Genomic DNA, 72,089 nt, shown 5'->3' on the forward strand with positions numbered 1-72,089 from the left:
GACCTGATTCAGACCCAGCTGTTAGCAGGTGTCCGTTCGCTGCTGCCGATGTTTGCTAATCTGCGCAAACTATTCATAGCGATCTGAACTCGCACGCTCGCTCTGCAAAGACAGCCCAGTGCAATGAGTGACAGGAGAGGCCATTTGTTGGTGGCAACAGGGGCAGACCAGTAAAAATGGGGGAGTGGAGGTGCGAACGCAGGCGTGCCTGAGTGTTTCAATGCCGTTGCAGAGGCGTGCATAATTAACAGGCAGTGTCACAGTACACGTCACCAGCCTTTTTTTTTACGCTGAAATCCTCGCAGTGCTTGGGGAAGGCAACCATAAGTGATGCGATCGCTTCCGATGGTCCTTGATGTACCAATGTTTTAATGCACTTCCTGGAAATGACGTGTGCTAGTGGGCGTCTCACCATACGCAATTGGGCGTCTGCATACACAAAGTGATCGTTCTCAAAGAGATAGTTGGCGTTCTTATGCCTTGCTGTGCGAGCGGATGCCTTGACGTCACTTAGCTGAATTTGCATACGCAGGGAGCGAGCGGCCGCATCTAGCGACCGGGTCTGAATCAGGCCCTTTTCTGTTCAGGTACTTTAGTTTCCCAATAGGATTAATACAGGAGACATTTTGTGACATCAAATACTTAAAAATGTATAAATAGACTGACAGCCCATTATTGCTATAAATAGGAGGATTTTTACCTCTATTCCAAATTATTTTATTTGACTTAATCAGTTTTTATAGTGGGACATTTTGCATAATTTGCACACATATTGACTAATGCAATATTTGTTCAGATCCTTTTATTATGCATTACACGTCAGTGTTTATTATAAGTGCTATTTGCTTTTCTGTCTAAACATGTAATTATTGAGTAGCACTACTCTCATGCTTTGTATAATATATTACAGTTTTGGTCATAGCAACAAGATCAGAGGTTTAACTCATCACCTGAAAAGGAGCTTTTTATATGCAGGTTACTATAGTGATGGCGACGTAAGGGTGAGGTCATTCAGCCGCACTCATGGCGAGATTTCAGTGCACTATACAGTACTGAAGGGTATGTAAAAGGGGAATACTTTTATGGTTGTATCCTTAATGAAAGTAAAACCTGCTGCCATTATAGAAGAGCCACCCACCAGCCATCACTTGTCTCTTTTAGGGAAGGCACCAGGGACCCGTTGTGTCCAAAGCCTGCCATGAGTGCCATATAAATATATTCAATAGTCTTTAAACGTAAAGATAAAAGACCGGCAATCTGATTGTCTACTGATGAGGTTCATGAGCTTCTAATGTGGTTGAGATACACAAGTCAGCCATTAGATAAGAACTTGATTCCTGCTACTTTTTGGCATGCACTAGAGATGCTGGGGCTGATTTTGAGTCGCACACAAAAACAAGTGCAGCAGCAACTATTGGCGGTCGCCCGTCTGCAACTTTGTGTATGCCATACAAACTCCTTCTCGTGTGTATATCCGTGTGGCCAAGTGTGCAAGGGCGTGGGATGCCCACACTTAGTGGCTGTGCATGCTGTAATACTGATTGGTGAATCCTTATACATTCCCACCACTGTAGAAAATTGCATCAGCCCTATTGCAGGTGCAGTATCTCCTTCTGACCATGGCCTCCTATGCTTGCAACTGTGAACACTGCTCCAAGCATTGACACTCCCATAACATGTCCACTGAATGGACTATATTTACTAGCCACCACCCAGTAACCCAGGACCACCAATTACTTTACTGCCACCTTTCTGATACAGTCTGTCCTGATCATGACAGCACCTTTGTGTATACAACTCTGTGTAACAAATGTATAGTAGGGGGTTTTCAAAACTTTTCGCACATGAGCTGTTACAAATAAATCGCTCAACTACAGGAACATCGGCAATGGGTGCGACTCAGAATCAGGCTGGTTATCTCTACCTGAAATATACAAATGGATCAGGACATATTGAACTGGAAGAAAGGTGTTAGACAATTTACAGGTTGATCAGCTACGAAATAATACAATAAACCCAAAATGTCAAATGTATAACTATGTTTCTGTAGTGTGACAAAGACATATTTTGCTATATTAACACCAAATGAGTATTAGTGAAATTCCAGTGGTACCAACAATAATGTAATGCCGTAGGTCTCTACTCTAGCAGTGAGCAAAGCTGCAAGTCAGCCACAAGATGCTTCTGGATTTGGGGAAGAAATGGTTATTTCTTCTAGTAAGGCTAAGTGGCAATTCTTTAACATCTTCTCTAAAACAAAGGTGCTCCGAGTGCCTATTAATGATATGCATAGTTATCCTATCTAGACATGGCTTTCATAGATTATACAAGTAGCAGTGTGATCTGGTTGAGATGCATTTGGTTCACTGGTTTGTGTACATTCTTTCAATGTAGAGTCTTCTTTCACACTTGACTGAATGCTGTCCTGTGACTCTGTATCTAAACACTGTTTTTTGGCCATTGGGTGCACAGACACTGTTATGGCAATTTGCCGAGGGGGTTCATGGAGAGATGAGGCGTCTGAATCAGCTGTTGGAGAATCGCTCCGCTGCAGAGCATTGGGGATGGTGAAGACTTCATCCACGTCACAGACTTCCTGGCCAACAGCTCCCTGTCTAACAAACATGTGTCCTGCTTCTTCTAGACCAACCACCTCCATGATCTCTTCCATTATTGTCCTACAGTTCATTATAAGTGGTGGCAAAGGCACACTTCTGGCCAGCTCCTCAATATATCGGGCAAACTCCATTGTTTTAAACTGAGTAACTTTGGCAAGCTCAAGCGTCTTGGCAGAAGTGATAATGGGGATTCTCTTTGCAATCTCAAACGCCTTTTGCAATTTCTCTGCCCCTTCTGTCCGGAAGAAATCATTAATAGCTTTCTCAGTTTTCTTTAGATGGCTGCTCATCATACATAGTCTTGTTATATTCAGCACCATCACAATGGTAAAAGCAACCAGACAGACAATCATGTAGTAGATGCCCATATCACCAGAGGTGAAAATGACGCGCAGTGTAACTGTATTATTCGCGGTGCCGTGGGAGTTATTAGCAACACAAGTGTATTTCCCTCGATCCTCAAATGATACACTGGTGATATTTAAAAGTCCACTATCCAGAATCCACCATTTTCCATCTGAAAAAAATAAAGTTTACACACACATATTAGGAATTATTATATTCAAGTTATTACATTATTAAGTGTACCAAACTTTGTTACACATCAAGTAGATGATTGCTAAAAGTAGACCTAAGCAGATATGGTTATTAGAACTCAGTGCTAGGAGTAATTAAATTTTTGTTATTTGACTTCACGTATAAGTGACACACTAGCGTCACTGAGGTCATCACATCACATATGCATTTTAGTGGAATATGTATCAATTTTATTATTATTTTACTGTTGTTTATGCCTTTGAGCCACAGCAGCTGACAAGAGAATATGCACTTTCATATAATACATGAGGTAATATAGTATATGTCACATGCTCATGTTGGAGTGTGGATACGAAGGACTTCTAATGTTAATAGCAAGTTTGAAACTTTCTAGCGCTGAGACTATGGTAATGGAGTGTGCTCCAGTGATATCTCCTTGATGTCTTTTACTGAGGCCTCAGGTCCTTTACCAAGATGGCCACCGACAGTGCTACTGCACTTCACCATCTTGCCACTGTATTTGAGCGCCACAGTCCTGCAGGGACGTGTAGTACTAAGCTCCGGGGAGACCTTGTGTTGTCCTGCATAGCACTGCATATACATGACCGGACGGTCCGCTTCACCTCAGCTACCTGCTCTTGTTCCTGTGAGTACGGCTGTACATCTGCACACTACAATAAACCTGAAATCCTGGTTAAGTCTCACTATGTGTCCCACTCCATATGCTGATACCGCTGGTGTATACTATCATCCAACTTCTGTATACCACAAAATAGTGCACACATTTCAACAAATACATCCTAAAAAAAAAAAAAAATGGGGTTGTGGCCAGTTTTTTCTTTACAACTGAAGTCACAATAAAATAAACAAACACCTATTTGACAGGGTTTTAGTTTTTCAATACAATAAAACAACCTTTTTACAAGAAAACAAAAAACAACAAAAAAAAAAAACAGGTCTAATTATTAAATAAAATTAAAAAAAAGCTAATAATTTAATGTTGGGGCTGGTTGCAGTGAGGGTGGGAGAGACTAGGACCACCAGCCAACTATCCTGATTCTGTGTCGGCAATCCCAGTTTTTGACAACTTTATCATCACACAACTCTGCAATTTGTGTGCACTCAACAATAGTGCGCCCAGTGTTGTATTGTTGCAAAGGTTGGAGAGTGGTCGATCACGATCTAAAATGATACTCAAGCACCACACTATCGGTATGGTAATCGCCCACTACAAATCCTATTTGCCTCTGAGGATGCAATCCAATTAGGTGCAAGTTTCCAAAAGCAAATTTGTTTCAAGAAACTCGCAAACATCGCACAAATGCGCACTCCTGAGAAATGAGAAATCCAATTATTAAATGCCTATTTGCGGTAATAGCGTGCAATTTTTCTATAAAATGCGACCTAGGAGAAAGGCATGAAAAAGTAGGGAGACCATCCTGAAAACCAAATAAGTAGCAACTTTGTTAGCAGTATCATATAGAAGGCTGCTAGTTTGTTAGTCACAAACAAATTAAATGAAAATGTTAAAGAAATGCAAGAAAAAAGATGTAGAAAAACAGTGATTTGAGGCATTTATAGTTAAAATTAAAAAAATTAATTATATATATATATATATATATATATATATATAGCAATTGCCTAATTAGTCATTAGCGGGCTGCTCCAACATTTTTACTTTAAAATAAAGACTTTCTCTGCCGTTTCACACCCTCAGAGGGGTGCACACAAAAACAAAAGCGAATTTCATGTAGAAAGTCAGTGTTATTTTGGAATTGGATTGCAAGTGTAATTTGAGTGCGAGTTCCCTGTGTTAATTGAATCACTTCTCGAAGCTGCTATCTGTCCTCAGTACCTACATACATGTAACTCTCCTAGATTTTTACATATGTTAGATATTTTATAGTTAAACATGGAAAATAAAAACTAAGGGTCGATTCAGTTAGCAGCGATGGCTCCATTGAGCCTCCCATGGCTAGCTGCACACATTTCAGCCTATTACAATAGCTCATCTCTAATTTTCCTGCTTACCTCTATGGGGTGCAAGAAAAAACTAATGATGTTGCTCGTCGTAATGTGCTATTCTGGACGTAATCTGAATCACCCCCTTAAGTCCAGTTATGTCTCATAGCACTAGGCATATCTTACACTTGATAAAAACCAACACCAAACACAGATGAAAGACATCTTCAGTAGGCAAGAAGGACCATTTAAAGGCAACTTTTGTGCTCTCCATATTCCTCTGGTTCAACTGCTAGAATAAGTGACATGAGAGATTGAGAGAGGGAAAGAGTTTCCAGCAGATAGTCAGGAGTAGCAGGGGAAGGGGAAGGGGAAGGGGAGGGGGGCGCTACATCACATTAGTACCTGCAGCTGGAGAGGACACAGAATATGGATCAATATCAATATGTAATGTCTATAGGGATAACTCAACCTTTATGAGACATGTCCAGCAATAACCAGTAGTTCTCAATGAAGGTCAGAATAATAAACTGAGCTACCTCCCAGAAGAGGATGGATTTTTAAATAGTGAAAATAGTGGTACAATTATAGCTGCTAAATTCAATCTTTGACCAACAAAAGTACAAAAATGGGAAGGTGCAATGCCTTTTGGTCTTACACATTAACCTATGGAAACTGCCCAGTAAAGTGGGCATTTCCTACATCTGTAGGATTTAGTCCTACAGGAAATGAATAGTAATAAAAGTAAAAATGTCACTCTAGCGGCTAGATTCATTTAGCATGGTCCTATAGTGGTAATAGGCTATTACCACTATAGGACCATGCTAAATGAATCTACTTTTATCATCAAATACATATAATTCCAACCTCATATTAACTTGAGGGAGTATGAGGAGTGGTCAGAGACTGGTCTCCATTATATGTCACTGTAGTGTTTGAACATTTTTATTACATTGATATGTTCACACATTTAAAGTGTGCTAACTCGCCACAGAATCACCCGGGCAGCACAAAAGCTACCCTCCTGAGAGCATAGGGCCACTCCTGGCACTTTCCCTTTTGAGAACAGAGAGCGTGTCTGTGCCCCAATAAGTGTGTGCTTTCTGCCCCTTGGATTTCTTTAAACCTCACACCTTGCCAAACACAATCTTGTTTTTGCATGTTGGTGCAATATGTGCCGAATTTAACTAGGGACATACTGGCTTTCCCATCAGAAGATGCTCCATATTACATCGCCTAAAGATGCTGCCACCTTTAAACGCACATGGGCACAATGTTGCATGAAACTATACATGCACTTTAGGTTTATAATAGAGCCTTTAAAAAATATATTTATGTTTCTGAACGCCAAATAATACATATAAGTAATAGTAAAAAGATAGCCCTATAGATGATCAATTATTAAACAATATTGATCATGAGCTATTAAAATCACACATTAAGCACCCAAACAGCTAATACCTATGTCCTTGACATGATCTATTTGCTCGTCACTTCTGCTTATATAGGTTATTGAAGAAAACTGCTGCCACAGGCTGAGATCAGATCTGAGAAGAACACAACGGCTGCAATTTCCTGTGTCAGAACGCAGGAAGCTACAGAGCTCTGGAATAACAGAGTATTAGTGTTTGTACTAGGCGATTCGTGCATTACTTTAGAGCTTCCATGTCCAATTCTAACAGATTACATCAAACTTTGGTAACTCAGCATCACAGTTGCAAGTGTATAATGCCAAGAATCTGGCAACCTGGCAGGGGTTACATTAGGTGCACTAAGTTAGCATGTGTGCTACTGGCCAACAGGAAACTGGCAGTCCTGTCATTCAAAGCCATAAGTAGACTTGGTGCCCTGTACCAGAGAGAGCATTGGTGCCCCCCCCCCCTTCATTTTTTAAATAGAGCCATAAGAAAAAGGGCCATGGCCTCATGGGGAAGGGCCAGGGAAGAGATAGGGGAGGCCAGGAGATGCTGGGGATAAAATAAGAGGAAGCTACAAGTAAGAATGAGAATAAACAGGAAAATTGACAGGCCCAAACAGCGCCCCCTGCCCTGCGGTGCCCTGTGCCATGGCACTGGTTGAATTTTCCTAGTTACGGCCCTGCTGTCATTCAGCTTACCCACTGACCCACCAACTATTTATTTGTGTGTGGCTAAACATTTACAAGATCTATACAGCAATGAGAGAAATAATAATACAAAAAAACACCCCCAAAAAATAATAAAAAAAAGCAAGACACAAAACCCCAACATATGCTGCCCTTTATACAAAGTACCTATACTTGAAAATAGATAGACTTCAAACAAAACCTACCTACACAGTGCTAGAAGTAGACACTAGCACCCCTTATTACGATAAATACGAGGTTACCAAACTCAGTAGGCACCCTAACAGTTCAGGTTTTAAGGATAACCATGTTTGGGTACAGGTGATTTTATTTGTACTTCCGACAATTCGATTTAACCATCTGTGCTCAACCATGGACATCCTTAAAACCTGGACCGTTAGGGTGCCTTCAGGACAGAGTTTGGGAACCTCTGCGCAAAATGCTGGTGCATACAAAATCATAAGGCGATTCCCTACAACCAACACTTTTCAGGGTTGAGTTAAAAAAAGCTTGAGCAGGGCAAACAGGAAGGTGATTTGAGCCTTGAAACTTGAAATTTAAAATCATCCTTGGTGTGGCTACTTTCGGAGGTGCAGGAGTGCGAGGGAGAGAGAGACCAGCGGGGAGGAAGTGCGGTTGAGAGCCGCAAACTTAAAGGGGAAAACAGTGCACCTGCTAACTGCGAGTAATATCATAGAGCGGGACCCTTGTGAGAGGCAGCCGCGGGTGAGAGCTGCGACGATAGTGTGACCTAGCACACAAGGGACAACTACCACCCCCCGACCTTACAACAGCTGGGAGTAATAATAGAAGTTGAACCTGAGAGGCAGCTGCGGATGAGAGCCGCGAGGACAGTGTGAACTAGTATGTAGGTTACACTCAGCAACAACACCGCTACAGATTTCTGCCGTTGTGTCTGCAAACATTTTTGAGCCCCCGCAGGTCCAGTACGCTTTAACCAAATATCTGATTACCTCCTTATGTGCCATAGCAGAAGGATTTTTTTGTGTCTTTTGTTGTTTGGACTTTTAAAGAAGATTTTGTTTTAATAAAGACATTTTAATTTTTGACTAGCTATACCTGGATTCATTGGAATATAACAGTTTTAGGGGTCTATTTACTAAGCAGTGTTAGGAGACAGAGTGAAAAGTGATAAGTCTGTGATAAGGTGCCAGCCAATCAGCTCCCAACTGCCATCTCACAGGCTGTGTTTGAAAAATGACAGTTGGGAGCTGATTGGCTGGCACCTTATCACAGACTTATCACTTTTCACTCTGTCTCCTAACACTGCTTAGTAAATAGACCCCTTAGACTGTTATTGGGACTGACTGAGATATGTGTGCCTCCCTTGTGAGAAATTGTTCTGTCGGAGAATGGCATTTTTTCTATGTGAACAGTATCTTTTTCCATCTGGATAGTGAGAGACTCTTTTTCTTTTAAAAAGGAGATTAACATATGTACTGGTCATTTAAATAAAAAATGTATTTGCAAGAATATGATGTGGTGAAAAGTGAAAAATTATTCAAGGAAATTGGACATTTATAAGGTTAGCGCTGCTGAACTGACACACTGAGATTTTTTAGACTATATATACTTATGGAAATTTTGTCTGGTGCTTCTGTGGCATCTTAGTGAATAGGTATTTTGATTCTGGATTTGCCTTTTGTATTTTGATGGCAGAACTATAAAACAGTCCATTTCTGTTGCAAAACAAAGTAAAATGCATATTGGAAATTGGAATACATATTAATATATACATATTTAAGATCATAAGTCTACAAATGGTTCACACATATATTTTAATGGTATAAAGCAGGGCTTATTTGATTGGGGATGGGTATGATATTCCGGCAGGGGAGGTAAGTACCCTAACCTTCCCCTCTCCCAACACTAACCTTCCCTTAGTGGTGCCTAACCCTAACCTCCCCCCCGATGGTACCTAACCCTAACTCCCCCTTCCCGTACCCTAAACTTAACCCTCCCAGGGGGGTGCCTAACCCTAACCTCCCCCAAGTGGTGCCTATCCCCCCCTCCCAGTAGCCTAACGTTAAATCATGCATTTTTTAACAGACATTTTTAATTTGTTTTTTAAAGTATTAGTAAATGTGTGTTGGCCCCAGAACACAACATCGATGTTGATCGATTTTGATCAATTTTAAATTGATCAAAATTGATGAAAATCAACCTTTAGTATATATACCCCTTAGAGATCATGAAGAAAGCCTGGGAGATGTACCTAGCAGAAGCACATAACAGCACACTGACATGAAAGACAGACGTGTGAACATTTACAGACAGCTTCCATAATCAGAAATACTCTTTTCCTTGATTCCATCCATGGTCTGATGCCAAAACCTAAGGTCCAAGTTTATGGCAAATTTTTAAAAGGCGGCGTTCACTTGTAGACATCCCACTAACTGCCCTAGGAAACCACTATTACCAGACTGCTGCTGACAATGCAGATATACCCATTAAACAAAATCCCCCCATCACAATATACATATTCTACTTTATTTACCTGTTACAGTATATGGTAGTGCACTAATGCTGAAAAAGGATTTTTATAGACATTAAATAAAATCAGGCTGTAAATAACCAAAGATCTATAGCCTACTTGTGTTAGGCACAAATATACTATCAGAGTGGTGCTATAGCTTACCATCCTCCTCCTCTTTCAATAGATGACCATTGGAGTTATACCACTGGAAATGAGGGTCAGGATGTCCCACAATATTGCAATGAATCACCACACTGTTTCCTTCTCTCACACTGATGTGATCTACCATAGACGTGATCACAGGTAACGACTCCAGCAGTGGTGCAGACACATTGGCGGTGTGGTTATTGTGGTTACTAATCTCCTCTGAATTTATTGCTGTAGCCCGTGAAAACAGGAGGACAACAAACAACGACTGACACCAAGAAAAGTTGCTGTCACTCATAGCTTCCTTTAATGATTGCTTAAGAATTAAGCGCTGCCGGGGGTTTGGATTCCGCATCAGGAAATCTTACCTGCAAAAGAAAAATAAAATGGCAATTTACATAAACTGCAAACAAAAACAGTCCCTACACAAGCCCCGCAGACTCCCATGAGACCTGGATGAGAAGATATAAAATTACAATGCGCCACGTCACAGTGAAAGTTTTGCATTCTGTCTAACTGACTTATATGATAGATCAACAGTCCAGGCTTGTAATATTACAAATTAAAAAAAAGTCAGACTGTTCAAAGGTAGTAAAAATGATAGTCTGGGACAGTGGTTCCCAAACTGGTTGCCGTGGCACCCTAAGGTACCTCAGGGCACTTGCAGGGGTGACTCTGGTTGGTGGTCGAATACCAAATAAAATGATTTTTAGTCAGTGTGATTGGCAAAATCAGTGCTGGTGGCTGTCAATCAAAATATATGTGGACAAAAAGAAGCGCAGCCCTGTCAACCACATCATAACTGAACTTAAGGGTGACATAAGCACAATTTACTTCATTTCATTTTTGCTGAATGACTCAATAAGAAACTTTTGGCCCAGGGGTGCCTTGGAAAAATTGCTGATACTCTAGGGCGCCGTGATTTGAAAAAGTTTGGGAACCACTGGTCTAGGATATATAAAGTCCAGGTTCACTACTGTATCTTTATACATAAGGCCAGGAACCAGATGACTTTTGATTTGTGTTTAAAACTGCAAGTTAAATCCTATGTCAAACAAGCTTGTTAAATAGGAATTTATACTTGTGATTGGAAAGGTCACTCCTTTGGCCTCAATGAGTTTACCTTGCATTAAATGCGTTGAATTGAACAAATGGCATTCTGAAATAACCAGTAACAGTAACACACAATTTTAAAGTAATGGTAAGTAGTAATCCCACATAGAACATTTTTAAAGGAGTACCTTGTAGGCATGCATTTACTTCACTATCATCATTATGTCCTATTCAAAATCTCCCAGACTGGCAAACAAAAATGGCCACCAGACACAGTCCATCAGCTACACAGAAACAGGGTCACAGATCTTGGAAAGGAGAAGGATGTCACAGTGCAGACAGAGCCCAGATAAAGTCTCTCTGCATCATGTAAATTCAGATACCATGGCAATCCAAGATAATATTTTATCAATAGAAGCTTGAAAGAAAAAAGAAAAATAAAATATTTTTTTCTATGGTATAGCTCAGTGGTTCCCAAACTGTGCGCCGTGGCTCCCTGTGGTGCCTTGTAAAAACTTGCAGGGGTGCCACAGGTTGGTGGTCCAGCACAAAATCAAATTTTTTATTGTCAATATAATGTAAATATGTGGACAATCAGAAGCTGCTCCTATGCAGTGAAACGCGTTGGTGGCTCTCTCCCCTGGCTATTGGCACTTGCTATTTGGACATCAGCACCTGAATTTCCATTGGAACATTGATTTGGGTCTGGGACTTTGTGCAATACTTTCCAGTGCTGGTTATTATGAGGCTACATCAATTGCATTGGAATTTCGCTGACTGTGATACCATCGCTAATTAAAGGATCCTCACCAACCTGATGCAAGCTGGTAAAAATCAATTCACTATACAACTGGACTTTTTTTCAACCCCCTTTCCCCCCTTTTTTTTTTAATGACTCTTTATTCGGTGCTCATCCTATCACATACTGTAGCATTCAGTGCCTACAGGCTTTTCAAGATTATGCCTTTAGATTGATTTGTACGTACCCTCAACACTGACGTCATATGTGATTTTTTTCACGGTTTAATCTATTTACAATTTGTTTTTTATTGTATTTTATTGTTTTATTTCCTGCATTGGTTCATTAAATTGTGATTACCTCAATCTTTAGCGCTGCCAATTGCTTGTTTACATTGTTCTATAGGAGGCTGACTACATCCCTTTCAGCAGCTGCTTGGAAAATTGACACATGACAGCGCCCTCTATACTACATATTTTTTTATAGCTATTCTCTTCAGAAGTGCAAACCTGTCTACCACCACATAACTGAACCTAAGGATGACAAGTCAGCACAATTTACTGCACTTCACTACATTTTTTTTCTGAATTTCTCAATAACAAACTTTTGGCTCAGGGGTGCCGTGAAGACAATGCTTATGCTCTAGGGCGCCACGATTCAAAAAAGTTTGGGAACCACTGGTATAGCTGCTAATAAAAGACTGCCTAAACCCTTGTTTACTATGTTATTAAAAAATTGCATGGGTCATTGTTAAATGAGAATAGGATGGAAGAAAAATCCCCATAACACAAAACAAAATAGGGCATTCCTGGGAATCCCTTTCGCAACCAGCCAGTCATAAATTACCGCTTTGGAAAAATGCTGACAACAAGGTGTTCGTGCCTATGTTCAGGCTACTTTAGTCCAAGGGCTTAGGAAGAGCCCAAATGCTTTTCAGCACAGGGGTGGCAGCTTCTGGAAGAGAGAGTGCCATGCGGTTTTACGCAGCCACTACCAATAGCAGCCAACAGCCCTGCACTGACCAGCCTGGGACTGGTTTTCAATACAGCAGGTGGATATTGTTATGATGTGAAACACTGAGGATTTAAGGGTGGACTGCTACCCATTTATTTATTCATTTATTACTGGAGCCTTTCATATTAATTTCAATAGTTGCATATACATTGCAACTATTTAACTGGGTTTGAAATAATTTCAGGTCTCTAAAACCAGGGAAGACATTTCATTGCGGCTTTTTACATCATTTTATTGAATCGACATTTAATTGATTTCCCCTTTACCATAATGAACCTCCCGAGTGCTAAGGATGAAGGGGACTTGTCCTCAGCATATACATCAAAATAGGTAATTATGAGCCCCACTCGTCCTCAGTGCATGTTCTAATGGATAATAACTATATTTACTTGTCCAGCCATGGTGAACAGGTAGATCGATGATGTTATAGCCCTGACGTGCAATGCAGGGCTGTAACAAAGAAAATATACTAGAGTGTCAGAGGATGGGGGTGGGTCCTCTAAAAGTTTCTGATCTCCTCTATCATTTGTTTTTACCTTTCCGGGAGTGGCCTGGAAAGGACTTTCAAGTAGGCAGTGATGGGGGTGGGGCCTGAGTATTCACGTCATTAGGCCCAGCCCCCTCGTCGGGAAATCCCACGAATCATGTGCATTTAAATAAGGGGGTAGGGCCAAATGATGCGGTTATCATAAAATTACATCACCGTCCCCTACACCCGGACCTCAGATTACCGGTAAAATTCTCCCCATTCCTGTCCACTTCACTAGGAAGTGGGCGGCATTCGGGAGAAGTGCCTTCTCTTTCGGGAGTGCGGGGGCTACCTGATAAATCCAGAGCCTCCCACAGGTCCCGGGAAAGTAGGCAAGTATGTCTTTAGTAATTATGGTTACCGAATAAAACACCTTACACTACAGAAACAGTGGTAGAGACGGGAAGGGCACTAAAATTGCCTGTTCTTACATCTTGGCACCAACACGCTAGGGGCACCCTCATTTGAAAGGGAAAAGAAAACAAACTCCATCCCTAGAAGGAGGTTATAACGCCCAGATATCCTGCATCCTGGATCAAATAAAAACAATGATCCCAAAATTAACATAGTAGTCTTTCTAGTTTTCAATACGGTACGCATTGTTGGCCAACCATATTCTTGCCACACATTTTATGCATTTCATTAAAAACTGTGCAAACTAAAAAAAATAATAATAATAAGATTATATTATGGAAAGGTATTTGTAGAAACCTTTTTACAATTTTGGAATGGTGGAATGATACCAAACCAAGAACAACAAAATATTTGCTGGTGGTTGTTAGGAAAAGATAAATAAACACATAAATGTAATTAATTTTTTGCAATTTCAGTTTAAAAAAAAAGGGGGAATTCAATTAGCTGCGGTAATTTACCACGTGCTAATTGATCCCCCGAGGCTTTTCAATTAGCCCTGAAGGCAGCCCACAGGTTTCACTTAACGGGGTTTTAGTGTTTTCTGAGAATCCAAAACAAGGCATGCTTGCTTTATCGTGTTCAGTAATTGTTACATTGATCAGTTTCACAAAACACATTCATTCATAACCAGAGATAGGTGATTGTTTGTTTTCTCTATGTAACCGAAGGCGTATATAACTGTACAATTAATTTAAGAATAATGCAATCTATGTTTCAGGAAGGTTGCTGCAATTAGGGGCCAGCAATACAGATCATAAAATGTACCAGAGCAATTGGTCATAAGGCTTTGATTCCCCCCTCCATAATATACCATTAAGCTGGGTACACACACTGGAGCAATGCCGGGCCAATTTGTCTTTCATAACGACAAATCACTTACATTGGTCAGTGTGTACGGCCAATATGCGTGTTCCCGTGGTCGCATGCAACGTCGTCAGGTTTGATGTGCTGCACATTAAACCTGACGATATCGCATGCGACCTAATGTATGTTAATGAAGGATGGAACCAGTGATCATTTCATCATTCATTAATCGCTGTAGTGTGTACCGGCAATCAAGCGATGTCCAGGGTCACCCTGGATATCGGCACAATTGCCAGACATCTCAGTGTGTACCCAGCATTAATCTTTTGGTTTAATGGTGCACTGTATTGCATGATTTTATTTATTTCCCTCTTGAAAGTTACTAGTGAACCACTAAATATATAGTTAAATAAGGAAACAAATATTCTCACAAAAGAAAGAATTGTTCAGAGAAATATAAACTTTCCAGATGCTTTTGAAGTACTGTAACTGCAGGTCATAACTAAAAAAATAAATAATTAATAGTGACATTTCTATGTGCGGTCTTATGTAACCAGCCATATCTGCAGTGTTCTTTATAAAAAATTAAATGAAAAAAAAGCAGGTCATTTGGCACTGTGCTTACAAACCATTGAATACTGTACATAATAGAAAAAAAGTAGACTATGACAACATAAGCAAAGCAGCTTTTCGGTGACCTTACAGAAAGTATTGCCATTTAAGAAAGGAACATTTTACATTTAATCTGGGGCCAAGCAGAACTGTGGAATGGTATGAATGCCAACATATACAAAATAACCAAACTAGCAAGATGTTCCATAAATACCACTCTGACCAATGAAATCAATCTTGTAAGTGTACGTGAGGGCAGACCTGCTTCCATAGCAACATAAAGTTACTGACAAAGGGTCTGTGATTTGCTGGCTAAAGGTGCCCATACACGGTGCGATAAAGCAGCCAATCCGACGGACTGATACGATTTGGCTCCTATACCGTACCATGTATGGGCATGATATTGGACAGAGCAAGCATCCGTGGGGTCGTACATCGCACCCCCAGATCTTACTGCAGGTTCAGTCAATCAGGGGATGCGATGTGCGATCCCATGCAGCGCTATGCGGGTAGGGTAGGGGGGGAGCCAGCATATCGGGTGGTCGGCCACCCAATCACACCATGTGTGGGGACCGCCCAATATGTCAGACGTCGGATCCCCCATCGCGTCACACAGTGCATATCGCACAGTGTATGGCTAGCTTTAGTGTTTGCTCTGCACTCTACCCTCTGTATAGTATCAATTTATAGCAACCAATCCAGATGATCTTTCCCAGAGTTCTCTACTAGCGCTAACTAGAGAATATCTTCATCAGATAAAGGTGCTGCTGCACAAAGTAGGAGCTGAGATTGCTTGGTTGTTGTTTCTTTAATCCAGGATGTTTCAAACTGGAAAGAAAAACATTGCTAAACAATGCTGCAGTGTAACATTCTCATAATATAGTAGCAAATACAAGAGGAAATGTACACATTTCTTTTTTATCTGTGGGTGGGATGTACTAAGCATTGCATTTTGGGTGTGATACATTCGCCACGTTAATAACGCCCATATGTACTATACTTAGAAATGTGCAAAGGATAAGAGCTGTCCTTTGCAATACAAGGACTTCCAGGTTTATGAGCTGGTAGTCCTACTGCGCATTCGTCGGATGGCGCACATGACGTAGAGGACACTGGGAGGGATCCGATTTGATCCCTCTCCGAGTAGAAAGCGAAAAGAAGTCCACAGGCGTCTATTAGGCAATGCCATCTACAGATGGCGTTGCCTGCCAGGTCTAAGCTTCGGAATGTATGGCATTTCGGAGCTTGGTACATATAGGGAATGCGGCCAAAACTCTGAAAACATTAGTTTTCTGCGTTTTGGGTTCATTTTAGCTTTAGTACATCCCGCCCTATGAGTTTTTTTGTTTTTTTTAAATTGCGTAGTTTTTAAGTTTAACAAACATATAAATATAGATACCATTACAACCCACAAACAAAAAGGCATGATAACCCTACAAACAATGAAGTGCAATACAATATTTCCTTAAGTACGATCATACACTAGATATTCAGCTCTATTCCCTATATATCTCTAATTATATATCATAATAGGTATATAGATATTCATAGCCACATGTACACATCTACAGACACATCATTGTTGGCAATAATGCACTATTAAAATAAATAACACATAAAATTTATTTTAACAAAACTAATATTGATGAAATGCACCACACAAAGCCATAAATCAGCACTTTTAACATATAGACATACAGTATTTTTAAAGAAAGAGCATTCAACTATATATACCCCATTATGACCTAAGGCGCTCATTCAGACCGGCTCGCTAGATGCTTTCGCTCACGCCCAGCGTATGCAAATCTAACGCACGCCCAGCAAGGCAGGCAATGTTACGGCAATGCATTAGCACGCCTACTGTGTCTTGGCGAGTGATCACTTTGTGTATGCAGACGCCCACCAGCAATTCATAAGACGCACACTTGCACACATCATCTCCTGGAAGTGCATGAAAACATTGGTACATCGAGCACCATCAGACATGCTCGCAGCGCTTGAGGTTGACTATACATTGCCGCAAGCACTGCGATCACTTCAGTGTGAAATACAACCAGGTGACGTGTACAATGACGCTGCCTGATAATATGCACGCCTCTGAAATGGCATTGAAACATCTAGGCACGCCTGCGTTTGTACCTCCACTCCCCCGTTTCTAGTGGCCTGCGCCTGTTACCACCCACAAACGGCCTCTCCTGTCACTCATTCAACTGGGCTGTTTATGCTGGGCGAGTGAGCGCTTCCGATCTTTGCAATGGTTTGCGCACGTGCATTGCGATACATACACATGCACAGATTACAATATCGGCCAGCAACGAGCGATCGCATCCTAGCGAGCGGGTTTGAATCAGCTCCTAAGTTCTATCTATGAGCCTCGAGATACCTCATAAAATCTGGATTAGATCCATCTATGCCAAATCTTTTCAAATTTAGGCTCAGACTTACGTGACATATACAGTACATATATTTTTCATGTGACACAGTAGAATTAACAAGAGCTTTCCAGGATATAAAATCATGTCCTATAGATGCTAGCCAAGATCTAGCTATAATAACCTTAGCTAAAGTGCAAAGGTTGACAACCAACTGAACTGTGTATTTATCTAAGGACACATACACTAGGAGTTAATATAGAAATAGGGACACCCATACCAGCTATGACTTGAATAACTCTACCCAAAAATACACCCACCACAGAACATTCCCATATCAGATGCCAGAAGGTACCTCTAGATGCTACACATTTTGGACAAGTATCTGTTGCCCTCCCAGCAAACTTCATAAGCTTAATGGGCGTGAGATTAGTCCAATGTAAAATAAATAACTGTATCTGCTGGAACCTGATTGAAGTAGAAGAACACCTAGGAGATTCTATATTGCATTGTCTTTACATAATTGTTCAGTACCCTTATCTTACTTAACTTGTCATATTTAAAGGAATCGGTATGAAATACCGCCAGCCGCATGGCCGGCGGTTCGATTCCCGGCAGCGGCAGCCCGACATCAGCAGAGTTCCGAGCAGCGGAAGCCCGACAGCGCTGGAAATCCCGATCGTGGATAGGTAAGTATTGTCTAACCTATCCTAACCCCCCTAACCCTCCTTAGGGGTGCCTAACCCTAATCCCCCCTCTAAGTGCCTAACCCTAACCACCCCCTTCCCCACTGCCTAAACCTAAGTCCCCCGGGGGGGTGCCTAACCCTCCCTCCCCCTAGCCTAACACTTCCGGGGGGGTGCCTAACCCTAAGTCCCCCCCAGGAGCCCTAAACCTAACCCTCTCCCCCCCCGCGGCTGTCCGCTCGCGGCGCCCGGCATCACTACGATCGGGATGCCGGGCAACTCTTCTAGCATTGGGCGTCTTTTTTTGCTGAAAATGTGTCTAAGTAGCAATGCGATGGGACCAGGAGACTGCTGATTAATTTGATATGTGACACTTGTATATCTATGTGCAACTGAGTCTGTAAAGGGAAATTGGCATGGAAAAAAAGCAGCCGCTGTATCGTAGCACTTTGTACGCCGATTCAGAGACTCAGTCTCGCCGAGAGGGGCTGTTTGGTGCGACAGCAGCAAACACGGAAGTGGACACATCGGTAGTTATCTGCTGCCGGCTACTGCAAAAGGAGGGCAAAGTGCCAGCAATAGCACTGTGCTAGATGTGGTGGTAACAAACGTGAATCCAAGTCACTACAGTTCAATATTCCCACTAACAGCTCATGTTTTAAGTGTCTCTGTGCTCAAGTACAGGCAATTCTATTAAGCCAAATACACACTAGACGATAAAAGTGAACGATATGAACGATAACGATATCGTTCAACAATTTATCGTTCATATCGTCTAGTGTGTATGGTCAAACGACGTGTGCTTCCATGGGTCGTTAACGTTATCCCCATGGCCCTGCTCAGCTGCACCCCCCCCACCCCGTCGTTCGGCATCAGCAAGTATGTATACATTTGCTGATACCAGGACCCCCGCCATGCCCATCGCTGACGATGTTGCTGCATACACACAACATCTAGTGTGTATGCGGCTTTAGTGTCTCTGTCGTCATGCTTCAACTACCTTTATTTTATATTTTTAAACTGGGCTGTTTTGGGGAGGAGGGTATGCAAAACTGTAGTTGGAACCACTGCCCTATGACAATGTTGTCTGCCTGTCATACTTAAATAGTGCGCATGGATCACTGGTTCTTTATAATGGTATTTCAGAGCAGTTCCCATTTACAAAGCCAAAGTTACTAAAACAATCTACCTACACACATTGATCAATGTTCAGTCAAGACTGGAACAACGTGACCCTCTGAACCATGCCCCATTCTCAGCATTCAACTGCTTACATTGCAAAGGCACAAACAGTAAGTTGCCAACATGTTTGTCCAATGTACAATACAGGTTGAGTCTCCCATATCCAAAATGCTTGGGACCAGGGGTATTTTGGATATCGGAATATTCCGTATTTTGGAATAATTGCATACCATATTAAAATGTCTTAGGTATAGGGCCCAAATCTAAACACAGAATGTATTTATGAGTTATATACACCTTATACACACAGCCTGAGGTAATGTTAAACAATATTTTCAATAATTTTGTACCTCAAACAAAGTTTGTGTACATACATGAAATTTATTTATGTCATATACACCTTATACATACAGCCTATAGGTCAATTTATACTTTATTTTTAATAATTGTGTGCCTTAAACAAAGTTTGTGTGCATTGAACCATCAAAAATCAAAGTTTTCAGTATCTCAGTCATGCTAAAAATATTCCGTATTTCAGAATATTTGGATATGGGATACTCAACCTGTAGTATATTTGGGCTTATTCTCCAGTGTGGGCCTCTCACCACCTGCGTATTGGTTCTCTTGATAGCCAGCATTTCGCACTTGACAGCGTCCTGCCTTACATAAAGAAAGCAATGCTTTGCAGTGCTTGTAACCAGGCAGTATAAAAGGAGCAAACAGTTTGCTGTGCTTTATGTAAGTACCAATTATGTGAACATCTTCCACAGCCATCTTCGCCAATGCAGGAAAAAAAAACACAGAAGTGGAATAGGGCCTGCTGCAGGACAGTAATAAAATGTATTCATGCAAGCAATCCACCTAAAGCGAATCTGTCAGCAGCATTTATTCTACATGAAAGACATGGATGATCGACTTTCCACCCAGCTAGATGATCCTAACTAATACTCAACCTATAAAAGGAAGGAACACTCCTAACATCTCACTCAATGCGACACTAATATTTAGTAACTGGATTAAGTATGTTTCAGTCCTCTGCACTGAGATTAGTCTATGTGCTGTGCCTTTAGACAATAGCTATGAAAATCATTAATGGCAGGACTTCCGTTTGACATCAACAACTGTAATCATGATTAGCAGTGCAGGAAAGTAACGAAGCATTGCATCCTGGTAGAAAGGTTTTTTATTAATCAAAGCATCTATGGAAACATTACACTGAAATAGAAGCAGAAACTTGAACCATTCGTGTCGCTCTCAGGCATAAGGGCAGAATTATATACAAACCTCCACAGTAACAGCAGTTCTCTTTAAGGCAGAATAGGTTGTGCACAGTGGTAGCAATTACAACTGACTACATGGGACACAGTTAAAACATTTAAGGATTTCAAAATATAAATTCTCTCCCGAAACGTGCACTAACTTTCCATGTCCTCGTGTATTCTCATTTATAAACACTGGCGACTGTCTTTCAAAATAAGAGAAGTCCCATAATTAAGAGTCTCGATGAAACCCCTCTTTGTTTACAGTCACTAAGGGGACATGAATGGACATTATTGTCCTGCACTAGACACACTACAGTATTTGTTACATTCCACTATCTGAGCGATCCACTAACAAAGTGTAACTCACATAATACCTACACTTTCAACACCTAGCCTGGGAAATTTGTGTCCAGTATAATATGACCAATGAACCAAACTGTATTCTGTTTAATGCAATAAGTAGCTACCATAAAATTACAAAACACTATATATTCAATACGTTTGGAATAAACTTGGAAGTTACTGCTAATGACTTTATTAGCAGATCATACAGGGTACAAACTAATTATAACGTCAGCCTGAAGATCTGATTTGAAAATCTGCCCATCAGCGCAATTCAGCACAATGTATTTAAAACAAAAAACAAACAAAACGAAGTGTTCAACATGTTCAGTGCAACAAAAGAGAATGCTGGTTTGAAGGCTAAAGCCTTGACGGTCTTTTTCCCTAAACAGCTTTTATAGTAGTTGCAGGGATTAAGGAGCTCTTCTTAAAGCCTTATCCTGAGATACAGTGCCTTGTAAAAGTATTCTCACCAATTGGCTTTTTACCTTTTTTGTTACATTACAACCTGTAATTTATTTATTTTTTTAATCTGAATTTTATGTGATGATCAAAATAGTCTAATTTGCTGAAGTGAAATGAGAAAAATATATATAAAAAAGAATCTTTATAAGTAAAATTCTGAATATAGGCATATGCATATGTAATCACCCCCTTTGCTATGAAGCCCCTCAAAAGTTCTGGTGCAATCAATTATCTTCAGAAGTCACATAATTAGTGAAATGAAGTCCACCTGTGTGAAATCTAAGTGTCACATGATCTGTCAGTATAAACACACCTTTTCTGAAAGGCCCCAGAGGCTGCAACACCACTAAGCAAGAGGCATCACACCATGAAGACCAAGGAGCTCTCCAAACAAGTCAAGGACAAAGTTGTTGAGAAGTACAATTCTGGGTTGAGTTACAAAAAAATATCCAAATCTTTGATGATCCCACGTGGGCACCATCAAAACCGTCATCATCAAATGGAAAGAACATGGTACAACAAACCTGCTAAGAGAGGGCCGCCCACCAAAACTCACAGATCGGGCAAGGAGGGCATTAATCAGAGAGGCAGCACAGAGACCAAAGGTAACCTTGAAGGAGCTGCAGAGTTCAACAGCAGAGACTGGTGTATCTGTGCATGTGACCACAATAAGCTGTACACTCCATAGAGCTGGGCTTTATGGAAGAGTGGCCAGAAAAAAAACAATACTTAGTGCTAAAAATAAGAAAACATGATTTGAGTTTGCCAAAAGGCATGTGGGCGACTCCCCAAATGTATGGAGGAAGGTGCTCTGGTCAGATGAGACTAAAATTTAACTTTTTGGCCACCAAGGAAAACGCTACCCAACACATCCCATCACCACAAGAACACCATCCCCACAGTGAAACATGGTGGTGGCAGCACCATGCTGTGGTGATGTTTTTAAGCAGCAGGGACTGGGAAACTGATTCGAGTCGAGGGAAAGATGGATGGTGCTAAATATAGGGATATTCTTGAGCAAAACCTGTTTCAGTCTGCCTTTTATTTGAGACTGGGACGAAGGTTCACCTTCCAGCAGGACAATGACCCGAAGCATACTGCTAAAGCAACACTCAAGTAGTTTAAGAGGAAACATTTAAATGTGTTGGAAAGACCTAGTCAAAGCCCAAATCTCAATCCAATTGAGAATCCGTGGTCAGACTTGAAGATTGCTGTTCACAAGCGGAAACCATCCAACATGAAGGAGCTGGAGCAGTTTTGCCTTGAGGAATGGGCAAAAATCCCAGGGGCAAGATGTGGCAAGCTCATAGAAACTTATCCAAAGCGACTTGCAGCTGTAATTGCCGTAAAAGGTGGCTCGACAAAGTACAGGCTTTAGGGATGTGAATAATTATGCACACTGAAGTTTTCTGTTATATTGTCCTAAATGTTGTTTGATTCACAATATAAAAAAAAAACACTACTTCACAGTTGTAGGCATGTTCTGTGAATGAAATGATGCACACTTTCAAACAATTCATTTTAATTCCAGGTTGTGAGGCAACAAAACATGAAAAATGCAAAGGGGGTGAATACTTTGCAAGGCACTGTACATCACACTCAGGGTTTCCTTGTCGTGATAGACCAGACCATTTTTCCCATATCATGTTCATCTGCAATATGTGGTCCTGAGGAAAGGGCAAGAAAGACCTGAAACATTGACCTAACACTTTAGACCAGGGGTTCCCAACCACGGTCCTCAAGGCACACTAACAGTCCAGGTGTTACGGATAGCCATACTTAAGCACAAGTGACTTAATTAGTGCCTCAGTTATTTTGATTTAACTATCTGTGCACAATCATGGATATCACTAAAACCAGGACTGTGAGTGTGCCTTGAGGACCGAGGTTGGGAATCACTGCTTTAGACCTTGCTTTTGGAATCTATCTGGAGGATAAGAATGATATACTGGTTGGAATTATTAAACTTTTTTCATAAAAAACCCAGGGGTGCCGCCCTTTGGTCCCTATGGGACATTGGAACAGTGTATGAATTATATTATGAAGCAGTGTTCTCCCCAGGCTGTTTTCTGCGGGCGCATCGCCTGGCAGAAACAGCCTACCGCCTGGCACTTTCCATCGCCACATTCCCGGTCACCCTTGCCGACCCCTGCTGTGGAACGCTGGCCTCTGAAGCAACCGGAGGCTAAAGAAGCCTCCGATCGCTTCAGAGGCAAGCATTCCCATTATTACACTGCGTGGGTGACGTCATCCGCAACGTGAGGAGCCTGCCCTGCACGCCTGCTCGATCTATTAGATCCAGTCAGAGCGAGGCAGCGGGAGTGGGAGCGCAAGCGCCCAGAATGTTAAGGTAAGTTCTGGGCTGGGGCCAGTCTGGGGTCACTGCATACAGGGCATTATTTAAGCCTGGGGGCACTTCATAAGGGGCCAGTCTGGTGGCGCTGCAAAAGGGGCACTATTTAAGCCTGGGGACATTGCATAAGGCGCCAGCCTGGAGGCATTGCATAAAGGAGAAAACTACAGGGGACACTGCGTAAAGGGGAAAACTACAGGGGACACTGCGTAAAGGGGAAAACTACAGGGGACACTGCGTAAAGGGGAAAACTACAGGGGACACTGCGTAAAGGGGAAAACTACAGGGGACACTGCGTAAAGGGGAAAACTACAGGGGACACTGCGTAAAGGGGAAAACTACAGGGGGCACTGCGTAAAGGGGAAAACTACAGGGGGCACTGCGTAAAGGGGAAAACTACAGGGGGCACTGCGTAAAGGGGAAAACTACAGGGGGCACTGCGTAAAGGGGAAAACTACAGGGGGCACTGCGTAAAGGGGAAAACTACAGGGTGCACTGCGTAAAGGTGAAGACTACAGGGGGCACTGTATAAAGGGGAAAACTACAGGGGACACTGTATAAAGGGGAAAACTACAAGGGACACTGCGTAAACGGGAAAACTACAGGGGACAACTACAGGGGGCACCGTATAAAGGGGAAAACTACAGGGGGCACTGTGTAAAGGACACAAATACAGGGGGCACTGTGTAAAGGGCACAAATACAGGGGGCACTGCATAATGGGCACTTTTGACTGAGAGCCAGTGGGGGAGCAGTCTGAGACCTGTCAGGCTGGAATGGTAAGGGAGATACCCCTTTTCCCGGTGCACGCATAATTGCGAAGGCCCCTATCCAGCCACTTCTTGATGCCACCAGGCTGGAAAAAAATTCTGGGGAGAACACTGAGGAAGGCCCCATGGTATTTGCGTTGAGGCTGGTTTAGTGCCAGACTTTTGGAAGCATCACACACACAAGATAAATAAATTAAGATCTTCACTTGAAAGGCAAGCAATAGTAAGCAATGAAGGCGTTGCAATAAACTTAATATTTTCCATTTCCTACAAAAGCCGTGCACAGTGGTTAGGTTTTCCCTTGTGAAATGTATTGCTCGGTTTACTCAAAGAGCCTACCACAGACAGATATAGACACAATAGCTGCTTTGGGGTCTATTCAGCATTGATTTTTTGACATAAAAAAATACGGAAATTATGATTTCCGTATTTTTTATGTAAATCCCCTATTCAGCAAAGGGATAATGGAGAAGATAATGCAATTATCTTCTCCATTGATTCCCATCTCGCTGAGTACCGCACTATAGGGATCAGCCATTGATCTCTACAGTGCTTTAACGCTTTTTGCTATACAGCAAAGCAAAAAGCATTAAAACACTTGAAAAATATTTCCTTTATATAACGCCATTTCAGAATGGCGTTATATGAGAAAAATACTTAAATATCCCGAAAACTGCAGGGACAGGAGGGAAATTTTCCCATAAATCCATGCAGCATCTAGTAAGCCCGCCCAGTCTCCGTCCCTGCATTCCGGTGATCGGCGACAGGTAAGTCACTTTAGAGCCTGTTAAACCTGCCGAATTTGATTGCCATGCATATACAAGCTTTATACTACTAGCCTGTATACATTTATATTTATGTGCTATTATATTTAACATTTATATATAAATGTTAAATATAAAAGCACATAAATATACATGCATACAGGCTAGTATAAAGCCTGTATACACATGTCAATCAGTTCGGACAGGCTGGAGCTGTACTTACCCGTTGACGGTCACCTCAAGCTGGGACGGAGACTGTTCCCGAGCACATGACTGAGCATGCGCAGAGGAACAAACAGAAGGGATTGGTTTCGCTATCCCAAAAACAATGACTTCTGTAACATCGCAGGGACAGTGTGTTACCGCAACTGCTGGCCCTGCACAAAATATTGCTGAATAGTAGCAATAAATTGTCATAACTGATAAAAACTCGTGACGATGTTGCCCGATAATATTCTGCGCAACATCGTCACTGTTGCTGAATAGACCCCTTATTAATGAGCAGGTCACCAATGCTTTTCACCTTCAAAATACAAAAAAATGAATGCACAGATAAACCATGACCATGCACATTTTGGGAATACAGTTGTGAATGGTACAGAACCATTAAACAATGCAGATAGTCTAGGCCATGCATATCCAACTCTTCTAAACTGTCCGAATTATACAGCATTAATTATCGTGCTCCTATGAAAAGGAGAATATTTTACAGAAGTGCCTACATTTTGGTGGACTTTCTTCTGCTCTCAAAGGAAGTAGCCATTATTTAGTTGCCTAAATGCAAATACTACCTTAACATGAATATATAAAATACTTGCAAAACTCTGTCTGTTCTAACACTTACAAGAATGTGGTATTTTTCCTCCAGTTTAAAGCCAGACCCTGTGCCCTAGGCCCTTTATACTCTGTGTAGACTGTAAACAAGAATCGTTCATATACAGAAGTAACAGTAATATCCAAGAAAGCAAATCCCACATGCAATGTTTTTTTGCTCAAGCTTTTTATAAATCAGCAATACTTAGACTTAGGGTCTGCTTCAGAAAGTTACACAATGCCGATATTTATGCAAACTGAGCGATCTTTTAGCCAATTCGTATGCGTGAAAGACGCACTGAACATGCGCTGCGATTCACGATTATACTCGCACAGAGTATTCATTTGCAAAATAATTAACAGGTAATCAGCGTTTGGGGAAGGTAACATGGGTGGCTAGGATAGACGCAGGTGTGTCGGGACCAACAGTTTCATGGACGTGCATAAATGACCCATTATAATTTCCATCGCAGCATGTGACTCAGCGTGTCAGGAGAGACGCAGTGTTTGCAGCTGGTCAGACTTCACTCAGAAGCTGCGTGACTGCCCGATCTGCGTCGATGTTACCGATGTTTACGCTGATGCGCGTGGTTGGATGGTTATGAGAAGGCAGCAGTGGGCGTCCCTTTGCTCGGGTAAGCTTTCGAATATATTAGCATATTTTCGCTAATGCGATCTATAAGAGATTGTGATTGCATTAGCATAAATCAGGCTCATTATCTAAGAAATGAGAGTGGAAGAAAAAAAATTATCTTTTAATAAAGTTATAGTTAAACATGAAAGACTGAACATTATCTTTTACTATCATGTAACAAAATATTTTATTGAGGCTTAGTGGTCACTGACAATGAGTCGAGTGCTACCTGATTCCCCTCCATCCATTCTGTTTAACGGCCAACAAACAGTTACTGTATCTGGAGAAAGCAGGTGGTGCATAGGACAAGCAAACACATACAGGTAGTGGGGAAAAAAACACCTTAAACAACTCGGTAAAGGGGGGACAATCATATTCTAATTGGATGTGGCTAACGGCCTCATAAAACTGCTGTACTGCCCTGGTTGCCTAGAATATGGCTGGTTAGCTGACCTGTCAAATGCACCAAATAGGGGCTATTTTTGTGAAATTAAGATCAAATCAGTCTAAACCTCCAAATACAGTTTTAAAAAGGGGTGACTGGCTAACTACAGCTAAAAAGGAAAAATAAAAAATGAAATTTTCCCACATGTAAAATATATCTAATAAATACTTAGATTAGGACTAATTTTAAGAGTTGATTGTAGGGTGAACAGACAGTGTGCAAGGCAAATTTCACACATTCTGCCTCCATTCAAGCGAAGCAAGCTCTCTCATCTGCCTGAATGCCTGCTTTTCCCAGCTGACTGCAAAGTTACACTCAGCAGCTGCAATGCCCTTTTATGTCAGAAAATGACTATGAGCTAGCACAAATCTAACAGCTCTATAGAAGGAACCGATCTGTTCACCTACTGGTCCACACAATTATAAAGAACAAGAGATATTGGAGTCCATAAGTCGCGAGCATATACCACAAACTAAATTACTAAATAAACATTTACAAATCACAAATTCAGTTTTTGACTTGCTATTTATTCCAAATTAGAAGAAAACAACGCTGTAGAAAATCTGCATTACATATACAGATAATGATATGCAATTTTATTTTAACCCATCATTTTTTTCCCATCAATGACATCGCTGTTAACTGCTTTTATACCTAAATTCTGGGTCTGACCCGGAGGTTGGAACAAGGGGTCTGATTCAGAGCCACTCACTAGATTCGATCGCTCGCGCGATGTGTATGCAAATTGCGTAGGTAGTGCTATCGCACAACAATGCATTAGCATGCCCAGTATTTATTAGAGAGCGATCACATAGTGTATGCAGACACCCACCAGCCTGTTTTAAGACGCCCACTTGTGCACGTCATGTCTAGGAAGTGTATGTAACCATCGGTACATCGGATGCTATCGCAGCACTTGAGGTTGACCATACCCTTCCGCAAGCACTTCAGTGTAAAAACCAGCCAGGTGACGTGTACTATGATGCTGTCTTATAATTATGCATACCTCTAAAACACCATTGAGATGCTCAGGCACGCCTTCGTATGCACCTCCACTCCCCCATTTTTAATGGCCAGCCCCTGTTACCACCTACAAACGGCTTCTCCTGTCACTCACTCTACTGGGTTGTCTATGTACAGCGAGTGAATGCATACGCATAAACACAATGCATACTCACTGCATACCATTGACAGCAGCGAGAGTATGCATCTTAGCGAGTGGGTCTGAATCAGGTCCAGGGTTCCAAACAGGATCAGACACGGAATTTAGCTAGCGCCGACCCAGGATATTCTCGAGTCGGCGCCGTTCAACCGGAGCCTGGTGTGCATGTACTCGGCTTTCCCGGCGTTGAAGTGGACGCTTGGAGATGACGTCATCTCCAAGCCCCACTGACGCCGGCCAATCGGCAGGCATGCGGCACGATCCAGGTCATCGTGACCCGAATCGTGCCATTTACACTACAGGGTTTCATGGCTTATTCCACTCCAGCCGGGAATCCAACCCAGTTCCCTTTTACACCAAGGAGCTCTGGTGCAAAAGGGGTATGTATGATTTATTAGACAACGCGTTTCTATTCCACTACTTTGTGCACAATTGCATAGTATAAAAACAATTTGTAAAAAACATTTTCAGAATACTTTTTTTCATGTCTCATGTCAAATATAAATAGGACTAACATTAATGTTATCCAATAAAATTAAATACATTTAGTATGTACTGTGGAATGTATTAAACATGTTTTCTCTTACACATACGACAAAGCTTGTGTATACGCATTCCTTCTACACATGTAAGTTTGGACATGAATACTTTGAGTGGTGCTTAGCAGGTGTTCACATAAAACATTATTGATTTAGGAAAATATACATAGGTTTCTAACGCGTATGTAGATGCATATACAGTGCATGCATATTAACTCCCATAAAGAGCACACAGGTCCAGCCTGTCATAGCTCCAAACTAGACACATTCCTAAAGATGCGTGCCAGAGAATCTACAAACTTGTGCAAACATGAGACCGACTGGATTGAGTTAAAGCAAAACAGACTACATAAACCTGCAGGAATATAAGCACAAAGCACTCATACACTGACTGACTTGTAGTTTTGTTAGCCATCCTTCTACCATTTAGAACACACAGAATATAATTATATATACAGGGCTATTTTCTGGAATTGTGGGTGAAGCTACTGGGGTTAGAGCTATAGAAAAACAATACATATATACAATATTTAGAAAAGAAGGCACTCAAAAGGGCCTTTAAAATAAAACTTATCTTATGCTAAATACATTTGGCTCAGGACATTACGTCCCAGTTATTGAGAGCTTCAGGAACAGAGTTCCTGCTGAAAAATAGCACTGTATATACAGTACTGTGCAAAAGTTTTAGGCAGGTGTGAAAAAAGTGCTGCAAAGTGAGAATACTTTCAAAATTAGAAGTGTTAATAGTTTGCATTTTGTTAATTGATAAAAATAAAGTGATTGAACAGAAGAGAAATCTGAATCAAATCAATATTCGGTGTGACCACTTTTTGCCTTCAATACAGCATCAATTCTTCTAGGTACACTTGCACACAGTTTATGAAGAAACTTGACAGGGAGGTTGTTCCAAACATCTTGGAGAACTAACCACAGATCTTCTATGGATGTAGGCTTGTTCAAATCCTTCTGTCTCTTCATGTAGTCCCAGACAGACTCAATGATGTTGAGATCAGGGCTCTGTGGCGGCCATATCATCACTTCCAGGTCTCCTTGTTCTTCGTATTCTGAATTTAGTTCTTAATGATACTGTCTGTATGTTTTGGGTCGTTTTTTTGCTGCAGAATACATTTGGAGCCAATCAGACGCCTCCCTGATGTTATTTCATGATGGATAAGTACCTGCCTGTATTTCTCAGCATTGAGGACACCATTAATCCTGACCAAATCCCCAACTCCATTTGCTGAAATGCAGCCCCAAACTTGCAAGGAACCTCCATAATGCTTCATTGTTGCATGTAGACACTCATTATTATACCGCTCTCCAGCCCTTCAGTGTACAAACTGCCTTCAAATATTTCAAATTTGACTCATCAGTCCCGATAACCTGCTGCCATTTTTCTGCACCCCAGTTCCAATTGTTTTGGTGCATAGTTGAGTCACTTGGCCTTGTTTCCACGTTGAAGGTATGGCCTTTTGGCCGCAATTCTTCCATGAAGACCACATCTGGCCAGACTTCTTCGAACAGTAGATAAGTGTACCTGGGTCCCACTGGTTTCTGCCAGTTCTGAGCTGATGGCACTGCTTGACATCTCCCAAATTTTAAATGGAAGTAAGCATGATGTGTTTTTCATCTGATGCACGAAGTTTCCTTTGCTGACCACTGCATCTATGGTCCTCAATGTTGGCCATTTCTTTGTGCTTCTTCAAAAGAGCTTGAACAGCACATCTTGAAAACCTAGTCTGCTTTGAACTCTTTGCCTGAGAGAGACCTTGCTGATGCAGTAAAACTACCTTGTGTCTTGTTGCTGTGCTCAGTCTTGCCATGGTGAATGACCTGTGACATGAAACGGTCTTCCACAACCTCACCTTTGTAGCAGAGTTTGGCTGTTCCTCACCCAGTTTTAAGCCTCCTACACAGCTGTTTCGGTTTCAGTTCATACTGTGTTTCAACCAACATATGAAAATGATGACCATTATCACCTGTTTGGTATGATTGGTTAATCATACACCGACTATAATCCTACAAGGGATATAGTCAGGAAACCGACGGTCTAAATGCCGACCGCCGGCTTCCCGAACTGTCTAATCCCGGCAAGGTACTAATGACAGGCATCGAAATCCCGACACCTGTCAGACCTACGTCGGGAGCCTGACGCCCGGCATACCGAACGAGGCAAGCAGAGCACGGACAATCGCAGGGAGAAGGAGGGGGGTTGGGTTTTAGTGCTCCCGGGGGGACTTAGGGTTAGGCACCCCCCCCCCGGGAGGGTTAGGTTTAGGCTAGGGGAAGGGGTGATTAGGCACCCCCCTGGGAGACCTAGGTTTAGGCTGCTGGGAAGGGAGGGTTAGGGTTAGGCACTAGGGGGGAGAGGTTAGGGTTAGGCACCCCTAAGGGAGGGTTAGGGTAGGGAATTAGGTTAGCAGTACTTACCTTAATTAGCGATCGGGATCTTCTCCCCTGCCGGGCTTCCTCTGTCGGGATTTCAATCGCCGGCCATGCAGTCGGCGGTAATACCTACTACACCCTCCTACAAAATGCCTGATTTTGTGCAAGTTTTTGAAGGCAAAGGCTTGGTCACACCAAATATTAATTTGATTTAGAATTCTCTTCTGTTCATTCACTGTGCATTTTGTTAATTGATAAAAATAAACTAGTAACACTTCCATTTTTCAAAGCATTCTTATTTTGCAGCATTTTTCCACACCTGCCTAAAACTTTTTCACAGTACTGTAAGTAAATAAATATATATATATATTTTAAACAACCCAGGAAGCGAGCAGGGTAGGATACGGGTAGGTCCCGGGTTAAGTGGCAGTGTAAACGGGTAACCGAGGTTGGACGAGTCAGTTCCCTTTTACAGCATGGGGAAATCCTGGTCTTTTCCGGCGCTTGGAGATGACATCATCTCCAAGCGCCGGCAGAAGAGTTCCACTGCACACGAATGCAGTGTGAATGCTGCCGACCTGGGAATAACTCAACTTGAAGTGCAATGGAAACGGGGTGTGAAGCAGACCCTAGTTTTTGAACACAGGTTCAATCAAGTTGGACCCGGGGCTTTGATGGAATAGGGGTATTAATCTAGTGGGGATCCTGGAAGGTCCGGACGTGTCAACTTCCGAATGTGTGTCTGTGCATCTAGTGTGGCTCTGTGTTTTTTTTTTTGTATATTTAGTGTGGATCCGGATTCTTCAAATATCGATCATTTTTATAATTATTTTTATTTTATTAGTTTTATAGAATGTATAGTTTACAATATCCTCTAACTCTGAAAATTTTTTACTAATTACAGTATCTCTAGTAGTCAATTATCAATCATACTCAATCATTTAATGGTTATAGACACTCTTATGCCCTATATGGTTGACTTTTTGACAACTTTGAAGAAAACTTAATTAGATATAATGATACGTACATATTTTAACCAAAAGCTATTAAAATGAGTTTTAGTAGCTTATGCTATAGACACAGCTACCATAAACATGTCCATACCTTATTGTAATACTATACTGTCTAAACAAAAAACAAAAGCTGAGTGAAATACCCGAATAACCTACGCATTTCACATCTTTTATTTGTTTAAGAATAGAATAATTAGCTTGCAAACACAGCAGTACGCGAGTTGGAGGAGACCATAGCTGTAAGTAAGGCAATGGAAAAAAATTGCATGCTAGTTACTTATGACAGACTTCAAACCTTGTCATGCTAGTTTATGTTTAATTATCTATAGTACCTTCCATGCTTTATAGTTGGACAAGTTATGGAAGGTACTGTGGATAATTAACGCAGTCTCTTGAAACACAACAATTTCCTGGAAATCATCAACAGCTTGTGTATTGAAGGTCATGCATAATTCCACTAGTATCATCAGGACAGTAATGCATCTCTTCCAGGTATGGACAGACAGAAAACAGTTTTAAAGACCAGCAGACCTAAAACACAAGTTAGACCAATATCATAGGACTCTGTTAAAATGGCAAAGTGAATACACAACTAACTTTTTCCATAGACATCAATGAAAATCCATTGTGTAAACTTAGCATTATACTGTATGTAACCGAGCATGGCATTAGTGTCTAAATGCATTCATGTGTACAAGTCGTTCACCAATAATTAATATATTTCATAACCCGATAGCAATCTAAACCAAAGCTACCATTAAAATACCACTGTTTATATGTAACAGTTTCGAGTGATTAGTAGAAATGAGAATGTTAGAAGAAAGCTGGTGATTGGGGGGGGGGGGGGGGGTGAGGTTTTCCTATACTCAGACTTGTTCTCATGAGAATACTACAGGCAGCTTTTAGTAGTACAGTAAAACGTCAACTTCTCTGGAATTACTTTTTTTTTTTTTTAAATATTAACAATATTTGGTCATTCACACCAGTACCTGTGAAAGTGGAGCTTACAATCTATATTCCCTATCACTTGAACACAAGTATACACTATGGTTGATTTTTTTATTGGGAGCCAATTAACCTACTAGTATATATCTGGAATGTGGGAGGAAACCGGAGTACCCAGAGGAAGCCCACGCAAGTACAGGAAAAATATACAAACTCCACACAGTTAGAGCCATGGTGCGAATTGAACCCAAGACCTCAGTGCTCAATGATGATAGTCTTCAGCACTAGCTGAGCACATCGGGGGTGGGATGTACTATACTGAAATATACAAGCAACCCTCCGAAAATGCAGTTTCAGAGGTTTAAACGCATTCCCCATATGCAAAGTGAAACTGGAGCTTGGACCCAACAGGCAACACCATCTACTGATGGAAGCATATGGGCCTCTCTTTGGAGACATCCCCGAGAGGAATCCTCCCAGGGTCCTCCGCAGCTCTCGCATGTCAGAAGGTTTCCCGGGTCATGAACCTAGAAGTACCCACACCGAAAAGGTGAGCTCTTTTTGGGAGAGCTGTCCTTTGCTTAAATTTACATGCATACTGCATTAATAAACGCAAAATGTGATGCTTGATGCATCCCATCCCTGAAGAGCTGATTCACAGATGCTTTCTTCCGTCTTTATGCATATACTATATGGTTTTGTGAGCGCATTTCCAATTTTTTTTTTTTAATTCATACACATGAAGCTAGAATTGTGTTGGTTTGTTATCTTTAGGGATTTTTTAATTACTTTATTAAAACCTAATAGCAAACTTCACTACTAAAACACGTTTAAAAAAATGGGCATAAGCGTATCTCGCTATACATCCAACTTTGCATACGCGTACAATTCTTCTTAGGCAAATACGTTAAAACTTAGAGCTCTTATGGGACACTCTTACTGAGTCCATTGTAGAGACACTCCCACAGAGCGAGCTGAGCTCATTACAGAGACGGGGTGGGGGGGGGGGGGTATACAATTCTGAGTGAAGTGCTGCTGGCCATGATCACAATGTCTGAATGTGCTCATTACTGTGAAATACAGTAGCCAATCGTCACTCATTTCCTTTGTTAAGCAATAAGGAGCAAATATATAGGTCAGAGTATCTAAGCCAAACAGCTCCAATGGCACTTTGCTCAGAATTTAAATCCTTCCTGAGTGTCCCACAAACAGGGTTCAGACCATCTTAAATTAAAAAGAAAAAAAAAAAAAAGACCAATGTAAAATTAGCTCAGTTGGTGGCATTCAAGATGTGTCTAGTTTTGCACCAGTATCATATGTGCAGGGTTTACGTTAGGCGTACATCAGATACACCTCAAACTTAACCCATTTGTGCATTGTTTATGTTCTGTGTCTGCCTCAATACTAAACAAATAAATTACAGCAAATAAACATTCACAATCAAATTCCATTAAAAAGTAAAAAAAAAACTCTTCTGTCTCGTGTACCAATGAGAGTAGGTAAAATGCCATTGTACAATACAGCCACCAAATCATATAATACAAGTAGTATACATAAAATCAATCAGGCGCTGATGTCAATTAAACTTGCAAACAACAATAGGGGAATACTCAACCCTTCTCTAGATCATTGTCATATAATACAAGCACAATCAATGGAGAAAGCTTCAGAGGTGAATCCACAATCAGAAGCATCTAGCTAGTGACCATCCAAATCAGAGCCGGATTAAGCTCTGTGGGGGCCCCTGGGCAACAAACATGTGGGGGCCCCTATCAATAAAAGTTGAAAAAAAAAAAAAATATATATATATATCACAAGTCCCATGAGGTTGGCACTCCCTTAGAGAGAGTTTAAAACACCGTGGTGCCAGCAATTCAAATTCCAATCAACACATATCAATTTATATATATATATAAAAATTATTACACACTCATGCATATATATATATATATTTTTTTAACACACACATACATATATATATATATATATATATATATATATATACACATACATGCTGTGTGTGTGTATATATATATATATACACATATATATATATATATTATTATTTTTTTAACACACATACTGTATATACCCAGACACTCCCCTCATTCACCAATTACTTCCCTCTTCTGTCATGCACCAAGGACACCCCAGCGGCACCCAATCACCCTCTTACATTCATCACCAACACACAGTCCAGACACAACCCTCATCATTAACTATCAGCACCCACCGTCATACACTGCACTAAAAACACAGTGACACCCCCCTCCTACATTAAAAACACACAGACACCCCCCTCCCACACTAAAAACACACAGACACCCCCCTCCTACACTAAAACACACCCCACCCTAATAAACTACCAGTAACGAGGCACCCCCCTACCTTCCGGCTGCAGTGTGCTGCTTGTGCTCCCTCCATGGTGCCCACTGACCTGAGCAGAGGAAGCAGGTCCCGGGCCCCGACCGCCTTGTGTGTGGGTGGAGAAGAAAGGAGCCGATAGGTAGTCCGGTCAGTTTGAAAAGGGGGCGGAGCGGAGGGGTGGGTCCTAATGGCGGGCAGCGGCACTGTTAATAAACCATTTTTTTTAAACTAAACTTTAAAAAGGGGGCTGTGTGTGGGGGCCCCCTATGTGTGGGGGCCCCAGGACGACCGCCCCTGTCGCCCTGCCCTTAATCCGGCCCTGATCCATATCATGAGTGTGCATTTGTATCACCCTTCAGTCACCTTTAATGATACGGCTACTAAAAGGAGTATTTCTGTGGTTTGGGATGCGGTCAACAAGTTGACAATCACAATGACGATAGTTATGAAGTCGACACTGTTGAAATGTCTTATAGAAAAGGGGGGGTACAGCGCCTGTCAGGGTCCTTAGCAGCTCCACATACAGAGGTATACCTGCCTCCAGGGGCGTTTCTAGAGAGGAGGGGGCCCGTGTGCTGTCTCCGACACGGGCCCCCTCCTCTCTGTCTGGCGGCAGCGCACTGAGCTGCACGCGGCCAGCACCGGAGTTATAAACTCTGAGCACTAGAGTGTGCCCAGAGTCTATAGAGTATGCGCAGATCACCGGGAAAATGGCCACGGCAGCCATATTCCTTGTACTGTGCATGCGCAAACTACGGGAAAATGGCAGCAGCGGCCATTTTCCAGTCGTTTTTACAGAGCCGGACCCCTGCTCCGACGTGGGACTCCGGAGAGGTAAGTAATAGTATGGGTGCAGGGGCCCCCCTGGAGCCAGGGGCCCGTGTGCCCCGCACACCCTGCACCCGTTATAGATACGCCCCTGCTTGCCTCTGTTTACGCAAAATTAAATGAATAAATATACTGTGGTGCGCTCTGAGGCACTTAAAGTTATCTGGTTGATTTAACTATGTGCGGTATCTTTGATAATTTTATCAGTATGTAAAGGTGTTAACAGTCCTATATACATCCACAAATTATCCGCATAAAGTCCAGAAATTGGCTGTAATAGAAAAGTAATCCTTAAATGTCCTCAAATATCTGTAGCTAGGGTATTCATATAAATCCCAGAACAAAGTGATCTAACTTTTGTCTTTGGATGGGTGTTCTTATTAAGTCTCAGCCTTCTTCACCTCAAATGTAATATGCTTCAAGTGGGGGTGGTGTGGGGTTTACAGACTATATCACAATGTATAGTGGTATACTACCACATAAACCCAAATGTTCTCCAGTGTTTAGTACAACACATTTATTGGTACAATAGATTAGTCAATAGCTCACTGAGTCCCAAATTACTGGTTAAAAAAGTGGTCCATAAAAAGCCTCTATTCAGAGTATATAGAGCTACCTCTTAAGCTGGGTACACGCCTAAAGATTTTCTGTCCAACCATCCAACTAGTTGGCTGGTTGGAATGAAAATCTGGTAACGTATAGGAGTAAATGATGATCAGCAATTTGCTCCTAAATGCCAGAAACAGATGAAAATAGTCGTCAGTCAAGTTTGTTAAATATTTGATCGAAACAATTTGTTCAAACAACAGTTTTTGTCCATTTTTCGGCGTTTGGGAGCAAATTGCTGATTGTCATTTGCTTTTATACCTTAGCAGATTTTCTTTCCAACCAATCAACTAGTTGGTTGGACCGAAAATCTTTATGTGTGTACCCGGCCTTACTGTTAATAAAGTCCAGCACATAAATGTTCCATGATGCAAGTAGGTAAGGGGCGTGTTCCAACGCGTTCCATCCGAAAAGTGGACTTTTTAAGGGTCTTGAAGCACCGGGATTGAGAGGACCAGAAGGAATATCACACTATCCGGGTACATTTTCACTTACCTAAACTGCATCAATAGTGTCCTTATAAGTTCCTGACACTGGACGTCATTCAGAGCCGGACGCTATTTGCGCTCGCTCGTTCTGAAAAAAGAGGTGGCTATTCAAATGAACCGTTCACTCTTTGCGGTCTGTTCACGTCTCTAGGTCTGAACGAGCGAACAAAACTTGCGGTCGTTTTTTGGAAAACTACGCCCCCTGGCCGCTCGCATCCTACATCATGTCCGCTATTTATTAGATTAATCGAGTACATCGACCAGCGTATGAACTGCTCGCTATTCTTGTGGTTGGTTTTTCCTACCGCAATCTTGCGAGCAGTTCTGACTATAAAATAACCCAGTGACGTGGTCAATGACGCTGCTGTATTAATTAAGCACACCCATAAAACGCCCGTTTTGACCTTTAAGCACGCCTGCGTTCGGATCTCCACTCCCCGTTTTCAAGCACCTTCCCCCGTTACCACCCACATACGCCTCCTTGTGTCACTCAAAATAGCAGGCATTCGCTATTTAGCGAACAAATGATTTTTGGCCGCACCGACTGGTTCGCGCATGCGTTTTACTATCCGTACGCATGCGCAGTTGTGCAAACATCGCTCGGAACAAACGAGCGGCTGTGAATCAGGCCCACTGTGCATAATATTACATTTGAGGTGGAGAGGAAAGGTGAAGAGGGCTGAGACTTAAGAACACCCATCCAACAGACCTCGTGAACCAAAGACAAAAGTTACATCAGTTTGTTCTGGGATTTGTATGAACACCCTACCTACAGATATTTGAGGACATTTAAGGACTAATTTTCTACTACAGCCAATTGTTGAAATGTCATCGGCAAAATGTTAACATTGTAAATATCAACAAATGAAACGCTGACATTTTGCTATATACGACATTAGGTTTAGAGTCAGGGACATACTTACAGCCACAACCGCTGAAACATTAGCTGCCTGTTTATGGTTAGATTACTTACCATCGGGACAGACGCATTGCTGATAGTCAACACTTCATCAGTGTCGATATTCTCAATGTCTACATGCTAAACATTACAATATTCAACAAAATATACAAAACCCCTGCATCTCTGTGGGGGTCCCTTAATGTACCTAGATGGAGTTTGACTGTTCCTTCCCTTACACATCCTGCCTCCCTAGTCATAAGGAGTCAGATGAGATCAAACCTGTATATGGGAATTGGTGTGTGCACATGCAGTGCCAAAATGCAGATTTTGAGATGTACATCCATTTTAGCATCAGCCCCAGAAAGTCCAAAGGAGATGATGGAGCTAACTAGAGACATCACATGGAGGGGGGGGGGGGGACATACCAAGATACACACTACACAAAAAGGGGTGATATAAAATATCATACAGAGATTAGATAGCTATTAATTGGATTAGATAACTGGAGGTATATCAAACAGAGGTTAGATAAGTAGAGAACTATCACACAGTGGAGAGCAATCACACAGAGGTTAGACAGCAGAAAATTATCATACAGAGGTTTGTTAAGTAGAGAGCTATCATACAGAGGTTAGATAAGTAGAAAGCTATTATGCAGAGGCTAGATAAGTAGAGAGCTATCCGACAGAGGTTAGACAAGTAGAGAGCTATCATGCAGAGGTTGGATAAATAGAGAGGTTAGTAGAGAACTACCACAAAGAGGTTAGATTAGTAGAGAACTATCACACAGAGGTTAGATAAATAGAGAGCAATTACACAAGAGGTTAAATAAGTAGAGAGTTTTAACACCAATGTTAAATATCACAGAGATTAGATTAAAAAAAGATTGCTATCACATAGAGGTTAGATAGGTAGAGAGCTATCACACAGAGGTTAAATAAAGAGAAGTTATATATCACATAGAGGTTAGATAAGTAGATACCTATCACACACTAGATAAGTAGATATATCACACAGGTTAGATAAGTAGAGAGCAATCACATAGAGGTTAGATAGGTAGAGAGCTATCACACAGAGGTTAAATAAAGAGAAGTTATATATCACATAGAGGTTAGATAAGTAGATACCTATCACACACTAGATAAGTAGATATATCACACAGGTTAGATAAGTAGAGAGCAATCACACAGAGGTTAGATAAATATAGCGCTATCACACAGAGGTTAGATAAGTAGAGCGCTATTACACAGGTTAGATAAGTAGAGAGCAATCACACAGAGGTTAGATAAGTAGAGCGCTATCACACAGAGGTTAGATAAGTAGAGCGCTATCACACAGGTTAGATAAGTAGAGAGCAATCACACAGAGGTTAGATAAATATAGCGCTATCACACAGAGGTTAGATAAGTAGAGCGCTATTACACAGGTTAGATAAGTAGAGAGCAATCACACAGAGGTTAGATAAGTAGAGCGCTATCACACAGAGGTTAGATAAGTAGAGCGCTATCACACAGAGGTTAGATAAGTAGAGAGCTATCACACAGGTTAGATAAGTAGAGCTATCACACAGAGGTTAGATAAGTAGAGAGCTATCACACAGAGGTTAGATAAGTAGAGAGCTATCACACAGAGGTTAGATAAGTAGAGAGCTATCACACAGGTTAGATAAGTAGAGAGCTATCACACAGAGGTTAGATAAGTAGAGAGCTATCACACAGAGGTTAGATTAGTAGAGAGCTATCACACAGAGGTTAGATTAGTAGAGAGCTATCACACAGAGGTTAGATTAGTAGAGAGCTATCACACAGAGGTTAGATAAGTAGATATATCACACAGGTTAGATAAGTAGAGAGCAATCACGCAGAGATTAGAGAGCGATCACACAGAGGTTAGATATGTAAAGAGCTATCATGCAGAGGTTAGATAAGTAGAGTTATCACACAGAGGTTAGAGAAGTAATCACACAGAGGTTAGATGAGTAGATACTTATCACACAGAGGTTAGATAAGTAGCTAGATACTATGTGATATCATATCACATAGAGGTTAAATAAGTAAAACGGCTCAGTAATAAGAAGTACAGATGCTGTGACATAACACAAGCATTTGACAGAACTGAGGTCTAACTGACTTTCGCATCTACACAGAGCAGGGCTTTTACGGAAAGTGAATCCTCTCACCTGAACGCGGCCAGGCTCCGCTCTCAGCCTCGGTACCCGGCTCTATGCAGCATAAACCTCCGGACTCGGAGACTGAGCCGCCTCCACAGCCGCTGACATTACGCCACGCCCCCACCCTGATACACCTCCCACTGCTATACACTGTCTACACGCCCCTATGTTACAGCTAGATACGCCTCCATCTGCGTAACCAATAACCGTTCACCTAAACTACGCCTGCCCAAATCACGTCTGAAAAAAAATCCTCGGTATCCTATTAGCATGCCCCATGACGGAGCGCGCCGCCCTTCATTTCACGTCCCTGTATCCTCTACTGAGACGCCCACACCAGCATGGGGGTTGCTCCTCTCATTTCAGTACCGCCCACAAATCATAGCCACGCCCATCCGAGCGGCTGTGGCACACACTGCATAGAGAGCGCTTCCGCGCATGTGCCGATGACTAATATTGTCGCTTTTTTGTTGGTGTTGATCGTGATCTTTATTTTATTCTTATTGAACGCTGCTGTTCGCACTGTCTCTCTGGCAACGTGATATGTGCCTGTGTGCACATTGCGTACGTGGGAGCAGGTCATTTACTTTTGGAGGAGAAAAGCCAATGAAGTACATCCATGCATATTTGGCGTGGTAGTACATAGGCAGCACCTAGAGTAGCATACACAGCTTGTCTCACTGGAAATAATTATTAGCTGCTACTGTGTTATTAAGGTTGTCCAGGGGCGTAACCAGGTATTTAAAGTCCCCATAGAAAATGTTTGTAAGGGCCACTACGTACCACCCAATGGTGTAAAAATGTATATAATACATCTGGGCCCCATAGCAGCAGCACCCCTTGCACCTAGGGCCGGATTAACAGGGGGCACCAGGGGCGGTCGTCCCTGGGCCCCACACATTAAGGGCCCCCACACCCACCGGCAGGGCCGGACTGGCCATCGGGCACTTCTGGCATATGCCAGAAGGGCCGATGGCCTAAGGACCGGCTCAAGAAGGGGTGAAGGAAAAGACCCCCACCCTCCACCCAACGGCTCCGAAATCATTAAGATTTCACGGAGCCGGAAGGGGTGGAGGCGTGTATGGGCCGGCGGCGGCTGTGCTGGGCCGACAAGAGACGGGCGTGCCGTGAGGCCAGACCCCGTGACTCGCGGCACGCCCTCTTGCATTTACCATGCCCCCCTCTACATGGAAGTGCAGGGTGGACTGCCAGGGCTGATATACAGCCCCAGTCTGTCCCTGCCCACCAGGGTTAAAGTGGGCCGGAACGGTAGACGGAACCACCGAACCCCGGTGCCGCAGGGAGGCTGTATTTGTCGGGCGCCCGGCTCCCTCCCCACAAGCTGATCACTGCAAAAAAGGAAAAAAAAAAACTTAACTGCATGCAGATCAGTGCATCGGTGATGTCCTCCGTGGCTCCGGTCAGCTGGTTTCCCATCCTGCACTGTGACCCGGTTAGCTGAGGGGGAGGGGGGTAGCGGCCGTCGGCGCATGCGCGGTCACCTTGTCACTGTATGACAAATACAGTGATAAGGCTGCGGAGGGGATTCGCAGGGACAGCTTTATTGCAAGCTCTGTCCCTGAAAGGGTTTTTTAATAAATCCCTTTGATATTGCCTGAATTTACGAATTCAGGGCCTGATTCAGAGCGGCTCGCTCTGACAGAGTGCTTTCTCTGAATCAGGGCCGGGCTTTTTTTCTTTTTGGAGCGGCCTCTTGGCCGCTCGCATAGCTGTGGATAACCACCCACAGCTATAGCGAGCGGCCATGATTATGGTCAAGGCCATCGCGACCATCGGGCTTGCGACGAGACCCTTGTGGTAGGGTCTCGTTCATCGCAAGCCCCAGAGAGCTTTCGGCTCTAACAGAGCCGGAAGCTCTCCACTGACGTCACTTGTGATGTCAGTGGGGCCGCCCCCAAACGGCAGGCGTTCTCATGGGAACGCCTCCGTTTGGGTAGCCACCCCCTGGCCCGCCCACCAAAGGGGGCGAGCTGTCACTCAACATCAACAGCTCGCCCCCTTTGGTGCGAGACCCGGAGCGACGGAGTGCCCGGTGCTAGCCGGGTTTCGCGCATGCGCACGATGGAGCCGGCTCCGTCGTGCACATGCGCTGTGGGCCACCATCGACCCGGGTGCAAGCGCTCAGCGCTTGCGAACACACTGCAACCACATTTTAAATGAGGGTTGTAGTAAATAGAGTCCTATGTGCTGTGTAATGTGGATAAGATTGTGCAACTGGCGAGTAATATTTCATGTGGGTGCCTATATGTGTAGTTTTTTTCTTGTTTGTGCTTGAAGTTTGATTTCTCTGGGGAGACAGTGCTAAAGGGGTTATAAGCGATAAGCTTAGCTTATCGCTGTTTGTCAATGTACCGCTTACGAGCGATACGGTCCCCATTACGCATGCCCCCTTTTGTCCATATTTAATGGCGGCCCATACATGTTTGTTGCCCAGACTCGAGGCCCACACAGACCTTAATCCGGCCCTGCTTGCACCTTTGGTAGTTACGCTCTTGAGAATGTCTAATTGACTTTTGCATTGTAAGCGTAACTTGACGTGTTCATTCATTAATGCAGAACATTTTATTACATTTTTATATGATCAACGTCGTTATTTAGGGACATATAGGGCCAATTTATCAATGATTTTTATTATACGAAACAAGTTTTAAAACTCATTGCGGATGATAATGGTGCTCTAGCCAATCAGTTGTTTGAAAAATGACAGTTGGGAGCTGATTGGCTTGAGTGCTTTATTAAATGCAGAGCCGTTTCTAGGGGCGGGTGAGCCAGGCACGGGGCGCTCTGACCTGGAACCGCCTGTCACTCAGGGCAGAAGGACCTGCCCCCTGTACTTGTGCGGTCACAATCACAGGCGCCGATCAGCCCTCCCGATTAATTTTTTGTCATCATGGGGCGGAGCGCCAGGGGTGTAACTAGCGGTTTGGCACCCAGGGCAAGGGAATAAATGGCACCCCCCAATAGTGCCACAGACCTAATTACCCCACGGGCCTAGTGCCCGACAGCCTGGTGGTCTAAAGAGGGATTAATGGTAGCCTACCTGTCCGGTACTCAGCCGCATTCTTCTGCTGGCCTGTCCTGCGACTGGCTCGTTGCTGCATTTTATTAGCTGCCGGCCTGCAAGCTGTAATATTCCTGCAGCCTGGTGAAATGTGTCCCCTTCAGGACACATCTCACTGGACTGTTCCCAGCAGTGGGTGACATTTGGTGCTGGCCGTGAGCTGGGTGCAGCTCTTAGACCGGAGGCCATGGACTGGCAACCAATAGAAAGTGCCCGGGGCTAATCCAATTGTGTCATGGCTGGCTCTGACCCCGGCGTCTGCAGTCAGATGTCACTTGGTGGCGGTGGGCAAAGGAGGAAGACATCGTGTGAAGAGCTCCGGTGGCGTAGAAGATGCCAGGCTCAAGAGAGAAGAGTTCTGGCGGTGGCGTTGCTGGCCAGGACAGGCCAGTGGCAGAGGAACGCGGCTGCAGGCTGGAGAGTACTGCAGTGGTGGGAAGTAAAAGAGCTAACCAAGCTCCCTACTGCAGCCTCTCCCATTGGACAGGTAGGCCCATCATTAACCCCTCCACAGGCACTAGGCCTGTTGGGGTAATCAGGCCTTATGCCTGCGGCCCTGATAGGTGTACATTAGGCTATAAGTGATCCCAGGCAACATAAATGAGAGGGGGAACTGTGCCGTTAATTCCAGCTTGCCCTGGGCACCAAACCTAGTTACGCCAATGCCATAAAGACACACTTTGCTTATCGGTCTTCCTCTCAACCTTTCCTCCTCTCCTCTATCCCTTGTAGGGGTATGCATTTTTTATTCTACCCCAAGCACCATCCATGTCACCAGTGCCTTTATCACCCCTGTGACTGCGCATGTGCTGCCTACTACCCCCCCCCCACAACTGCCTCGCGCTCCCCCCCTCATAGCTAAAACTTGCCTGTGCGGTGCCCGGTGATCTCCTACATGACGACTCTGGCCAGCTGATCGCAGCAGAGACGAGCTGGAGCAGGAGCCCAATGAAGAGCTGACCGAAGTCACGTAGGAGCTCCACGATCACAGGTGTCACACGTATACTGATGGAGCTTTTCGGAAAGGCCCAGGCCAGAGCCACAGTGGACTTGGAGAAGCTGCGATTGCAAGGCCAGATCACTGAAGGAAGCAACATGATTTAGTCAATAGTGTTTGGATGATATGAGCTGGAAACATGGTATCACTCTCCATACCCTGAGGAGTATGCCCGTTTAGGGCGGCTGTACATGTGTGAATTATCCGGGCTTTGCTTTACTTGGCAGCAGGCAGGGTAGTTGTATTAGGGCAAACTGGAAGGAACACTGCATAACACTATCTCCAGAAACCATTATTTTCGCAGAGCTCCCTCCCAGTATTTTTTCACAATTTCTATTAGTAAATATGAGACAGATCGCATTTCCCATTACAAGTATGGATATGGAGAATGCAATCTGCTTACTAACAGAATACAAATGTAAGGGCCTGGAGTAGTTTTTTTACAAAGACTGCACCAAAAGCCATTTAATACATTTTAGCGATACTAAGATAATATAAAAAGGGTGTGAAAACTCCTGTTTTCACATTATATTAGTAAAAATAATATTGATAAATATGCCCTAAAGTAATATTTTGTACTTATGGTCTGTCAATGTAATTTGTAATGTTTTTATGTTTACCTCCTTGTACGCCTCTACAGACATGTTGCGGTGCCTTAAAATAAAAGATAACCTTTGTATGATATGGAAAAATGTTTTTTTTTATCTTTTAAGAACAGTTTTAGACAACATATTTTATAAAATAAATATTTATTAAAAATGTTTTTACTATCTTTAAAGTTCTGCTTTGCATAAAAGATTTTCCACTTTAAACATACCTTCCAACTTCCACAACTTGATGGAACTGTTCCAATGTCCCACGTTGGAGGAGGTGGAATTTGGTAGGTATTTCCCAACTGCAGACACTGGTGGCTGGTGCCTCCAATGTGTGCAACAAGGTGGCCTAGCATTCCATAACTGCAAAGAAAGCTCCTTAGGGTGTGATCATACCTATTGGGGAAGCATGGTAAACACACCAGCTATGTCTTGGTCATGCCCACGTGTCCTAATTCTAGGATTGTTTCTCTAGGGATGTATGCTTTTTGTGCCCAAATTTCCCCCCTGTTTTGACATGTAGGACTTGGTGGAAGTCCTCATGGGACATGTCTCACACCATTGATCATAATTAGCAGTTTCCTGGCACACTCATACAGGAGATTCGAGAGCAGAGGGGAGTGGATACTAATTACCCAGGCTTGTCTGAGTGACCTGACAGGGAGCCAGGTCAGCTTTGAAGGAGGTGGGGAAATGCTCTCCTCATGATGCTGCATAGAGTGGGCATAGCCATGCATCCTGGATTTGGCCAAGCCTCCTGCATCACCTGGGCCCATTGTATGACTTGGCAGCCCTGCTCACATATAGAAAAGACTTCTGCCAATCAACTTCAGGCTTCCATGAACGGAGATCCTGGCCTCTTCCCTCCCCCCAATGGCGGCAACACGCCTCCGTTACAGAAAATGGAAGCTGTCACCACCCACTTCCACCCACAAATTGTAATCGACTGTCAATCACTGACAGTCTGCTGACAGACTGCGTGCGAACATGCAGGACCCGTACTGCACATGCACAGTACAGGTCCGGAGCCTGAACAGATTCCTGACCATCTGGAATCTGCTTTCAGCAGTGCTCTGGTGTGCACTGCTGAATAAGGCCCTGGGTTCACTTTTACACTATAATACTAAATGCTACTTACCTGAGATCCGGTACCCTTGGGATTTAATGGATCCCTAGATGTCTAGAGTGGTCAAGCCATGAACTTAAGCAGGCAGTTGTGTTATTTATGAACTTACTCCATGAACTCAGTGCCTCAGCATTTGTCCTGTATCTCCATCCCTGTCTCATTGTATTTCCCCTTTAAAACTTTGTGCTCTCTGGTGTACCATACCATACCTACCAACATTTGAAGACATGAAGTTGGGTGCTATGCAGGGCAGTAGTGTATGCTTCCCCCAACTTCCCCCCACCGCGGGACACTGCGGCCCATGGGTGGGACAGCGGGACAGTCCCAACAAAATGGGACTGTCTTCTGAATGCGGGACAGTTGGGAGGTATGCCATACCCAAGTTCTCTCTGGTGTACTGTACTGTATGCCTGTGCTATCTGTTTTTACCACACTCATGTGCTCTCTGGCATACTGAACCATACCCATGTGCTCTCTTGTGTACTGTACCCATGTGCTCTCTGATGTGTCACAAACCGTGCTAGAGACCTCTGTCTTAGACCCCTGCATTGTCTCATATGTCTGTGCCATCGCTGCCTGCTGAGTCGTCGGCCTGCTGTGCCAGTAATCTCTGATATGGGGCCTCCGCTTGTGGATCGTCTGCAGCATCCCCACTGTTGCCTGTGTCCCTCTGCTGCAGATCCATGTGCGCACGGCGCGCCAATATACAAGTTTTCCAGTCAGCAGCCGTCTCAAGTTGCTTCAGCCAATCCGCTTCAGCCTTGTATTATAAAAGACCTTCCTGTAACACATGCTGGTTGCCAGTGCAACAATGTCCATTGCTGCTGCATGACCTTTGTTCCTGAGCTCCCGTTGTGATAGCTATGCTTCCTAGCATAGCAAGGCTGATTCTCAGATCTTCTCTATGTTCCTGAGTTCCCTGTGTGTTACCAGCGTTACTCCAGCCCGGAGTTATATTCCAAGTTCTTCAAGTTCATTCAACGTTACTCCAGCCCGGAGTCATATTCCAAGTTCTTCAAGTTCATTCCACGTTACTCCAGCCCGGAGTTATATTCCAAGTTCTTCAAGTTCATTCCACGTTACTCCAGCCCGGAGTTATATTCCAAGTTCTTCAAGTTCATTCCATGTTACTCCAGTCCGGAGTCATATTCCAAGTTCTTCAAGTTCAGTCCACGTTACTCCAGTCCGGAGTCATATTCCAAGTTCTTCAAGTTCATTCCACGTTACTCTATTACTATTTTTACCCTACCCATGTGCTCCCTGGTTTACTGTACCACACTCGTATTCTCTGGTGTACCATACGTATGTGCTCTCTGGTGTTCTGTACTATACCCATGTGCTCTCTCATGTACCGTACACATGTGTCTTCTGGTGTACCATACCCATGTGCTCTCTGGTGTACTGTACCATACAGATGTGCTCTCTGGTGTACTGTACCATACCCATGTGTTCTCTGATGTACTGTACCATACAGATATGCTCTTTGGTGTACTGTACCATACGGATATGCTCTCTGGTGTACTGTACTATACCCATGTGCTCTCTGGTGTACCATACGCATGTGCTCTCTGTTATTATCATACCCATGTGCTCTCTGATATACCATATCGACATGCTCTCTAGTGTACCATACCCATGTGCACATGTATTCTCTGGTATACTGTCCCCATTTGTAGTGACACCAACATATGAGGGTAAAAGTACAACTAAAATGCAGACATTTGACCCTGGACCCTATAACATAGGTGCTTTCTGGTGTACCATACCCATGTGCTCTCTGGTGTACCATACATATGTGTTCTCTGTTGTACCGCACCCATGTGCTTTCTGATGTATCTTACCCATGTTCACTCTGTTGTACCATACTCATGTGCTTCCTGGTGTACCATTATGGATGTGTTCTCTGGTATACTGTCCCAATTTGCGGTGACAGCACCATATGAGGGTAAAATTACGAGTAAAATGCAGATATTTGACCCTGGACCCTATAACCATGTCAGAGACTGTATAACCTCCAATATAGATATCTTTTGGATGATTAGTAAAGTGTTTCACTCAAAAGTAATTGTAGTTGAACGGTGCCTCCAGCCAAGTTGTCTCTCAAAAGGTGAGAATGTACAGAATAGAGTCTACCTGGGGCTGGCTCAGCAAAACCCCGTTTTTACCCCTAGACTTTGGGCAGTAAACATGTTTTTTTTTTATCTTTTGTCTCTCCCAAAACTTTTTTTTTTTTTTTACACACCTTTGAATAGCACATCATAATTGACAGAAACCTTGAAATAACTTTATTAGGGCAAAAAATTAAAAACAGGAACATTTAGCAATTGGCAAATTAAATCAATATTCCTCAGACTACTATCTAAATGATAATATGGAGAACGTAACACATTTCTTACTGAAAAATAAATATATTTATATTCACATACCCTGTAGACTAGTGCCAGGTCTTTTTAAGTAAAATTTAGATTTTTAACTAGCCAAGGTAATTACTATTACTGATCAGAAATTCGCCGCCACAATATTATTCTACACATTACCAGAAATTATATCATATGTAGATTCAGCCACTTTTACACTTTATACCCCTAAACTATATGTTAATGCCAAGCCCAGGGGTCCCCAAACTCGGTCCTCAAGGCACCCTAACAGTCCAAGTTTTAAGGATATCCATGGTTGAGAACAGTTGGTTAAATCAAAAGACTGAGGTACTAATTAGGTCACCTGTGCCCAAGCATGGTTATCCTTAAAACCTGGACCGTTAGGGTGTCTTGAGGACCCAGTTTGGGATCCTCTGGCCTAGGCAGTAATTTTAATATTGGTGCACCTTGGGTGATACTTAGGTTCAGTGGACCAGAAACAGATAATTCTGTATAATGGCAGCTTTTGCATCTAGCTAATGATGATAGTAATCTAACATGCTGATGCAGGTAATAATAATCATTTATTTGTTTACTATTTCTGAAGTAAATCTAGAATGACATTAGTTCTTGAATGGTGCAAATATGGCTTCTTTAACTTGCTGAAGCTTGTGTAGCTTCACTTCCCAAGGATTGTAGATATGTAGAAACAATAACCTTAATGATATTTAAATAACCTAAGTCTAAATTCTGTTGAGTGTTCCTTACTAGTTAGTTAACCAACTTGTACAATACTTAAGATTAGGGGTGTGCACCGGCCACTTTTCGTGTTTTGGTTTTGGATCTGGATCTTTCTTCGTGTTTTGGATCTGGATTGGTTTTGCCAAAACCACCCTTCGGTGTTTTGGGTTGTGGGTTTTGTGTTTTGGATCTGTATTTTTTTAAAAAAAAGCATAAAAACAGCTAAAATCACAGAATGTGTTGATTTTTCTGCTCCTATGCTATTATTAACCTCAAAAACCTTAATTTCCACTCATTTCCAGTCTATTCTGAACACCTCACACCTCACAATAGTGTTTTTATGTCCAAAAAGGTTGCACCGAGGTAGATGGATGACTATGCTAAGCGACACGAGTGGGCGGCACAAACACGTGGCCCATCTAGGAGTGACACTGCAGTGGCAGACAGGATGGCAGTTTGAAAAACTAGGCCCCAGACAGTACATAATGCAAAGAAAAAAAAGAGGTGCAAGATGGAATTGTCCTTGGGCCCTCCCACCCACCCTTATGTTGTATAAACAGGACATGCACACTTTAACAAACCAATCATTTCAGCGCCAGGGTCTGCCACACGACTGTGGCTGAAATGATTGGTTCGTTTGGGCCCCCACAAAACAAGCTGGCAATTAATCTGGCCCTGCACAAACTGGCTCTACAGAGGCAAGATGTCGTCCTCACCGATTCCTCACCCTCTTCAGTGTTGTGTACATCCTCATCCTCACAGAGTATTAATACGTCCCCACTGGAATCCACCACCACAGGTCCCTCTGTACGTTCTGGAGGCTGGTCTCCCTGGAAGAGTTGATAATTAATTTTTATGAACATCATCTTCTCCACATTTTGTGGAAGCAACCTCCTACGCCTTTTGCTGACAAGGTTCCCGGCTGCACGAAACACTTTCGGAGTGCACACTGGAGGGGGGGCAACTCAGGTAAAATAGAGCCAGTTTGTACAGGGGCCTCCAAATTGCCTCTTTTTCCTGCCAGTACATGTACAGACTGTCTGACATGCCTACTTGGATGCTGTCACCGATGTAATCCTTTAACAGACAGACGCACGCTTGTCGCTGCTGATTTGAGGATGCAGGTGCGGCTACAGCCCACACAATTCACAAAGACAGGAAAAAAAATATTTTTTTATTTTTTGTGGAGCGCACTTTGAGGGTTACACCACCCTTTAACAGACAGACGCACGCTTGTCGCTGCTGCTTTGGGGATGCAGGTGCGGCTACTGCGCATACATTTCACACACAAACACAGAAAAAAAGAAGATTATTTTATTTTTTGTGGAGCGCACTTTGGGGGTTATTCCACCCTTTGACAGACAGACGCACACTTCTCGCTGCTGCTTTGAGGATGCAGGTGCGGCTACAGCCCACACAATTCACAAAGACAGAAAAAAAAAGAATAATTTTTTTATTGTTTGTGGAGCGCACTTTGAGGGTTATAACACCCTTTAACAGACAGACGCACGCTTGTCGCTGCTGCTTTGAGGATGCAGGTGCGGCTACAGCCCACACATTTCACAAAGACAGAAAAAAAAGAATTGTTTTATTGTTTGTGGAGCGCACTTTGAGGGTTACACCACCCTTTAACAGACAGACGCACACTTGTCGCTGCTGCTTTAAGGATGCAGGTGCGGCTACAGCCCACACATTTCACAAAGACAGAAAAAAAGAAGAATTTTTTTATTGCTTGTGGAGCGCACTTTGAGGGTTACACCACCCTTTAACAGACAGACGCACGCTTGTCGCTGCTGCTTTGAGGACAGTATCATATGCAGTGACAGTAGACTTGTCAGAAATTGTTGGCACGTCCTTCAGTCTGGACCAGATGTCCAAACCGGCCCTTGACTTATGACACAGGCGCAAGCTTGGCGCTGCTACTGTGTTGATGCACGTGCGGCTACATCGCACACAAGTCACAAACACATAAAAAAAATAGTTTTTTATTTTTTGGAGCACTTTGAGGGTTACACCGCCCTTTAACAGACAGACGCACGCTTGTCGCTGCTGCTTTGAGGATGCAGGTGCGGCTACAGCCCACACAATTCACAAAGACAGAAAAAAAAGAATAATTTTTTTATTGTTTGTGGAGCGCACTTTGAGGGTTACACCACCCTTTAACAGACAGACGCACGCTTGTCACTGCTGCTTTGAGGATGCAGGTGTGGCTACAGCCCACACATTTCACAAAGACAGAAAAAAAAGGAATTTTTTTATTGTTTGTGGAGCGCACTTTGAGGGTTACACCACCCTTTAACAGACAGGCGCACGCTTGTCGCTGCTGCTTTGAGGATGCAGGTGCGGCTACAGCCCACAAAATTCACAAAGACAGAAAAAAAAGAAGAATTTTTTTATTGTTTGTGGAGCGCACTTTGAGGGTTACACCACCCTTTAACCGACAGACGCATGCTTGTCGCTGCTGCTTTGAGGATGCAGGTGGAATCTAGACGGGATTTGGAACCAGGGACACACTACTTCCATCAATTTTCTAAATCCCACTGCACTAATGGCAGATACCGGATGCACGTCTAACACCAACATAGCAGTCAAGGCCTCAGTTATATGTTTTGCATCAGGATGACTGCTGTCGTACTTCATCCTCCTCGATAGGGACTGTTGGAGGGTCAATTGTTTAGTAAAAGTAGTGGTGTTCCTACTTCCTCTCTGGGATGATGAACAACTCCCAGCAGCAGCAACAGCACTAGGAGGAAGTGGTTCTTGATCTTTCCCTATTTTATTTTTATCGGAGAAAGTTTGGTCCTCCATTTATGTTATATTGATATATACGTGTGGCTAAGGCGCACACAAACACAGAAAATATTTTTTTATTTTTACTGGAGAGTAGTGCACTTTGTGGGTTACACCACCCTTTAAGAAGTGAGCCAGCTGGCTCTTTACTTATGGGACACAGGAGCACGCTTGGCGCTGCTCCTTTGTTGATGCACGTGCAACCACAGTGCACACAATTCACAAACACAGAAAATATTTTTTTATTTTGTTTGGAGTGTACTTTGGGGGTTACAGCACCCTTTAATGGACAAGCCAGCTGACCCTTTACTTATGGGACACAGGCGCACGCTTGGTGCTGCTCCTTTGTTGATGCACGTGTAGCCACAGTGCACACAATTCACAAACACAGAACATTTTTTATTATTTTGTTTGGAGTGTACTTTGGGGGTTACAGCACCCTTTAACGGTCAAGCCAGCCGGCCCTTTACTTATGACACAGGCGCACGCTTGGCACTACTTTGATGATGCACGTGCGGCTACTGCGCACACAATTCACAAACAGAAAATATTTTTTTATTTTGTTTGGAGTGTACTTTGGGGGTTACACCACCCTTTAACGGACAAGCCAGCCGGCCCTTTACTTATGGGACACAGGCGCACGCTTGGCGCTGCTCCTTTGTTGATGCACGTGCAGCCACAGCGCACACAATTCACAAACACAGAAAATATTTTTTTATTTTGTTTGGAGTGTACATAGAGGGTTACAGCACCCTTTAACGGACAAGCCAGCCGGCCCTTTACTAATGGGACACAGGCGCACGCTTGGCGCTGCTCCTTTGTTGATGCACGTGCAGCCACAGTGCACACAATTCACAAACACAGAAAATATTTTTTTATTTTGTTTGGAGTGTACTTTGGGGGTTACAGCACCCTTTAATGGTCAAGCCAGCCGGCCCTTTACTTATGACACAGGCGCACGCTTGGCACTACTTTGTTGATGCACGTGCGGCTACTGCGCACACAATTCACAAACAGAAAATATTATTTTATTTTGTTTGGAGTGTACTTTGAGGGTTACAGCACCCTTTAATGGACAAGCCAGCCGGCCCTTTACTTATGGGACACAGGCGCACGCTTGGCGCTGCTCCTTTGTTGATGCACGTGCAGCCACAGTGCACACAATTCACAAACACAGAAAATATATTTTTATTTTGTTTGGAGTGTACTTTGGGGGTTACACCACCCTTTAACGGTCAAGCCTGCCGGCCCTTTACTTATGACACAGGGGCACGCTTGGCACTACTTTGTTGATGCACGAGCGGCTACTGCGCACACAATTCACAAACACAGAAAATATTTTTTTATTTTGTTTGGAATGTACTTTGGGGGTTACCCCTCCCTTTAACGGACAAGCCAGCCGGCCCTTTACTTATGGGACACAGGCGCACGCTTGGCGCTGCTCCTTTGTTGATGCACGTGCAGCCACAGTGCACACAATTCACAAACACAGAAAATATTTTTTTATTTTGTTTGGAGTGTACTTTAGGGTTACAGCACCCTTTAATGGACAAGCCAGTTGGCCCTTTACTTATGACACAGGCTCACGCTTGGCACTACTTTGTTGATGCACGTGCGGCTACTGCGCACACAATTCACAAACACAGAAAATATTTTTTTATTTTGTTTGGAGTATACTTTGGGGGTTAGAGCACCCTTTAATGGACAAGCCAGCTGGCCCTTTACTTATGGGACACAGGCGCAAGCTTGGCGCTGCTCCTTTGTTGATGCACGAGCAGCCACAGTGCACACAATTCACAAACACAGAAAATATTTTTTTATTTTGTTTGGAGTGTACTTTGGGGGTTACAGCACCCTTTAATGGACAAGCCAGCCGGCCCTTTACTTATGGGACACAGGCGCACGCTTGGCGCTGCTCCTTTGTTGATGCACGTGCAGCCACAGTGCACACAATTCACAAACACAGAAAATATTTTTTTATTTTGTTTGGAGTGTACTTTGGGGGTTACAGCACCCTTTAATGGACAAGCCAGCCGGCCCTTTACTTATGGGACACAGGCGCACGCTTGGCGCTGCTCCTTTGTTGATGCACGTGCAGCCACAGTGCACACAATTCACAAACACAGAAAATATTTTTTTATTTTGTTTGGAGTGTACTTTGGGGGTTACAGCACCCTTTAACGGTCAAGCCAGCCGGCCCTTTACTTATGACACAGGCGCACACTTGGCACTACTTTGTTGATGCACGTGCAGCCACAATGCACACAATTCACAAACACAGAAAAAATATTATTTTTTTTGCACTTGGGGGGAGCACCCCTGATGGACAGAGCACCCCCTGGACAACACTACAGCACCCCTTTAGGACTGGGACACTGCACAGGACTTTGGAGTGGACACAGCCCCTATGGAAAACTGACTGCACAACACAGTCCAGACAGCCCCTATGGACTTTAAAGGAGTGGACACAACCCCTATGGACAACAGCAGCACAGTGCAGCTCAGCACAACACTACACTGCACTACACTACACTACACTACACACCCCTGCCAGCCCTAACTCCCACCCTCCCTCTTCACTGTCCACAGCCGAGTGAGAAAATGGCACCGACGCGGGTACCTTATATAGAATCCAAAACCCGCGAGACCCGGAAGGCGGGATGATGACGTTTTGCCTCGATTTCAGATCCGAGTCAGGCGGGAAAAGTCGAGTCTGACTCGGATCGGGGGGGTTCGGATTTCAGAAATCCGAACCCGCTCACCCCTTCTTAAGATGTATGTGAGAGTGGCTCTGCTCTTTTATACTGTAGGTAGTAAATAGGTGAGCACAACGTCCTGTTTGACTATAACACAATACAGTTTAATACAGGCAGTTAGAGTTAAATATACATCTGCTGATGACCCACATCCTCCTTTCCAGTTACAGATTATATGCTGATATTTTCAGTCTGTATTACACATCGTCAGTGATATTTTATGTAGTACACTGTTGGAGAAACAGCATCACTGCGGTATATTCACAATGCTTACGGGCAGGTGTCTCTTGTCAGAGGCTGAGCTGCTGAACAACTCCTGCTGTCACAAATACTAAAAACCAATCTGCACTGGAACTTATTTTCACGAACATCACTAGTATACTTAAATATTAGTAAGCTTATAAATGATGAAAGAAAAAAGAATTGTCATAGATTGATGCACTTAAGTTAAAATATAACCTTTCATTTTCAGATTCTAAACATTGAAAATTAGATCAATAAAACAGTGGAATATAAAAGATAGAATTGTGTTTTTAAAGAAAGAAATATTGGCCCTCATTCAGAGCCGTACGCTCTGAGCAGAGCGCACGCTCTGAATGAGGGCCGGCCTCCATGAAAATGGAGCGTCCTTCTGGACGCTCGTATAGCTGTGGGTCACCACCCACAGGCTATACGAGCGTGCATTTTGATGGCCGCGATGGTCGAGACCATCGCGACCATCGAAACTGCGAGCCGGAGCCTGCGGTTGAGGTTTTCAACCGCAAGCTCCGGAGTGATTTTGGCTCTATCAGAGCCAAAATCACTCCCACTGACATCACTAGTGATGTCAGTGAGCCGGCTTCTGACGGGAGGCGTCCCGTGGGAACGCCCCCGTCAGGGAGGCACGCCCCCGGCACGCCTACCAAAGGGGGCGTGCTGTCAATCAACATCGACAGCACGCCCCCTTTGATCAGACACAACAAGCGAAGGACTTTCCTTCGCTCGTCGCGTCTGGCGCATGCGCACGACGGAGCTCCCTCCGTCGTGCGCTTGCTCAGTCCATAACATCGACCCACTTGCGAGTGGACAGCCGCTCGCGAGTGGGTCTGAATCAGGCCCATTGTCCTAAACAACCCTGCCGTCTTCAGTGCTGCTTCAATAACTGAACCCCCATTTTTCTTTCAGCTTCGGGCTGAAGGTGGGACAGCTGGAGGTGGCTATACCAAGCTAGGGACTCCCACCACAGGGGCAAACGCAGGAGGGGGGTTTCCAACTGTTTGATTTCAGAGCTAATGTGGCCAGACCACGAAGAGAGCATAATTAGCAGGTAACAAGCTATAGTATGTCTCATATAAAGTGCTGTGTATGTAATACTTCAGGCCTATACAGGGCCAGCGATCACAGGAAGCCATTAGATGAGGTAGTAAGACTAGCCTACTTGAGCTCAATGTTTTTTTCTCAGATGTGGGCACAATTCCACAATCCAAGTCCCCTGCTCTGATCAACATTGAAGCAAGTCCAGGAGTCTTGGGGGGAGGCAAAGGATCCTAGCACCGGCCCTGGACATACTGTATATGTCCACATTAGTCTCTATATGCACTGGATATTGTATGTAATATAATATAGTATTAATAATTAACACTATAGATGGTCTATAGTATATGCCATTCAGTGGAGGGAGTTTCTGGGCAACTGGAAATCTCCCCTTCGTTTGCCTATGCATTATGTGGGAGGGCTCAGGGAGAGAGGCCAGGGAATGAGTAGTAGTATGAGCGGTGCTTTATCCCTGGCATAGGTTATTCTGCCTCCTCCCCCCTGCAGCTGGTTCCCCTCAGCCCCCACTATAGTCCACTGCAGCAGCCGCACCCTCCTCCACACAGGGCACAATCTATACATATAATAAACAAAATGACCAGGGGTCATGTACATTTATTGGTGTTTCTACATTAGGAGAACTAGGTGAATACATTATATAGTGAATTTCGGTGACCTCCCTACGTATAAATACTATGGGCCTGATTCAGAGTTGTCTATTCCGATGTTCATGAGGTTGAATGATTATCCGTGTTCTGTGCATGCGTTCCAACCACAATGCGCACACACAGCGATTGAATTGCGATTATGGTTGCATTAAGGATTCAATTGCAAGTGACAAGAAGCAAAAGTTTTGTGGGAGGTAACAGAGAGTGACGGATAAAACGGAGTCGTGTTGTTCCGCATGTTTTGGGCTGTGTTTCAGGGACGTGCAGTCAGGGGAGGCAGGTCATCTCTGTCATTAATGATTAAAATAATACAAAGAAGATACTTTTGACACATATTCTGTGTCATAACTATCTGCTTTATATTATTCAAATCATTTTTACAGTGAAAATAGAGACAAATTTGCTCTTGGTGCCTCCCACTGAAAATAGTAAAGGAGATGAAGCAGGGGCAGGGCCAAACCACGGGCAGTAAAAGCCCATTGAAAAGACCTATACAAGTGCCTCATTAACAGGGACGTGATTTCAGCCCACATTAAAGCACGCCCCTGTCAGTGAGGCAGATGTGATTGGGCATCAGATCCAGCACTGACCATGACTATATCTGACTGTCAGTGCTGTACTCAGGGCCGCCAAGAGCCAAGGCGGGCCCCGGTAATAGGGGGCGTGGCCTAATCTTGGGAGGCGTGGCCACGCCCCCTTGCCGAAAAAAATAAATAAAAAAGATTTGCAGCGCCGCGAATCAACGCTGCGCACCGGGGAGGGGGGTGCTCTGAGCCCCCTCAGCCCGGCGCAAAGCCAGGAGGGGCGCGATCAGTGCGATTGCTCCCCCGCACAGGCATAGGAGACTGCTGTGGCTGCTGCTCAGCAGCCACGAGCAGTCTCCAACTGCAGCTCAGCACACGCTGTGTGCTGGGCTGCTGTGAGGGAGGGGGGGGCGGCATCGGACCCGGGCCCCCGCCGGGCCCCTCAGGAAGCCTGGGCCCGGGTAATCTGTACCCGCTCCCCCCTCCTCTCGGCGCCCCTGGCTGTACTCTGTGACTGGGAGAGTGTCAGTGTCAGTCTGCAGGGCCCAGGCAGGCAGCATGTGAGTGTTTAGTTTAATACAGTGGTTCTCAAACTTGGTCCTCAGGACCCCACACATTTCATGTTTTCCAGGTCACCCAGCAGGAGCACAGGTGTACTCATTACTCAATGACACATTTTAAAAGATCCACAGGTGGAGCTAATTATTTCACTTGTAATCCTGTGAGAAGACCTGGAAAACATGCACTGTTTGGGGTCCTGAGGACCGAGTTTGAGAATTTGTAGTTTAATACATTCAATACACTAACAATCACTGCTCACTAAGTGTCTATTTTGTTGTCCAGGTCTTCTGTAAATAGCGCCGCACCCGCTATTAGGTAAATTGAAGCACTGGACAAAATAAATATGTTTTAGTGTTAGGTCTTAACTGGAATAAATGAGATTCTTTACACCTTTTACAAAAATCAATAAATCCTGTCTTGTTCAGATACTGGTGAATGTATTTCTAGTTATTGTGCTGTTGGCTTTGAGTGTACCTGTGCTGTAAATTCTGTTGAGATATAGGGGAATGTATGTTATTATACAACCTGCCTCTTTTGGGTCCATATACTCAGTGTCGGACTGGAACATGAAGGGCCCACAGAGGGAATGCAATGGTAGGGGCCCACTGGAGGGAGGCGGCGCAAAGCCAGGGGTGTGGCTAGCTACCAGAGGAGCATAAGTAAAATTAAAACATTGCACAGGTACAGTACCAACTTAAAAATAAAAAATAAGTAGAATTCAGCATTATTTTTGTACAGTTTAAAACCAAGTAAGTAATAATTTTTACATCTAGTCTCCAGAAGGCATAGGGATTAGAAGCTGTAGCTCTAGTCACCCTGGACTAGCTTGAATACAGCTGCCAGCATTGTAGAGTCTGAAATGTATGTACGGTAAGGGAAAAACCCATTGTTAGTCCCGTTACATTAAGGTGCCAGCGCCTGCTGCACTTTGTCTGTGGTTGTGGGGTATGTACACTTTTCAATGGAGCATGCATGCTCAATTGTCTCACTACTTAATGGCTAAGAATTGCTGCCTGTACTACACTACCTCACCCATCACAGAGCACTGCAGTCACTGCCATACTATACAGAGAGCAACACAGTGACCGCCATATAATGCAGACCACTTTGCAGTGACCACAATATAATACAGAAAACATCGCAGTGACCATTATATACTGCAGGGAACATCACCCTGACTACTATATAATGCAAAGAATATTGTAATACCACCATATAATACAGAGAGTGCCGCAGTGCCCACCATATAATGCAGAGTGCCACAGTGACCGCCATATAATACAGAGTGCCACAGTGCCCATCATATATGTTGCATTGCTCACTATAAAATGCAGTGAGTGTTGCATTGCTCACTATATAATGCAGTGTCACAGTGCAGACCATATAATGCCGATAGTGTTGCATTGCTCATTATAAAATGCAGAGTGTGGCATTGCTTACTAAATAATGCAGAGTTCACCATACAATGCAGAGAGTGTCACATTGCTCACTATAAAATTCAGAGTGCCACAGTGCCCACCATATAATGCAGAGTGTGTCGCAGTGCTTACTATATAGTGCAGAGTGTTGCAGCGATTGCCAAATAATACACAGAGTGCTGCAGTGACTGCTATATAATACAGACTGCTGCAGTGCCCACCATATAATGCAGTGTCACAGTGCCCACAATATACAGAGTGTTGCAGTGACTGTCATATAATACAGAGAGTGCCACAGTGCCCACCATTTAATGCAGAGAATGTCGCTTTGCTCACTATAGAATTCAAATAGTGCTACAGTGCCCACCATTTAATGCAGTGAGTGTCGCATTGCTCACTATAAAATGCAGATAGTGTCGCATTGGTCACTATATAATGCAGAGAGTTCCGCAGAGCCCTCCATTTAATGCAGAGAGTGTTGCTGTGCCCACCATATAACACAGAGTGTTGCAGTGATTGCCATATAATACACAGTGCCGCTGTGACTGACATATAATACAGAGAGTGCCGCAGTGTCCACCATATAATGCAGAGTGTCGCAGTGACTCCATGTAATACAGAGTGCCAGGTAACCACCATGTAATACAGAGTGTTACCCTGTATTACCGCCATTTAATACAGAGAGTGCCGCAGTGCTCACCATATAATGCAGAGTGCCACAGTGCCCACCATTTAATGCAGAGAGTGTCACATTGCTCACTATAAAATGCAGAGAGCGTCGCATTGGTCACTATATAATGCAGAGAGTTCCGCAGAGCCCTTCATCTATTGCAGAGAGTGTTGCTGTGCCCACCATATAATACAGAGTGTTGCAGTGATTGCCATATAATACACAGTGCCGCTGTGACCGACATATAATCCAGAGAGTGCCGCAGTGTCCACCATATAATGCAGAGTGTCGCAGTGACTCCATGTAATACAGAGTGCCGGAATAACCGCCATGTAATACAGAGTGTGTCCCAGTGACCGCCATGTAATACAGAGTGCCGCAGTGACTGCCATGTAATACAGAGAGTGTCACAGTACTCACCATATAATGCAGAGTGCTGCAGTGACTGCATACTTGCCGACAATCAGTTCCCTCCTTCCGGGAGGGAGCTGATTGTCAGCTAACAGTGGGGGACGCGCCCGGCCATGATGTCACTTTTGGGGGCGGAGCCGGGGGTGGAGCTGCGTGATCGCGTCATCGTAGCCCCGCCCCCTCTTCACAATGCCATTATTTTTGGCATTGTGAAGCACGGGGCGGGGCCACTATGACGCGATTCAACGCGAATTGCGTCACCGGCCCCCCCGCTGCGGGGGGTTTTAGTTTATTCTTGGGGGTGGTTGGGAGGGTTGCTGGCTGCCGGGAGGCTTGCCTGCCTTTCTGGGGGGCCAGGAGTGGCACCCGAGAATCGGGAGGCTCCCGGCCAAATCGGGAGGGTAGGCAAGCCAGAGTGACTGCCATATAATACAGAGTGTCGCAGTGACCGCCATATAATACAGAGAGTGCCGCAGTGACACACACACAACATTAATACACCACCCCCACCATAGACAATATTAAAATACCCTCCCAGGAAAAAAGCAAATATACCAACCACCTTAGATAATACTAAAATATATTTAACACCACCACTTACACTCACCTGCCCAGAGGGAAGATATGTTTCTCAGTAATGGGTGGACCTGACTCCTCTGCTCTGTCTGTCCAGTGAGCGCCTGCAGCAGCCTGGGCCCCTCCCATCACTGCTGGCATTAGCAGGCAGCTGCTTTTCTAAAATACACAGACTGCCACAACACAAGCCAATGCTCGCCTCACCCTGCCGCAAACCCTCCAGTCGTCAGCCGGGTTAGTGAACAGTCAGCCTCTGCTCTGACTGCCCGGCAAGAAGAAGAAACATTTGCACTGCAATGGCACCTCCCCCATGACGTCACCTGAAGCCAGCACACGCGTTGCACGCAGTTTGTAACACGGTGCCAGTGACATGGGCAAGGGAGCCGGTGACATGGGCTAGGCCATGCCATCCCGCAGCAGAGGGAGTGGCTATAAATGCCTGGGGCCCACCAGGGAATCCCACTAATCTCCAGCAGCCCAGTCCGAGTCTGCATATACTATATGTGTGTGTAATACTGGCTCTGATACTAGCCAGTGCCTCACCAGCCACTGACCTCACCGCACGCCACTGGCGTGTTTCCTGCAGTGTCTGCGATCCTGTGAGCAGATAACATGGCTCCAACATCTAGAGTACAGCAGCAATGCTGCATGACCATACACTCACTCAAGGAGTCGATATTTGCCTGACCTGCATCTGATGCTGCGTGCATATACTGTATATATTTATATATATATATATATATATATATATATATATATATATCCAAGCTGGAATCCGGCACTCAATATAAATAGAAGTATCTTACCCCGTTGCCTTCTGACCAAACGCACAGCAAGTGTGCCACATGTACACAGTGCACTTGGCGGCACTCAGGGAATTTGTAATAAACAACAATAGACACCAAAGGTTCAGTTAAGTCGATGTTTCAATGAATGAAGCATTTTCATCAGGACACAAAAGCATACAAAAAACACTCACCTTAAATAAGTGCACCCCATCACCAACAGTTCCATGTGCTTCCTGTCCGCTTCCAGCTTGAGACACGCAGGAGAAGCACGTAATGATGACGTCACCAGAAAGTGCGCCCATCACCAAGACAGCAGCTATAAACACATAGTCATAATACAATAAGTATAGACAACAACGATGCTGTAGCTCACAGAAACCATCATGTCATACACTGCATAAAAATAGCACAATAATAACACATATTGCTTAGATGCTATAGCACGAGATCAGATAAACACCAATTGAAAGAGCAATAAGACTATTACATTGCCATGACTATCGTCACTTACAGAAAACACTGAAAACTGTTAGTTTCATTCAACCCCCTTGGGGTCAAACTGTCAAGCAGGAGAATCCACTTAGCCTCCCTTTGCAGGAGAGTCCTCGATCTATTTCCACTTCTCATTGGCGGCGGCACATGATCAATAATCATGTGTCGCATGGAAGTCAATGAATGACCAACTTGGGCAAAATGTTTGGCCACTGGTTGATCCCCAGTTCCGGAGAGAATTGCAGCACGGATCGATGATCGTTGCATAGCCATTCTCTCCTTGAACTGGCGATCCGTCTTGCCGACATAATACTTGCCGCACGGGCAGATCAGCACATACACCACAAATCTGTTTGTGCAGCTAACACGGTGGCGAATCCTAAAAGGCTTGGCAGAATATGGATGTTTAATGGTGTCACCAGTGAGCATATACCCACAGGTGACACAGCCCGCACATTTAAAACAGCCATTCTTAAGCGGTCCCAGCACATTTTTAGAAACAGGTTTACACAAAGCTGACACATCTGTGTGGACAATCATATCACGGATACTTTTTCCAAGTGAATAGCACGACATTATGCGCTCATCTTGTAAAACCTGTAGATCTTTATCACTACTTACTGTCGGCCAGTATTGCTTAATGGCTCTACGAGCTTTGAAACTGGCTGTGCCAAATCGATTAGGCCAAATGATTTTATTGGCAAGATTTTTTGTTTTCTTGGCATCAGAGTATGTGAACGTGGAATAGAGAGAACTTTTTCTTTAATGCTTACCAGTGAATTCAATTTATACCTCTGTCAACAAATTTGTTGATCATACTCGACATTTTCTCATGCATATCAGCATTGTTATTACAAATTCTGCGAATACACAGAAGTTGAGAAAATGGCAACCCCTTATAAACTGCAGTAGGATGAAAGCTCTGCGGTGAAAGCAGCATATTACGGTGATTCGGTTTAACAAAGAGAGATGTCAGGATTTTATGATCAACAATACTAATAGTCACATCTAGGAACTCAGGCCCTGATTCAGACCCACTCGCGAGAGGCTGTCCGCTCGCAAGTGGGTCGATGTTCTGCACTGAGCATGCGCACGACGGAGGGAGCTCCGTCGTGCGCATGCGCCAGACGCGACGAGCGAAGGAAAGTCCTTCGCTCGTTGTGTCTGATCAAAGGGGGCGTGCTGTCAATGTTGATTGACAGCACGCCCCCTTTGGTGGGCGTGCCGGGGGCGTGCCTCCCTGACGGGGGCGTTCCCACGGGAACGTCTCCCGTCAGAAGCCGGCCCACTGACATCACTAGTGATGTCAGTGGGAGTGATTTTGGCTCTGATAGAGCCAAAATCACTCCGGAGCTTGCGGTTGAAAACCTCAACCACAGGCTCCGGCTCGCAGTTTCGATGGTCGCGATGGTCAAGACCATCGCGACCATCAAACTGCACGCTCGTATAGGCTGTGGGTGGTGACCCACAGCTATACGAGCGTCCAGGAGGACGCTCCATTTTTTAGGAGGGCGGCCCTCATTCAGAGCGTGCGCTCTGCTCAGAGCGTACGGCTCTGAATGAGGGCCTCAATACTAACATCTTCTATTCTATACGACAACTGAACAGGGCCCTGTTCTAAGTTATCGTTGTTAAGTATAGAGCAAAGTGCCTCCTTAGTACCAACCCACAACAATAGCACATCGTCTATATATCTGGTATAGTATAAGATATTAGACGAAGTGGTACCATCATTAAAAAATAAATCCTCCTCTATGCTGAACATAAACGCATTAGCGTAAGAGGGGGCTACTGATGACCCCATGGCACAGTCGGAGGTTTGCAAATAATGCCGCCCATCGTACAAAAATAAATTTCTATTCAATACTAGCTCTAGTAATTCACAGAAAAAAAATCGATATCTGGTCCAGTATAGTATTGGTTACCAGAAATCAATTTTCTAGTTGTTTGAATGCCCAGTGTTTTCTGTAAGGCAATGTAATAGTCTTATTGCTATTTCAATTGGTGTTTATCTGATCTCGTGCTATAGCATCTAAGCAATATGTGTTATTATTGTGCTATTTTTATACAGTGTATGACACGATGGTTTCTGTGAGCTACAGCATCGTTGTTGTCTATACTTATTGTATTATGACTATGTGTTTATAGCTGTTGTCTTGGTGATGGGCACACTTTCTGGTGATGTCATCATTACGTGCTTCTCCTGCGTGTCTCAAGCAGGAAGCGGACAGGAAGCACATGGAACTGTTGGTGATGGGGAGCACTTATTTCAGGTGAGTGTTTTTTGTATGCTGTTGTGTCCTGATGAAAATTCTTCATTCATTGAAACGTCGACTTGACTGAACCTTTGGTGACTATTGTCATTTTTTACAAATTCCCTGAGTGCCGCCGAGTTCACGTTTTTTTTCTGATCCGATGATATCGGAACGTATATTTTTATACTACCGATACATCGACGATTTGTTAATTTTTTGCCGGGGTGACATCACGGTGTTGTTACACATTATAGAGAGTCACAATCGGTCTTTCAGTCCAGTCAAAATGACAGTCCAATATAGTCACAATGAGATCCATTTTCTTGATATATCCATTAAAGTTGAAGGTGCCAAAATCATTACCTCATTATATGTTAAACCCACAGATAGAAACAATCTTTTGCGGTATGACAGTTTCCATCCCCGCAACACTATCTGTGGGTTACCATATTCTCAATATTTGAGAGTTTGCAGAATCACGAGTGACGTATTTGAGACTCGTAAGCAATTAGACATTATGACTGACACATTTTTGGATAGGGGTTATCCACTAAAAGTACTCATGTGGGCAAGGGCCAAGGCCCTTTCTCGTAACAGGAATTAATTACTACAACCTATTCACAGGAAAAGTTTTTCACATAGGATACCTTGGATTAATGAATTCAATTTAAAGAGTAAAGTCTTAGCACCAAGGGCCAAACAGTTGTGGCCGATGGTGGCTTTAGACCCAGACATATCTTTACTTCGTGACACTTCCCTGATGCCCAGCTATACACGTAGCGCTAACATCAGGGACATTGTCGTTAAGTCTGACATCTCAACTTTTAAGTCATCAGCTTCACACTTTCTTAGCAAAAAAAAGGGTTGTTATAAATGTTTGGGTTGTACCATCTGCAGTTACATGCAGGTGGGCCCTTACATTCTACACCCTTATTCAGGCAAAAAATTCAGCATTAATTGGTCGTTGTCATGCACCTCCCGTTTTGTGGTGTATATTCTATCTTGCCCATGTGGGTTACACTACGTGGGCAAGACGGAACGCCAATTTAAAGAACGGATGGCGCAGCATCGTGCAGCCATCAGAGCAGCTTTAATTTCTGGCCATAGCGAACAGCCAGTGGCGAGGCATTTTGCCTTATTGAAACACAGCATAGCCACGGTTCGATACAAGGCCATTGATCATGTACCAACATCATTGAGGGGTGGCAATCGATCTAAAAAACTTCTGCAGCTGGAGTCAGCATGGATATATAGGTTGGACACCCTGTCACCGCGGGGGCTCAACGAATCCCTGGGGCTTAATTGTTTCCTATAATCCCTGTCCTTATCTAAATTCATAGTGTTTGATCCATTTGGCTTCTACTATAGACTAGTAAGCTGCTCATGTGTAACACATGGTTTTACAACTTTAGTTTAATGCCAGCGCATTGCCAATGCAAGTTACATTGTTACAATATGGGGTTCAGCAGATGCATAGTTAGGTTTTTATTTGTATTCATGTTAGCATGGATGGTTTGTCCTTACAGGGTGCAGCCGATGTGTTTATAGGTTTTTTTATGTATGTATGTTATTTTATACAGTATATTTGTCATATTCATGGCGGCATGAGCACTAGTCACATCACCATACACATTGTTCATTTTAAAGGTTATACCATTTCCACTTTTTTATACAAGGGTTTTATTTACCTTGTTGTTCCTTGAGTAGATCAGGACACATTCACTAGTACACCTGCAGTATCATTGCTACCAAAGGATTTCTTTGTTCCAACACGTTTGTTCATTGTTTATCTCACACCAGTCGTCACTCCATAACACATATTTTTCACTCATTTTTTTGCTTTTTGTACTTAGTTTGTGGATACCTTCACCATTTTTTTCACCGTATCATTTTATGAATAATATTGCTCGCATTTCACCTCATGCCGACATATATGACTGTTTTTTGTCAGTGTCACTTTAAGTATTTTTTATTTTTTATTATTTTTCATTATTTTTCATTTTTCACTATCTCTTTATTGATTACTTGTTTTTAAATTGACATTTTTGCCCACCAGTAGTTGCAATTTGTGCCACTAATAATCTTTCGCAACTTGCTGTTTTTTAGTATTTAAGATTACCATCATTCATATTGTTTTTGCATGTTTGCATATAAAATTATGTCTGTGCATTGTTATGTCTCTCTAGTGGGTTGCTATGGCTACCATTGGGCTGCGGGTTGCCTCCATCAGCTGTTGTGTTAGGGGTGACCACATGGGCACATGACTCACGGAATACTTCCGGTGCGTGACACGCACAGAACTTCCAGCTGACTTGGTGTCTGTGTTCCGGTCGGGTCCCCGGCGCGATGAGCGGGATGTGCACCACGCATCCAGACAGGTAAGCTATTTATAGCTGTTGTGTGTTTGTTTGTTTGTCATTCTGTACTGTACATCCTGAGGAAGGGACGGGAGGTCCCGAAACGTTGATGGATTAAAGTATTGCTTTTGCACATTCCATTTGAAAGTCTCTGAGTGCCGCCTCTATGTGTTCATATATCTCGGGGGCTCTGACTCTTGCAAGGAAGGCACCGTGAGCAGGTATAATTTATCGCTTCAATCAGGAGTGCCGGATCAGCTGTGTTTCTCTATACTACACTTGTGTCTGCTCTATGATAGGGCTCCGGGGGTAAGATCAAGGCACCCTTTTCTTCAGCTTACCAGTCCAGGACGCTATTTTACAAATTTTTTTGCATGTTCAATATTTGGTTGATTTTTTTTGATTTGCTGATATTGTGAAAAATATTTTTTAGTATTTCACTGAGACCGTTTATTACACATCGGCATTTAATAACAAGAAGTTTTCTGGTAAATGTATGACTATGGCTACAGTACCTGATCCAATAGAGATCACATCTCATATGCTGCAATGCGATACATCGGACACCTTCAGCTTCTCTGATGCGGAGGCCGATGGAATTTTGCTCAAAGAAGCGTTTTTTGACACAGTTGGCAATATTTCCAATGATGACATCTTTAGAGATTGGTTCAAAATGAAAAAAAGAGAATTGGATTACATCTTACATGGACGTACATTATCAGATTATTACAGGGCCAAACAGATCCCTAGAGGCCTGCGTGTCCACAATACCCCGACTATAGGCAGGCACAGCATTCCTTTTTGCAAACGATGGATATCGATACTCAATAAATGTTCGATGGACTTGATGCTTCTGATCATTGAGGAGTCCACAAGAGAGGTAAACGTGGTTCGCAACAAGATATCCACTTTTGAATTGGAATACAAACCCATTCTCCTTGCTGATGTGACCGTAGATTGGAACGAGAAATTAATCAAACAAATGGAACAATATAAGGTCGACTTGCTTAGATACAAGAAACAAAAGCTTACCAAGGTACAACAGGATTACGAATTTCACAGAGTGTATTCGTGGTTGGGATCTGGCACCAACACCCAGAGAACTGGCTATAGACAACCTTCACGCCAGTATCGATCAGTTAAACATCACTCCAGTACTTCAGCGAGCGAGACGGAAGATTCGCATCAGTCCCAGAGATCATCCAACACACAAGAATCCCCTTTAGGGGTTGGCCCCATGCGGGGCATGACCACAAGAAGAAGAAAAGACCTAATCGACGGGGAGGTCAAACGTGGAGGCAGAAGCGTAGGAAGACCCCCGAGACTTAATATTTAATTTGTCTTCAGCGGCTTTTTCCCCAGCCGAGGTCAGTGTTCTCAGCAAGGGTCTTTCATTTATCCCCACTAAGGGGTTGGATGATTTCAAATGGAAAATTGACAATTATAAATTTCAAAGAACTTTAAAACTAAAGGAACACTTTAGTAGAAATTCGCTAGGTGAATCGTTTACAGCGGTTCCAGTTCCCTTGTGCAAGATCGGCACTCGATCTACGTTTGAACCGAGTTCCAATAATGCCTCCATAAAGACATTTCATAGAATGATTGAGTCCCTTCCGACTGAGATCCACAATTCCGTTCCCTATGTCCAGCCCAATTTGTCTAAGGATGAGTATGCGGCTTTGAAATCATTGGGCAAACGACAAGACATTGTCATAAGAGGAGCGGACAAGGGGGGTGCCATCGTGGTGATGGACATTGCATTTTATAGGGAGGAATGTCTTAGATTGTTGGGAGATGTTAATACATATGATGTTTTGTCAAGTGACCCCACTGCAGAATTTAAAGAGTGTATTGACACCTTGCTACTACAGGCAGAAACGGAGGGTATCATTTCCAAGGTTTTTTGTAGAAAATTGATAACAGAGTTTCCTGTGGTGCCTCTGTTTTATGCCATCCCTAAGATCCACAAGGATCCACAGAGACCCCCCGGCAGACCCATCATCTCTGCCAGGGGGTCTCTGTGTGAATCTATTGCTGTGTACGTTGATTCATATTTGCAGCCCTGTATCCAAAACATGTCTTCTTATCTCAAAGATTCCACAACTTTGTTAAGACACTTTGCTTTGATTGAGTCACTCCCGTCTGATATAGTGTTGGTCACATGCGATGTGACCAGCCTATACACCTGTATTCCGCATGAGGCAGGTATTCGGGCTGTGGAAAGACTGTTGGTGAACAACATTAAGTACACAGGCCCAGATTTAAAATTCTTCCTCACCCTGTTGGAATTTACGTTGAACTACAACTATTTTTTGTTTGACGGCGTATTCTACAGGCAAAGGGCGGGTTGCGCTATGGGCTCTGCTGCAGCCCCGTCCTTTGCCAACGCCTATATGGGTGAGGTAGAGAACAACTTGTTTTTTTCTGATCCGATGATATCGGAACGTATATTTTTATACTACCGATACATCGACGATTTGTTGATTTTTTGGCGGGGTGACATCACGGTGTTGTTACACATTATAGAGAGTCACAATCGGTCTTTCAGTCCAGTCAAAATGACAGTCCAATATAGTCACAATGAGATCCATTTTCTTGATATATCCATTAAAGTTGAAGGTGCCAAAATCATTACCTCATTATATGTTAAACCCACAGATAGAAACAATCTTTTGCGGTATGACAGTTTCCATCCCCGCAACACTATCTGTGGGTTACCATATTCTCAATATTTGAGAGTTTGCAGAATCACGAGTGACGTATTTGAGACTCGTAAGCAATTAGACATTATGACTGACACATTTTTGGATAGGGGTTATCCACTAAAAGTACTCATGCGGGCAAAGGCCAAGGCCCTTTCTCGTAACAGGAATTAATTACTACAACCTATTCACAGGAAAAGTTTTTCACATAGGATACCTTGGATTAATGAATTCAATTTAAAGAGTAAAGTCTTAGCACCAAGGGCCAAACAGTTGTGGCCGATGGTGGCTTTAGACCCAGACATATCTTTACTTCGTGACACTTCCCTGATGCCCAGCTATACACGTAGCGCTAACATCAGGGACATTGTCGTTAAGTCTGACATCTCAACTTTTAAGTCATCAGCTTCACACTTTCTTAGCAAAAAAAAGGGTTGTTATAAATGTTTGGGTTGTACCATCTGCAGTTACATGCAGGTGGGCCCTTACATTCTACACCCTTATTCAGGCAAAAAATTCAGCATTAATTGGTCGTTGTCATGCACCTCCCGTTTTGTGGTGTATATTCTGTCTTGTCCATGTGGGTTACACTACGTGGGCAAGACGGAACGCCAATTTAAAGAACGGATGGCGCAGCATCGTGCAGCCATCAGAGCAGCTTTAATTTCTGGCCATAGCGAACAGCCAGTGGCGAGGCATTTTGCCTTATTGAAACACAGCATAGCCACGGTTCGATACAAGGCCATTGATCATGTACCAACATCATTGAGGGGTGGCAATCGATCTAAAAAACTTCTGCAGCTGGAGTCAGCATGGATATATAGGTTGGACACCCTGTCACCGCGGGGGCTCAACGAATCCCTGGGGCTTAATTGTTTCCTATAATCCCTGTCCTTATCTAAATTCATAGTGTTTGATCCATTTGGCTTCTACTATAGACTAGTAAGCTGCTCATGTGTAACACATGGTTTTACAACTTTAGTTTAATGCCAGCGCTTTGCCAATGCAAGTTATATTGTTACAATATGGGGTTCAGCAGATGCATAGTTAGGTTTTTATTTGTATTCATGTTAGCATGGATGGTTTGTCCTTACAGGGTGCAGCCGATGTGTTTATAGGTTTTTTTATGTATGTATGTTATTTTATACAGTATATTTGTCATATTCATGGCGGCATGAGCACTAGTCACATCACCATACACATTGTTCATTTTAAAGGTTATACCATTTCCACATTTTTATACAAGGGTTTTATTTACCTTGTTGTTCCTTGAGTAGATCAGGACACATTCACTAGTACACCTGCAGTATCATTGCTACCAAAGGATTTCTTTGTTCCAACACGTTTGTTCATTGTTTATCTCACACCAGTCGTCACTCTATAACACATATTTTTCACTCATTTTTTTGCTTTTTGTACTTAGTTTGTAGATACCTTCACCATTTTTTTCACCGTATCATTTTATGAATAATATTGCTCGCATTTCATCTCATGCCGACATATATGACTGTTTTTTGTCAGTGTCACTTTAAGTATTTTTTATTTTTTATTATTTTTCATTATTTTTCATTTTTCACTATCTCTTTATTGATTACTTGTTTTTAAATTGACATTTTTGCCCACCAGTAGTTGCAATTTGTGCCACTAATAATCTTTCGCAACTTGCTGTTTTTTAGTATTTAAGATTACCATCATTCATATTGTTTTTGCACGTTTGCATATAAAATTATGTCTGTGCATTGTTATGTCTCTCTAGTGGGTTGCTATGGCTACCATTGGGCTGCGGGTTGCCTCCATCAGCTGTTGTGTTAGGGGTGACCACATGGGCACATGACTCACGGAATACTTCCGGTGCGTGACACGCACAGAACTTCCGGCTGACTTGGTGCCTGTGTTCCGGTCGGGTCCCCGGCGCGACGAGCGGGATGTGCACCACGCGTCCAGACAGGTAAGCTATTTATAGCTGTTGTGTGTTTGTTTGTTTGTCATTCTGTACTGTACATCCTGAGGAAGGGACGGGAGGTCCCGAAACGTTGATGGATTAAAGTATTGCTTTTGCACATTCCATTTGAAAGTCTCTGAGTGCCGCCTCTATGTGTTCATATATATATACATATATATATGTATATGTAGCTGGAAACAGCTACGAAGGCTTCGGTGGGCATCTCAATACAAGTTTCTGCGGCTGTTGCATAGCAATAGCGTACAACTCTGAATCAGACCCTGTAAGAATAATAACAAAAAAATAATATATTGTTAATTTTTCCTATGACTTCTATAAAAAGAAATACACTTGTTTATAACATATAACAAGACATAAAAAAGTTATCACTTGTAAAAAGGGCTTATTACCTATATGTGTACATTGATCTTGCCATGAATGAAGGAAAGCCATCCTTTAATTAAGTGGC

The 72,089-nt window shown here is 43.3% G+C and overlaps 1 protein-coding gene across 1 annotated transcript; it reads right to left on the minus strand.

Annotated features, from left to right (window-relative positions):
* Window positions 1-574: 574 nt before the first annotated feature.
* MFAP3L (microfibril associated protein 3 like) lies at window positions 575-40,666 on the minus strand. The gene is made up of 3 exons (XM_088448081.1): window positions 40,531-40,666; window positions 9,881-10,233; window positions 575-3,135 (listed from the first exon to the last, which is right to left on the minus strand). Exons 2-3 carry the CDS (start codon window positions 10,218-10,220, stop codon window positions 2,303-2,305), a joined length of 1,173 nt encoding a protein of 390 aa, XP_088304207.1. The 5' UTR covers window positions 10,221-10,233; window positions 40,531-40,666; the 3' UTR covers window positions 575-2,302.
* Between the last annotated feature and the right edge of the window lie 31,423 nt (window positions 40,667-72,089).

This window comes from Taudactylus pleione, unplaced genomic scaffold (genome assembly GCF_031769625.1).
Source record: "Taudactylus pleione unplaced genomic scaffold, aTauple2 ptg000021l, whole genome shotgun sequence".
NCBI classification, from domain to species: Eukaryota; Metazoa; Chordata; class Amphibia; order Anura; family Myobatrachidae; genus Taudactylus; species Taudactylus pleione.

Excerpts from the sequence above, each read along its gene's own strand:
- MFAP3L (XM_088448081.1), bottom strand. The coding sequence starts at position 10,220 with ATGCGGAATCCAAACCCCCGGCAGCGCTTAATTCTTAAGCAATCATTA. Across the intron at positions 3,136-9,880 it reads ATTGAAAGAGGAGGAGGATG|ATGGAAAATGGTGGATTCTG; the intron begins GTAAGCTATAGC and ends TATTTTTTTCAG.